Here is a 72,089-nt window from a genome sequence, read left to right as displayed (position 1 = left end):
CTTTCTTGTACTTGCAAATGACTCTGGATTGTGAAAAATATAACCAAAAAACCTTGCACAGTTTCATATATTTTATAAAATCTAGGGACATATCCTTGATAGAAAAAAAGAGAAATAACAAGCATTGCAATAGAGACTCAGGCTCCCATGAGACAAAGACAACCATGATTTAGAATAAAGCATAAGTGAATTTTTTAAAAATTCCCCGTTATCCAAAGAACTGTGAAATACTAGATACATTCCACTGCAGATAGCATGACTCTTTAACGAATTTGACACTGGAAGGAGTTGTCACAAAAATTGAAAAGGGGCATGTGTTATAATCAATCAAAGAAATACTTGTTATAATCAATCCTTTATTTCTTCATATATCAAAAGATGAATATTCAAAGCAATACAAGCTGTGGGAAAGTATTTGAATATTATGTGAGACATCTGCAAAGACCACGGTCCCTGCAGACAATGAAACAGCAAGTAAAATAACCACTGAGCTTAAGATGCAAGTAATATTACACAGAACGAATACTGTGATTAGTTAGATCTTGTGTCTACTCTGGAGAAGGATTGAAATGTGTTTTTCATTTGATTGCTTGTTTTTGTTGTTGTTGTTGTTAAATGAGTACTTACATTAAGTGAAGATACAATACTGTTATATTTTAGAAGTTTAAATATGGGATGATTTTATAAAGATTGACTAAAGGGTAGACCAGGACATATAATAATTGTTGGGTCACTCAACTGCAGTTCAACTCCTTTTCCTCTTGCAGACTAACTCACCATTTGTTGTGCATGTGACCTGGCTTCCACAAGCAGGTGCATCATAAGAAGATTTGGAATAATAAAAGTGAGACTGAGACAGTGTTTAGTTTTGCTGGAGTCGTGGTAACAGAGATGGGTGCTTTCTAATTTTGTGGGTGTCTGTAGGAAAATCTAATTTTCGGTGTGTGTGAAAGGTAGTGGAAGTAATGTGGTCCTTAAGTCAGCTACTTTTTTTCTCTCTGAATTGGAACCAAGACAGTGTCATTCTGAGTCAGCAGTTAGAATTCCTGGTTCTCCAGTCTCACAATTATAGAAGAGTCAGCATTTCCCTCTGGGAATTAATTCTCTGTGTTTTTCTGACAATCATTCTTGGAACCTCATCCTACAGTAAACTACTCTTTAATTCACTATGTTTTTCATAAATAAATTATCTTCGTATATGTGTTATTTTTATATAGATGTCTTTTTCCTCAAAGTTTAAGATCATTTTTCAACTAGGATGGTCAATCTATGCATGCTTAAAATATACATAGTCACAGGCCATTGTTGTGATAGAAAGCAGAAATATTTTGTTCATTTTGTCATTTCTCTCTCCACTTTGACTTCTTACGTAGTTTATCTTGTAGATTTGCTTTATTTGGTTTTGTTTTAAGTCACGGATTTATTGATGAATTCCAGATGTTGAGTCATGGTTAAAAAGTTATGGGGCGTAAAGATGGCAAGCAATGTGCTAGTGATGAAAGGGCAGACCTGACTCTCCCAGCTAGTGATTGTTCTTGGATTCTTCCAACAGCTTCGAGTCTCTTAGGCATACTGCTGCTCTAGCACAAATCTTTCTTCTCTTTCCCACCACCATGGCCTTGGATGCTGTGTATGACTGTGAGTATGAGAACCAAAACCAGACGCTGAAGAAGGTTCAGTTGGGAGCTGGCACTTGAGAATGATTCACTTGGTTATTTGTTTTTTGGGGGCGTCATTTGGGAAACTGTAAACAAACAGTAGAACTGTATTTCATTTTCAAAAGCATATAGGACCAGAAAAGACAGTGGATTGGGAATGTGTGTGTGTGTGTGTATAGTGTGTGTGTATATATACACATTTATATATACACATATATACACACATATATTTGTTAAAGAAACATTTATCCATTAATTCCCATGTTTTTCATTGTTTTATCCTCTATGGAGATATGTTTCACCTTAGAAACAATGAAACAATGAATTGATCTATTTAAACTTTCCTATTTTACGTCAGTTTGGTAAATTTATATTTTAGGCCAGATTTTTATATGCATTTACATAGACTTGTGCAAACTTGAAATTTCTTATTTTTAAAAAACTTTCCATGTCCTTTGTTATTTCTCACTTGCTATTTCTTATTTTGTGTGTTTGTATTTTCTTCTTGTGTCTCCAGATTAAATCATTGAAAAATATATCTCTTTTACGGCCTTTCCCGCTAGGGGCAAACTTTTATATTTACATATACGGTTTACTGATTTTATGTTTCGCAGCTCATTAATTACTTTTTTTATCTTTACTTCTTTTTTTACTACTGACTTCTGACAGCTTTCTTAAACATTGCGTTGCTTCAAATACATAATTCATTTATTTTTGTTAAAAAGTATTTAAAGCTATTAATCTATAAGTCTATATGACATACACAATCACATAAATGTTCCAAGCCATATATTTCTAAGCACTGCTTTAGTTCTACCCATAGATTCTAATGAGAAATGTTTTCATTATTTTTTTTTTAATTATGTGACTTGATTTTATTTTTCTAGGTGCCTGAGTTTTCTGTTTTTTGTTTGTTTGTTTGTTTGTTTCACATGAAAGTTTTAAAATAAATTTTAAAATAAAATGACCTCTTCCTTCTAAATTTATGTTTTGAGTTTTATTTTTATTTTATTGATATAAGATAACATTGCAGAAGGCATTTCTACTTTGGAGGAACATTTGAATATTTTTTTGTGTGTGTGGAAAAAATATAATTCATTCTCACGAACCATCCTTTGTGTGCATTTGGAAAGATACATTTTGTTTTAATAAATTTGTTATTATTTGAAAACTATTGAGAATATATAACACAAGTGTAACACAAAATCAGAAACACAGAAATATACTCTAATTGGTTAATATAATACCTTTAAAATTACCACCCTGTACAATGAATAAAACATTGTCATACAGGCCTTCTATCAGTCCATGATTATCTCTTAAATTTTTCTAGACATTTTATTTGAAAGAAAATAGTGGAAATACATAGAACTATATAAATTAATATTTCTCAATACTTAGAATTGTATGTGCAGTCAGATGATGCAAAGTTTTGAGTCAATTCCTTTGAGCATGGGCTTAATTTAAGCTTACCAATTATAATTCAGAGTTAAACAAGGATTACCAATTATTTAAGATACAGCCTACCAGGGTCCAAACATCAAGCTCAGTTACCACAGATCCATGTTTGGTGGGCCCTAGATTTCAACTTTTATCCTTCTAAGTCAAACATTTCAGCTTGTAGAGTCTCAGTAATGGAGTGCTTGATACATTTGCATGAAATCTCAAATAACAGAGTAGAGAACCTATTTCACAGTAGGTGAAATTGTGGGCTGGGTTCATGAAAATGGCATTCACTTGTCATTGAAAAATTGACAGACATTGAAAAATTCCCAGACAAATGCAAACTAAACAATATGCTCCTAAACAACCAATGTGTCAAAGAAGAAATTAAAAGTAAAATTTAAAAAGTAACCTGAGACAAGAGAAAATGTCCACACAACATATCAAAATGTATGGGATGTAGCAAAAGCAGTTCAAAGAGGGAAGTTTATAACAATAAATGCTTACATCAAAAAGAGAAAGGTAAATAATCAACTTTATGTTTTTCCTCAAGAAAATAGAAAAAAAGAAAACAATATTAAGCTCAAAGTTAGTTAAATGAAAGAAACAACAAAGATCAGAACAGAAATAAATGAAGCAGACACTAGAGAAAAAATAGAAAAAATTAACAAAACTAAGAATTTTTAAAAAGATAAACAAAATTAACAACCTTTAGCTAGACTAAGAAAAAGAGGGTGAAGGCTCAAATAAATAAAGTCAGAATTGAAAGAGAAAACATTACAACTGATATCAGAGAAATACAAAGAATCATAAAAGATTATGATTAATTATACATTAACAAATAGGATAAACTAGAAGAAATGTATAAATTATTATACACATACAAGCTGACTGAATCATGAAAAATGGAGAATATGAACAGACCAATAATGAGTAAGAAGACTGAATCAATAATGAAATGTCTCCCATCAAACAAAAGTCCAGGTTCACCGATGGCTTCACGCTGCTCCCAAACATTTAAATAACTGATTCTTCTCAAACTCTCTCAAAAAACTGAAAAGAGGAAATATTTCTAAACTCAGTTTATGACACCCACATCACCCTGATACCAAAGCCACACAATGATACTAGAAGAGAGGAAAATTACAAGCTAATAACTCTGATGAACACAGATGCAAAAATCCTTAACAAAATACTAGTGAACTGAATTCAACAGCACATTAAAAGAATCATCAAACATTTTCTAGTGTGATTTATTTCCAAGATGCAAGGGGAGTATAACATATGCAAACCAAAAAAATGTGATATACTACATCAATGGAGTGAAGGACAATACCACATGGTTATCTCAATAGATGCAGAAAAAGCATTTGACAACATTCAACATTATTTTGTGATAAAAACTTTCAACAAATCAGGTATAGAAGGAATAGAGGTATAGAAGGAATATCAATAAGATAAAGGATACAAGTGACAAACCCACATAATCCTCAATGGAGAAAAGTTGAAAGCTTTCTCCTAAAGATCAGGAACTCTCATCACTTCTATTCAATGTAGTACTGAAAATCCTAGCCAGAGCAATAAGGCAAAAGAACAAAATAAGTTAAATTGTTCTTGTTTGCAGATGATATGATCTTATGTATAAAAAATAATTATTCACCAAAAAGCTTTTAGAATTAATAAGCAAATTTAGTAAAGTTTCTGGATATCAAGACAACATACAAAAATTGGTAGGGTTTCTATATACTAATAATGAACTAAGTAAAAAAGAAATCAATAAATAATCCCACCATCAATAGCTACAAAAATTAAAATATTTAGAAATACATTTAACAAAAGAGGTATAAAACTTGTACACTGAAAACCATAAAACATTGATAAAAATGAAGACATAAATTTTAAAATATTCATGTTCATGGCCTGAATATATTAATATTGGTAAAGTGTCCATACTACTCAAAGCAATCTATAGGTTCAATGCAAGCCTTATCAAAATTCCAATGACATGTTTTTCACAGAAACAGAAAAAAAAAAATGAAATTTGCATGCAACCACAAAATGTCCCAAATGGAACAGAGAAAAAACAAAGCTGCAGGCATCACACTACTTGACTTCAAGGTATACTTAAGCTATAATAATTAAAATATTTTTCTGTCTCAGATAAAAGGAGACATATAGATTAATAGAATGGAATTGAGAGCCTAGATATAAATTCACACATTTACAGTCAATTGATTTTGCCATATATGCCAATAACACATGATGGGGAAAGGACAATCTTCAACAAATAATGTTGACATAATTGGATATCTACATACAGAAGAATAAAATTAGGTCCTAATCTTATACCATCTATAAAAATCAACTCAAAATGTATTAAAGACTTAAACATAAGTTGTGAAACTGTAAAATTACTAAAAGAAAATAGAAAAAAACCTTCATAACATTAGTCTGGGCAACAATTTTTTGGATATGACCCCAAAAGCACACACAACAAAAGCAAAAACAGACAAATGGGATTATGTCAGATTAAAAAAAAAAAGCTTCTGAGCAGCCAATGAAACAATCGACAGTGTGAAAAGACAACCTATAGAATGTAAAACTAACATTTGCAAACCAAACATCTCATAAAGGATTATTATCAAAAATATGTAGGTAACTCAAACAACTCAATAGCACAATACCAACCCATTAAAAAAAGAGCAAAGGACCTTAACAGACATTTCCCAAAAGAAGACATAAAAATGGCCAACAGACATGAGAAAAAGGTTCAAAATCACTAATCATCAGAGAAATGCAAATTAAAACACAGTAAGATATCACCTCAAGCCTGTTAGAATGTCTATTATTAAAAACATGAAAGGAAAGTACAATAAAGTACTTGGTGAGGATACGGAGAAAATAGAACCCTTATGCACTGCTGGTGGGATTCTAAATTAATACAGCCATTGTGCAAAACAGAATGGAGGTTCCTCAAATAATATAAGTAGAAATATTGTATGATCCCGCAGATTCACCACTGGGTACATATACAAAGGAAATGAAATCAGTGTGTTGAAGAGATAGTTGTGCTCCTATGTTCATTGTAGTATTATTCACAGTAGCCAAGATAGGGAATCAACCTAAGTACCTATTAACAAATAAATGGATAAATAAAATGTAACATATATACGCAATGAAATACTATTCAGCCATAAAAATGTCATCCTGTGATTTGTGACATCATGGGTAAACCTGGTGAGTATTAAATAAAATAAGCCATGAAAAGAAAGACAAATATCGCAGAATCTTACTTACATGTGAAATCCAAAAAGATTTGAGCTCATAGAGGTAGAGAGCAGAATGGTGTTTACCAGGGGCTGGCAGGTGGGAGGGACAAGTGGAAAGATATTGGTCAAAGAATACCCAATTTCAGTTACAGGAGGAAGAAGTTTATGAGATCTATTGTACAACATGGTGAATATACTTAATAACAATATATTATATTCTTAGTAATTGTTGAGAGCAGATTTTAAGTGTTCCCAACACCAAAATATGATAAGTATTTCTGAATTGATGCATGTTTATTAGCTCAATTAAGCAATTCTACATGTAAACATATTTCAAAACATTATCTTGTATACAATAAATATTGGGTTGGTACAAAAGTAATTGCGATTTTTGCCTTTACTTTTAATGGCAGCAACTGCAATTACTTTTGTGTCAACCTAATATATATATACTATTTTTCAATTTTAAAAAGACAAAAAACCATAATGGTGAAATATTGGACAATTTGTGCAAAAAGAGATATATAGACCAGGAAAGAACATATCTCCTTTAGTTTTGCTCCAGCTTCTAGAAATCAACTTTGCTTTGTGATAGAAAAGGAACTCTTGGAAGAACTCAATAAATAAATTAATTCAATTCTTAAACCCAACACAAAATCTCTGCCGGTGGCGGCTGCCAACTGACTGCACTAATCAGAGCTGATTGAAAAATTCTTTCTTCCATGGATATCCTGGCTGCTGCAATTCTTCCAGTGAAATGTCAATACGTGGATCCATTTCACAGAAATTCAGGGAGAAGCTCCTCCAAGATTCCAGTGGGGCCCTCTTTCTAAGGGGAAACTCAGAAAAGGGAGGTTATGAGAAAATGATAACTCCCCATCGCTGCAGTTAGTCTTGGATTTCAACTGGTATACTCATACTCTCCCTCCTCCGCTTTTCATTCGGAGTCTCTCTTTTTCGTGCCATCCTCTTAGCTGAACTTGGTCTTGGATGTGCAATTTATACTCATCATCTCAGTGTTTGACTACTGCATCTAGATTCTCTGGAGAACACAGCTAGCCCAAAAGACGCAAGTCTTGCAGCACACTAAGCCCTCTCTTCTCCTTCCTCTGCTCTCCTACTCTTTTTGCATAATGTTGCTATTATTTCTTTTTTTGGTTCTTGTTTTTCTTTTAGGAATAACTAAATTTAGTATTATAGATTAATCATTGTTTAACTCTACATACATCATTTAATTCTTGAGCATTACAGCTGTTTTTATGGGACTGCTTCATCAAAGAGTGTTTTCAGACGGTCTTCTTTTTATAAACCTTCTAAACCATCATATGAGTAAGAAATTCTTTACCATTTTCTTTTATTTAAATATTATAATAATTGCTAAAAAATTATTGATTTTATTTTCATTAATACTTTGAAAGAAGATTTCATTGTTTCCTCGTATCCAGTGGAAAATCTGTTTTTCATCTCTCTTCTTTGTATACTGATATTTATTCATAAGTGTTGAATTTTCTCATTCTCATTATCACAAATGTTCTTAAGTTTTTATCATATTTCTAGATGTTTCCTGCTCTTCTGTTTGGCATTCAGTCTGTCATCTTTTATCACTTCCAGTTAGCTTATTTTATAGATTTCATAACCCTGTTAAAGTTTCCAATATTATCTTTTAAATTTACAACTCTATGAGGACATTTTTTATCTTCGTGATAAATCATTAGTTTCTTTTCCTTCTTCATCTGTTTTTTTCTTCTTTTCTATAGCAGCTATTTCCCTATGTATTTTTTTCTATTTATTTATAGTGCTTACTCCCTAATAGCATCAGCTGTGAGGCTAACATCTTGAGATTAGATGGGTGACTCTTGTACCTTCAGATGGAGATGGCTGTTCTTGGATTCATACAGCATCCTCTTTATCCATAGCAATGAGGCATCATTGTCCCTTTGGAAACATTTTTGTTTTCTTTTCCTTTGAGTCTTCCTATAAGAATCCCTTCTTGACTCACTTTCACTGTGAAGTGAAGGAAATTTTGTCATGAAAGGGTTAAGAAAAAGGTTGTCAGGGGACAGAAGCTCACTTACACTTGCTTTATCTGCTCTGAGCCTGGAGTCTCCTGTTCTCACTAGAGATGAAGAAAGGTCAGAAAATGATCTGCAAAGGCCAAGATATGTAGGAGAGAGAGGGGACAGAAAAAGAAAAGAAAAGAATTATAAGGAAAAATCTTCCACAACCAATCCTTTTCCAGAATTAAGTCTTCTAATCAGAATGATATCCGCCATGTCTGGAGTCTCTCATAGGTTGAGGTTTATTCCTCAGATATCTAAAGCTCTCTTTCCCATCTGAAGTATCTTAAGAGTTGTAATTCTGGAAAGAGCTGAATACTGTCAAGACTATTATTTTAAATGTTTATTACTTTAAATGTCTCAATTTATATAACTGAGTTGATACCAGTTTCTTCTGTTCTGATGACACAGTTGCATCACTGTTTCATCTGTGGGGATAAATAAATAAATATTTTAACAACAGGAATGACCAATGATCTCTGCACAATTCTTCCATTGTTGGATACTGAAATTAAAAGCTGACCACAAGAGAAGACATTATTTCCTTTAATTAAAGGCCAATTGATGCCCTATTCTACATCTCTTTTGCAAAGCACACATGAGATTTGTGGCATTTATTTTCCCCAATGCACAGAAGACTAATTAGCTTACTGTTGAATTTACATATTTGTTTCAGTGGATTGACTTGTAATGTCAGCTTGTTAGATAATTATTACTATATATAAATACATATATTAATTATTTTGAGTAAAAAATTAATTTGAAATTAGTAAATAAACAAGTAAAAGCCACAATTTTTGTATTATGAAATAGCCAATTTAATCTTTACTGGACCTACAAATTAATTCTGATGCATTTTTCATTCTTAAATAATACTGGTTATATTGTCTTTTTAGTAATCATTACAGTGACTAGTTCCTGATGACTACAGTTCTAAAATCAGAGTGGAGTAAGGCATGTGTAGTCAGAGTAAAAGTGAATATAACATCCCTTTTTTCCAATTTTTTTGAGATGTGTGACTATGAATATCCACAGTAGAAAGGCATTCACATGAAATATTGAAGCCAAAGATCATGAAGTTAATGTATTTTCTTCCTATAATAAATCTATAGCTTGTACATATAAAAACTGAAATTCTTGATTTATTCTGTATGACGAATGAAAACATTTACCCTTGGAATTGCTGTTAGCATAGTTAAACAGAAGTACACTAAAAGTGAAGAAAAATAAATCTACTAGGCCCCATGTTTAGAAATAGTAAAATCTCCAAGAAAATATATTATAATAAAGAGAATACTGGAATAGTAAATAAGTAGTATGAGAATAGCATGAATAATTCAACAAATTTTAAGTCATAATCTGGATACTCTGAAGGGAAATTACAAGTAAAGGTTGACATTATATCCTTAATTCACTTTCCTCTTCCTCAGTTATTTTTTAAGATAATATTTTCTACTTTATTTTCTACTGTATACTGGTATTACGGGTTTATATCCAACAAAAAAATATTTGAAATTATTACGCATGCTTTTACAACAAACTTCGGGAAGTAAAATTTGAATAAAGTAATCTTTTCAGTATTGAATGGAGAAAATTCTACTAATCTGAGGTAGTAACACTTATTTCACACTGTAAAGGAATATGATGTATGGGCATACAAGGATCATGCTGCAAATCATCATTACTATCATGTGCTTGTGATGAGCTTTTAGGTACTAACTGAATCTCAAGACTAGTGTAGTGTTGCCTTTAGAATGTAATTAAGCAACAGACCACATTTCTCAGGTTCCCAAAGGAGATTCTAAAATTGAATAGGAATGCCTTTACAGCTCTGCTCAGAGGATAGTATATTATTGTGCACATATATTCAGAAGGTTACTGGGTTGGAGTGGGGATTTATTTGAAGCCTGTATTTTTCTGTGCTTAGCCCTCTGTACTATAGTAGACTTTTCATTTTTATTTCTGAGTGCCATCCTTTCCTTTAGACAACTTCCCCTCTTCCACTCTGTTATTGCTATGAGATACAGTCATCCAATATTATGCTAATAACTCCAGAGTTAGAATCTAAAAAGATCCTCTATCCTTAGGATTCACCTATTGAACACATACTTAAATGTAAAGAAGTTGTATTGGAATTATTATGCAAAACCTTCTTGGTAATTTTGCTTTTGTCTTTTGAGATTCTTGGAACTACTTGTGCTATCTCTTTCTCTGTGATGATTTGGTGGGACCAGTTTTTTATAAATGAATTTATTTAATTAACCAAAGGAAATATAGAAAAAAAATCTTTTTATTTGTTTAACATCATCCAAAATTAACTGATTTTGATCAATATGAAAAATCAAATAAAGGTGTGATGTCAGTGAAAATGGCAGAGTGTATAGCTCTGGTACAGGCCAGTACTGTTAGAGAAGCATCAAAAATTTGAGCAAAAACTTTCAGAATGAACTTTAGCTGAATTATGGAAAATACTAAAAGATTTACAGCAAATAAGTATACATTAAATATTTTATTTTATTTTATTTATTTTCTTTTTTTAAATTATACTTTAAGTTCTAGGGTACATGTGCACAATGTGCAGGTTTGTTACATATATATACTTGTGCCATGTTGGTATGCTGCACCCATCAACTCGTCAGCACCCATCAACTCATCATTTACATTAGGTATAACTCCCAATGCCATCCCTTCCTCTCCCCCTCCCCATAGTAGGCCCCAGTGTGTGATGTTCCCCTTCATTAAATATTTTAAAAGAAAACTTTTTAAAAGTTAGGATAGCTTGTTATTTTTATTATAATTATTTTTTGATATGTGTTTGTGTTATTGACTTTTTGCCCTTTCTCAGTGCCCTTCCTAATTTTGTAATGGTATTCAAGAAAGTAGCCCAGATATCTAGTGTGGCACTCTTCTCCCTGCTTTTAAGGAGCAGAGCAGATATTACTCTTAAGAAGTGTGTTTAGCTGTTTTTATGTATCTGTGAGCTATTGATTGGAGGTCAATGATATATATTCCACATGCAAACTTTTAGCAAATTAGCAAGATACAAGTTCAACACAAAAATCAATTTAGAAACAATTTTAAAACATTCAATTTGTAATAGCATCTATAAAAATAAATAATAAGGAATAAACTTAACTAAGTAGGTGAAAAATCTGTACACTGAAAACTATAAAACATTGCTGAAAGAGACTAAAGAAGGCATAAATAAGTAAAAAGACATCTTCTCATGTTCATGGATTGAAAGATTTTTTTTTAGATGACAATACTACTATAGTGAGCTATAGTTTCAATGCAATTTCTGTCAATATTCCAGTGATATTTTTGCATAAATGGAAAAATTAGTTATCAAATTTATATGTAACTTTAAGGGCCCCATAACAGCCAAAACAACCTTGAAAAAGAACAAATTTGGAGGACTCATACATTCTGATATCAAAAATTATTTTAAAAATTACCATAATCAAAAGAATGTTGTAATGGCATGAGTACAGGCAAGTAGACTAGTATAATAAAATTGGGGTCCACATATAAATCTATGTATGTTTGGCCAATTTTTTTTTTTTTTTTGAGATGGAGTTGCACTCTCTCGCCAGGCTGGAGTGCAGTGGCATGATCTTGGCTCACTGCAACCTCTGCCTCCCACGTTCAAGTGATTCTCCTGCCTCAGCCTCCTGAGTAGCTCGGATTATAGGCTTGCACCACCTCACCAAACAATTTTTGTATTTTTAGTAGAGACGGGGTTTCACCATGTTGGACAGAATGGTATTGATCTCTTGACCTCATGATTCACCCACCTCAGCCTCCCAAAGTGCTGGGATTATAGGTATGAGCTGCCGTGCCCATGATCAGCCAATTATTTTTAACAAAGGTGCCAAGATCATTCAAGGAGAAACAAGTCTTTTTAATAAATACTACTGGAACAACTGGATTTTGACCTGTCAGTAAATGAAAAGAGACCCTTACCTCACACCATAAACAAAAATTAGCTTAAAAATAAACATCCAAATATAAGAAGTAAAACTACAGTATTCTTATAAAAAACCATGGGAGTAAATCCTCTTGACCTTGATTTGACAATGACTTCTTTGATACAGCATTAAGAGTACAAACCACGAAAGATCACATAGATAAATTAAAATACAAAAGATCATTTTGTTTATCAAAAGATATCATCAATAAAGTGATTACAAAGTACAAAATAGAAAAACATATATTTGCCAGTCATATATCTAATAAGGATCTAGTATACAGAATATATAAGGAATTTTTACAACTCAACAACCTAAAGACAACCCAATATGAAAACAAGCAAAGGACTTTGGTGGACATTTCTCCAAAAATTATATGCAAATGGCTAATCAACACATAAACTGAAAACAGGTGCTCAAATATTTGTACACAAATATTCATTGCAGCACTACTGAGTACAGCTAAAAGGTGGAAATAGTCCTCATGTTTGACAACAGATGTATGGATAAACAAAATATGTTATATCCACACAATGGAGTATTATCAAGCCGTACAAATGAATGAAGTACTGATACATATTACAAAGTGGATAACCCTTAAAAAATGTTATGCTAAGAGAAAGCTAGACCCAAAAGTCACATATTATATCATTCTATTCTTATGAAAGTCTAAGAATAGGTAAAACAATAGAGATAAAAAAATGATTGGTAGTCATCTGCTTATTATGAGATTGTTTTTAGAAAGTTTGATAAAACTTTAGCAGAAAAATGCCCAGGAAAGCTTTACCAGAGGGTCCTTCTCCACCATGCCAATGCTTCTGTCCATTCCTTCATCAAACAAGTGCAGTTTTGCCAGATTTTCAATGGGAAATTATTAGGCATCCACCTTAAAGTCCTGATTTGGTTCCTTCTGACTTATTTTTGTTTCACAATCTTAAACAGTCTTTAAGGGGAGCCTACTTTTTTTCCGTTAAAAAGAATGCATTGACTGCATAGTTAATGATTAAATTCCCAGGACCCTCAGTTCTTTAGGGGTAGACTAAATGGCTTGTATTATTGCTTACAAAAATGCCTGACTTTAATGGAGATTATGTTGTGAAATAAAGTCAATAGTTTCTTTAATTCTTTTTTTTTTTAATACAAATTTTTTGAAGTCTCCTTTACAAAAGAGACTAGAATTACTAAGGTTAGGTAGGTAAGGTTAATTTCCACCATTCAGTAGGATTAATGGTGCAAGTGATAATATTGATTATGAAACATATAGTTGCTTAAGTTAAATAAAATTGATATAAATTTTAAAATTATGTAGAAGGAAAGACATTGTCTTAGTATTGTTATTCAATACATGTTAAATGATACCATCAATGATGCCAGAATGGTTAAATTAAAATTGCTGCTTGATATATGTGATGTCCTGAAGCATTCTGTCTTTACTAAATTTAATGGCAGTGGTCCGGTCCTTGTACTTATGCCAAACCGTTGGCAACAAATTTGGAATCAACCTTTGCCTTTATATCATACTTTCAGTTCTCTGACAATAATTTAATCAGTGTCTTAAAAAATAAACCATCAACTGACCACATTCCAACTGAGGTTGAGGCAATAGATTTTGTTGCTTTAACCTCTAGGTTAGAGCATCATCATGTTCCAATTTAAATGGCCTTTTAGTGGGGGAAAGAAAGCTGCAGAATTTCCAACTTCAGCAAAATGCTGCTGTCAAATTTTTATTCACACTAAGTGGCCTCAGCATGTCATTGCTTTCCTATGGGAACTTCAATGGCTCCCTGTCAAATACCAAATTGATTTTAAAATTGCTTTGATGGCTTCTGAAGCAGAGCAGTTGGGGGCTGTGTATTTATCTGAGTCAGTGTCAGTACATAAGCCAGGGTCTCTCCTAGCGGGTGTGAAACATGTTTACGTCATGTTGTAAGTGCAGGAAAGATGAAAAGACCCAGATTCAACATTTTAGTCTGTGCATATGTCAATCACAACACTAAAGCCATTTGTACATGTGAAGTATTTCTATTGTTATGCAAAACACATTAAAATTTTAAAATCCTTTAAAAATATCTGACCTTTTCTACTTAGACTATGACATAGAAACATGCCATATACAATGCATGATAAAAGATAAAGAAAAAGCAAAAGTTTCCAAGTATAGCTAAAGTCTTACAGTTTGTACTTAAGAAAGAACACAAAGAATAAATCAACAGAAATTGTGAATTCTCTGACGACTCCGTGAGTTTTGAAACAATTAATCTTTATTTTCATTGTGCCTATTAACAGTCACTTCAAAACACACAGTATGAAAAATGGCACCCAAGTATGCTTCAAGTGCACACACAAGGACGATATAGTTAATCATTTAGCCTTAGTTTGTACTATTTTTGAAAATATAAACACATTGATTTGGTTTAAAAAGTTAATTATTAGAATATGTATGAAGTAAAGAATACATTAAAAGTTAGAAGAAAGTTAAAAAAAATCAAGCCAATTTCCACCTCATAAAAATTGCCATCCTTAACACAGCAAGCAACATTCTTCCTTGGAGGCATAGCAGATGGCACAGTAGGGCTGCATGCACTTGAATACTGTTGTGTGTGCGTGTGTGTGTGTGTTTAGATGGCAGGGAATACACACAGTCTCCTGGAAACACCACAGAACAAGTAGCACACTCACCCTTCCTCCAATGGTAAGTGGAGCATAGGATGTGAAATGTAGGAAGATAAACAGGAATTTTTGATAAGCTGTAAGAGAAGTAACAGTCATAGAAAATGACTAGGATCAATAAAAGAAAGAAAGATAAAACTCACCCTGAAAAAGTTAAAGAAGAAAAAAATGAAAGAAATGTTACAAGTTACAGACTGTGAATTTAAGAGAATACAGTGGAAAAATCGTGGAGGTTCAGAGAGACATTAGAATAGGACCCCATTCATGTATTGCCAAACAGCATGGACATAAGTATCCACCTTATGATGAAGGACCCCGGAAGCCTAGACATCTACAATGACGCAGGTATTACAATTTGTAAGTTCTTGGAGACATGTTGCACCCAATCATGATAATGTCACAGGGAGTATGTGTGGGTAGAATCCATTTTAATTTTATGAGTCATTTCTCTGCCAACCCCCTACTTCTAACCCCTGCCTAAACTTCATTTTTAGATAGATAGAATAAGCAAGTGACATGTAAAGAGAGAGATGGTTGTAACAGGGACAGTGTGACAGGCTCTGGTGAGCTTCCTCGAAGTCTTCCTGTAGGTGAAGTCCTAATGGAAAGAAGCCCAGCTATCCAAGCATTTGGAGATGCATTGGAGGCCAAATTTGTATATAATTATTAAGAATGCCCCTTTGTGCTGTAACATGCAACTCTGAGGTTTGACTTACCATACCCTGTGGGCAGGGGTAGGGATATAATCAAGAGTACTTGTAATTCTGGCATATTCTTTAAATGCTAGAGAATAGGAATGAGGGATCCAACTCCACTTTCTCATGTTTGACTGCTGTAAAGTTTTAAAACTCACTCTCTCCTTTTCCAGTCTGCACCACATCGGGACTAGCTGATAAGAAGCTCTGTGTTCTCCCTTTTTTAGTTCAGGCAGGAAATTCAACCCAAAAGTCCCTGCCTGTGTGTGGGAACCCTGAGCCAGCACCTAACCCAATCATAGTAAGAACTCTAGCCAGTGTTCCTTTCCGCTCTCTCAGGTCACTTCTGATCCGTTTTGGAGGCCTGCCATGCTACCTACAAAGACCTCAACTATGCATGCAATGAACTGTTTCATATATAGGCTTGCTGTGGGGTGGCATAATCAGTACTGACATCCTAACCAAATTGTGAGTAAGGGTCTGTATTAGTCGTGGTTCTCTAGAGGAACAGAAGTAATGGGAGATATATATATATATATATATATATATATATATATATATATATATAAATATATTATATGGTATATATATAATATATTATATGGTATATATATAATATATTATATGGTATATATATAATATATTATATGGTATATATAATATATATGAAGGGGACTTTATTAAGTAGAATATATATGAAGGGGAATTTATTAAGTATTAGTTTACATGATTACAAGTTCCCATAATAGGCTGTCTGCAAGCTTAAGGAGCGTGGAGAGCCAATCTGAGTCTCAAAACTGAAGAAGTTGGAGTCCGATGTTCAAGGGCAGGAAGCATCCAGCACAGAAAAAAGATATAGAGTGGGAGCCTAGGCCAGCCTCTCCTTTTCACGATTTTCTACCTGCTTTATATTCACTGACAGCTGTTTAGACGGTGTCCATCTAGATTAAAGGTGGGTCTGCCTTCCCCAGCCCACTGACACAAATGTTAATCTCCTTTGGCAACACCCTCACAGAAACACCCAGCGTTAATAGTTTGCATCCTTCAATCCAATCAAGTTGACACTCAGTATTAACCATCACAGGGTCCATTCTGCTTTTGCAAGGTGAGAATAACAAGGACATATATGCAAATGACCTGATAATGAATGGAAAGAGCATATTTAGTTTCAACATTGAAAGGAGAAATATTTTCAACCTTCAAAATTATAATGACTTTAATACTGATCTCAGATAATATTTCAAAACAAGATTTTTTGTCATAATGTATACAATAGAATATAATAGGCTACTGAGAATGAATGCTTAGCAGCTTTGATAAATGGTGAATGACATAATTGGTGAAGAACAGAATGTTTTTTACAATTCTGTACTCTAAACAGAGCTGCAAACAGTTGAGGCTAAAATGTCCTCCAAGGATTATTAAACTTGTAGGCCAATTAACTCTGCTACCCTGATCATAACACCAGCCATATGTCCCATATAGAGTCCTTCCCCTGAACCCATGGTTGTAAGCAGTTAATTTGCAGAGAGGGATCATGAGATAAGTATGTAGTCAGAGGCATGCATTTTGGAGAAGTGGGGAATATTGTAACTTTTTTGGCTCCTTCACCTGTGGAATAAACGTAGAATGTTCCGAAAAGTTGTCAGGTTACATTAGAATCACCAGAAGAGGCTGAAATGCTTTCAAGCAAGTTCATGTCTAGTTACCTGTGGCTAGAATCTATTTAGGCAGTGGATCTGATGTCTCCTGCCCTTCCCAGGTAGGATAAAAGACATTGAAAAGAGATGAAAGAAGTAAGACATGCGGTGTAGATGTCAAATAATTTAATATAGTTTTTTGTGGTGGTAATATAGTTTCTTCCTGATTCTGTTTAAATCTTGAGATAGTCCTTTCTAAATAGACATTCAGTAATAAACAAGCATGCATGAGTTTAAATCTTTTAAATGAATCCTTTCCTGTGGATTCATTGTGTGAAATAGTAGTACCTAGATTTCCTTTTGTAAATCCTTTTAACCTATTACACCTCTTGATTTCATATTTTATGGTAAGGTAGGTTCAGTGAAAATATTGGTATTATACTTACATGGCAATCCCAGGTCCTACAGTCCATTTCACTATGTAAATGATAATAAGTATTTTGCTTACATTATTTGTTAAAATTACTATTTTTAAAATGTTTTGCTTAAATAAGGCAACACTTAGCTTTTCAATTTATGTTATGGAAATTGGAGACTTATCAAAATACTTTAAGATAAGAACTGTCATTATTTAATTGTTGTGCATTCTTAGAAAAGTTATGATGTATCTTATATGAGCCTTAATTTCCCTTGAAGTGAAATGATGGGGCGGCACGAAATCACTATGACTTTGGGAGACCACCTGGAACAATGTTCAAACAATGGCCTCAGGAGTCAAATTGCTTGATTTGAAAGTGTAATTCTGTCTTTTAATAACTGGGAATTTGACTAAGTTACTAAAACTTTCTGCTACATTTATGACAGGGATACTTGAGTATTAAGTCTTAAATACTTACGAAAGTACCTGAAATTAAATAGAGAGAGAGAGAGAGAGATTAGATAATATAATGAATTACTCTATTACTAATTCGTCCTAAAACTTTAGAAGAAATCACCTGATAGATCACTTACCAGCTAATATATTACCAAATAGTTTGTTTTAGAACATAACATAGGAAACAGCACAGTCTAGAATATAAAATAAACTCATTCATGTAACTATCTGACAAAGTTTTATTACAGTGGTATAGAGATACTACAGTTACAAAGCCATTACTAGAGTCTTTAGCTTTTTCCCCTTAATAGATGAATTATATCCTGCAAATCTGTGCATTTGGTGAGGTTGACATCCATCCAGTTTTTAGCAGATCAGAACACATTTCACTATGTAGCAACAGGAAATCGAGGAAGCAGATGAAACATGAAATTGAATCTCATGAGTGATAAAGAGAACAATTACAGTACAATCACTTTAAGGTGGTATCATGGAGCCAGTCCCTCAAACAGCATGAACAGAAAAATCTTAGGACTATGACAAAACATATTGACAAACAATGGCTGACAAGTAATGGTTGAAACTTCCTTAATAAGTTTTTATTGTATTTGTATTTTCTAGTATGAATCTTAATGATATCCATATATTAGATTTCTTTTCCCACTGAAGACTGTCAGGATTGCTATTTTTACTTTATGTATAATGTAATTGAAATACTATGTATTTTCACCTTAATTGCCAAATACACTCTTGGCTTTCGTTGTTCACACTAGGCTAAATGAAACTCACTCGCATTTTAGTACCCATAGTATTGGTACAGAATATTTCTTGGCACATTTACAAAATAAAAGTGTATGTTTATGATTGAGTTTGCAAAAAGAAATATAGGCCTGTGCTAGAGAAACTGTACTTGATCTCTCATTTAATGCTTGCTTCAACCATGGGTCCTAGGATCCAGTCTATGAAACTACTGTTTAACATATTTGTCATAAAATTTATTGTTTTGCTATTGTATTAGTGAATGTGCACTAAGCTAAGATGCTGTGGCATGAGATATTCACTGAAAAGCTAGTGGCTTGTGAGGAGTTTATTTCTCTCTCACCTAATGCTGCAGGCGGGGCAGATATCTTAGGTCTGTGTGGCACTCTTCTCTATTTGTTGATTGAGAGACTCAGGACCATGTGCTCCCACAGCTTACTCACCATTGACATGATAGAAGGCTAGTTGTCATGTCCAGGGGAGGAGCATCCCAAAAAGAAAGGGATATGTGAATATAATATGTTTAAAGATACCTCCTTCAGAAATGAGACACTTCTACTTACCTTCCATTGGCTGGTCAAATGATCACACCTGAGGGCAAGACAGACCAAAGAAAGCAGTCTAACTGTGTGCTCATGATGAAGGGTTGGGGGAAAAATTTCTGCTAGAAAGCTAACAGTCTCTTGTGCCTCTATTCATTTTCTTAATTTGTACTATGATAAATCTCCTTATTTGGTACTGAAGATATTATTAGTTTTTAGTAAGGGACATATACCATTTCAACAAATATTATTATTCCATTAATTACTTGATAAAATCCATGATAAAAAGAATGAATGCAGATGTTATTCACTTGTGTATTCATTCTGTATTTCTCACCAAAGAACAATTCCTGGAGGGCAGAGATTTTGCCTTCTAAGCTCAGCATGCAGCAGTGTGTCTGAAATAGTCTATGAATGTGTCAACACTTTGGTTATGGCGTGAAGAAATGTGGCTAGGTGAAATTGTCAGGAAGATTTTACCACCTAAAAAGAAGAAAACTATATAAATTAACAGTGCTTTGATGATGCCACCAGTGATTTAGCACTTATTTATGACACTAAACTTAAATAAAAATATGTGCAAACAACAGTATCTGCAAATTAAAAGCAGTTTAATAAAGATTGGTCCAGATGAAGTGGTAATTCACTACCATGTCATATGAGGACTTGCAGCTCATTAGCTTATGGGATAAAAGAGACTCATGAGAATATAATAGCTGTCCCAGCTGTTTCCAATATTCAAAGAGACATATGTTGCTCTTTCTGGACCTCCAAAGAAAATCTTGATCACTTGGTTAAAAGTTCTTAGCTCAATTTAAATAAACACACTCTATAAGTGACAGCAGCAGTGGCCCATCTGGAGTGGCTGCTGCAAAGATGCCAGCGGCAGCAGGGGAGATGTGGCTGTGCTCCATGGATCCAGTGGGAGCCAGCGGGGGCCAGGAACAGGTGGAAGCCCCACCCCCTTCCAAGTTGGAAGGGTGAGACCAACCTCCCAGGCTCAGCTGCAGCCTCCCAGCCTAGCCATAGCTTTGGACTGGGGCATTCCTGTGCTCTCAGGCACCAGGAAGACACCCTGCCCTTGCAGGCTCAGAAATACCTGCTCCTGTACCCTGAGTCTCTCCCCACTCCCAGTACCTGCACCGATTTTGGAGCAAAATTGAGGCTGAACCTAGGTGCTGTTGTGACCTGGCCAGGTGTGTGTGTGCTTGGGGCAGTGCTAACACACCAGCCCCCTGCCACCTTAGTCCCCTCCAAACTTTGGGTCCCAATAAGCATAGGAGGGAGGCTGAGGGGGTGCTTAGTGCAGCTTGGCACAGGTCTGCAGGTGCCCCTTGGCATGAATAGCCTGGGTGCCCTGGATGGCAGGTTGATGGCTCTTAGGTGGAAAGGGGCCAGTCCCCAGTGAAGCCTCATCTTCAGGCCTGGGATGGCCTAAAGCTTGGGGGCTGGGCTGCCAGTTCTGCAGACCAAAGTGAGAACTTATGGTGCTTTTTCCAGGCCAGCCCATGGCTGCCCACAGACCTGTCAGCATGCACTTCCTCCTCACTGAAGCTGATAAAATCCCTAGACTCAGCCAGACTGAGGCAGACATCATGCTGACCTGCCTGCCAAGAGGAATTACCCACTGCAGGTCTCCTCTGAGCTGTTCTCTTACTCAGTAAAGGAACTCTTCATCTTGCTCACCTTCCACTTGTCCCTGTGAGAGGTGAAGCCCGCTGGGCTTCTGGGTTGGGTGGGGACTTGGAGAACTTTTCTGTCCAGCTAAAGGATTGTAAATGCACCAATCAGCACTCTGTAAAAATGCACCAATCAGCGCTCTGTGTCTAGCTGAAGGTTTGTAAATGCACCAATCAGCCCTCTGTCAAAATGGACCAATCAGCACTCTATAAAATGGACCAATCAGTGCTCTATAAAATGGACTAATCAGCAGGACGTGGGTGGGGCCAAATAAGGGAATAAAAACTGGCCACCATCAGCGGCAACCCACTTGGGTCCCGTTCCACATTTTGGAAGCTTTGTTCTTTCGCTCTTCACAATAAATCTTGCTGCTGCTCACTCTTTGGGTCTGCGCTACCTTTATGAGCTGTAACAGTTACTGCGAAGGTCTGCGGCTTCACTCCTGAAGTCAGCAAGATCACTAATCCACTGGGAGGAACAAACAACTCTGGATGCACCAGCCATAAGAGCTGTAACACTCACCGCAAGGTCTGTGACTTCACTCCTGAAGTCAGTGAGACCATGAACCCACCAGAAGGAACAAAAGCGAGCCTTGGGCCCTGAACAGAATCTGGAGGCATTATTAAACGTGGCAACCTCAGTGTTCTATAATAGGGACCAAGAGGAACAGACCCAAAAGAAAAAGCAAGATCAGAGAAAGGCTGTAGCCTTAGTCATGGCCCTCAGACAAACAAACCTTGGTGGTTTAAAGAGGACAGAAAATGGAGCAGGCCAATTACCTGGTAGGGCTCGTTTTCAGTGTGGTTTACAAGTACACCTTAAAAAAGATCGTCTAGCGAGAAATAAGCCGCCCCGTCGTCCATGTATGCTATGCCGAGGCAATCACTGGAAGGCACACTGCCCCAGAGGGCAAAGGTTCTCTGGGCCAGAAGCCCCCAACCAGATGATCCAACAACAGGACTGAGGATGCCCCGGGCAAGTGCCAGCCTATGTCATCACCTTCCCTGAGCCCCAGGTACATTTAACCACTGAGGGCCAGGAAATTGACTTCCTCCTGGACACTGGCGCAGCCTTCACAGTGTTAATCTCCTGTCCCAGATGACTGTCCTCAAGGTCCATTACCATCCAAGGAATCCTGGGACAGCCTGTAACCAGGTATTTGTCCCACTTCCTCCGTTGTAACTGAGAGACTTTACTCTTTTCACATGCCTTTCTTGTTATGCCTGAACATTCCACACCCTTATTAGGGAGGGATATATTAGCCAAAGCTGGAGCTACTATCTACATGAATATGGGGAACAAGTTACCCGTTTGTTGTCCGCTGCTTGAGGAGGGAATCAACCCTGAAGTCTGGGCATTGGAAGGACAATTTGAAAGGACAAAAAATGCCCACCAAGTCCAAATCAGGCTAAAAGACCCCACCACTTTTCCTTATGAAACGCAATATCCCTTAAGGCTGGAAGCTTATAAAGGATTACAGGATATTGTTAAACATTTAAAAGCTCAAGGCTTAGTAAGGAAATGCAGCAATCCTTGCAACACCCGAATTCTAGGAGTACAGAAACCAAATGGTCAGTGGAGACTAGTGCAAGATCTTAGACTCATCAATGAGGCAGTAATTCCTCTATATCCAGTTGTACCCAACCCCTATACCCTGCTCTCTCAAATATCAGAGGAAGCAGAATGGTTCAGTGTTCTGGACCTCAAGGATGCCTTCTTCTATATTCCCCTGCACTCTGACTCCCAGTTTCTCTTTGCCTTTGAGTTGCCCACCCTGCTGTAGTCAGCGTACCTGCCTGTGCACGGTGGCTGGACTCTACATTTGTTAGGTCACACACCCCTCGCTGCTCTGCACCTGGCTTGCCCTTGGCAGTCTTGGGATCCAGGAGAGTAGAGCAAGCCAAGCACAAACTGCCAGGCTGAGTGGGTGAAATGGGCCCAGGAGGCCTCAGCAAAAGTTGGGCAAAAGGGTGACTGGCCACAGAGGTTTCTGGCTGGCAAAGCGAAACCCCAAGGATCCTGTGACATAAGTAGGTGCTTTTCAAAATGTAGTAGGTTAATCAGAAAGATAGGGAATCCTCAGTCTCTTGAAATTATCATAGAATAAACTCTGAATATTTTGTATAGACAGAATCCATGTATTCTATATGTGATAGGATAATGATATTTATAGCTCATGTGGAAATTATAAAATTCTAGATCAGGCCGGGCGCGGTGGCTCAAGCCTGTAATCCCAGCACTTTGGGAGGCCGAGACGGGCGGATCACGAGGTCAGGAGATCGAGACCATCCTGGCTAACACGGTGAAACCCCGTCTCTACTAAAAAATACAAAAAACTAGCCGGGCGAGGTGGCGGGCGCCTGTAGTCCCAGCTACTCGGGAGGCTGAGACAGGAGAATGGCGTAAACCCGGGAGGCGGAGCTTGCAGTGAGCCGAGATCGCGCCACTGCACTCCAGCCTGGGTGACAGAGCCAGACTCCGTCTCAAAAAAAAAATAATAATAAAAATAAAAAAAATAAAAATAAAATAAAATAAAATTCTAGATCAAAGCCAAAGTAAAGATTTAAATAGCATTGTTCCTAAAGGGAACTTAAGGACTGTATCAACCTAAAGTTTAGTTTTCTAGACAATGTTTCAAAGACAAATGTCATTTTAAACATTTTGAAAATATCTCTATCATTATTTTAATAAACAGAGAACATTGCTATTCAAAAGAACAAAAGATATAACTATATATGTATATATACATCTATATTATTATTATTATTATTATTATTATTTTTGAAACAGGGTCTCCCTCTGTCAGCCAGGTTGAAGTGCAGTGGCATGACAATGGCTCACAGCAGCCTCAACCTTCTGGGCTCAGGTGATCCTCCCATCTCAGCCTCCAGAGTAACTGGGACTACAGGTGTGCACCACCATGCCTGGGTAATTTTTGTATTTTTTGTAAAGACAGGGTTTCACCATGTTGCCCAGAGTAATCTCAAACTCATGGGCTCAAGTGATCCACTCACCTTGACCTTCCAAAGTTGAGGGACTACAGATATGAGCCACAGCATCCAGCCTAACTTCATACATCAATTTCAGGTAAACCAATAGAGTTGTGTTTTACTGAATATTTATATTTATATTTTATAGTTAAATCATTTCATTTTTTTTTAACTGATTTCCTTTAAAAAGTATTTTATGCTGTGGAGATGCTAAATCATGGTTCCTATATAGGAACTTAGAGTCATGAGATTGTTTATAGAAAATTGCCACATGTCTAATTTTATTATGTACACATAGTCAATTTTGTAATTCTAAATTCCTAGTCAAAATAAAATAACAAAATATTACACTTGAGGAATAAAGATGGCATTCTTCACAAATTTATTTGGGTGATCTAACACATAAAAATCATATTTAATGTACAGGTTTAAACGCTTAACTTTATGATAAGAAACATGTGATTGTTATTATCAATCATTGAATCATTATTACAAGACCTTCATGACTATCTGGGAAATGCCCAAGATGGCCCATGTATTGGTGCTTGTCGTAATCAGGCTCTGGAGTGCTTTGGGAGCATTTTATACAAAGCCTCTATTCCTGGACTCAAAGTAGTTCACCCCTTATCTTTGATTTCCCTTGCCTTGGTTTTAGTTACTTGTGGGCAACCTGGATCTGAAAATATTATATGGAAAGTTTGAGAAGTAAACAATACATAAGTTTTAAATTGCACGTCATTTTGAGTAACGTGATGAAATTTCCTGCCCAGGATGTGAATCATCACTTTTTCCATTGTATCCATGCTGTACATGCTACTTGCCCATTAGTCACTTAGCAGTCATATTGGTGATCAGACTGACTGTCACAGTGCACAGTGCTTGAGTTCAAGTAACCCTCATTTTTCTTAATAATGGCTCCAAAGTGCAAGAGTAGTGATGCTGGCTATTTGGATATGGCAAGAGAAGCATAAAGAGTTACTTTTAAGTGAAAAGGTGAAAGTTGTCCACTTGATAATGAAAGGAAAAAATCATATGCTAAAGTTGCTAAGGATTAATTTAAGAACAGATCTTCTATCTATGGAATTATGAATCAGGAAAAAGAAATGTATGTTAGTTTTTTGTTGCACCTGAAACTGCAAAATTTACAGCCACAGTCTGTGATAGGTGTTTAGTTAAGATGGAAAAGGCATTACATTTGTTGGTGGAAGACATGAACAGAAATGTGCTCTGAGAGAAATAAATTGGATACTATCTGCAGCTTCAAGCATCCACTGATGGTCTTGGAATATAATCCCCAAAGATAAGAAGGGACTGTACAATTGGCCACTTTAGAACTTCTCTTTCTAAAAACACATTATTTTTCAAAGAAAAAGATGTAAATTTTCTGACTTTATTTAATTTGCAGCTGCATAATTTATGTGATGTTCCTAAGTAGCTCATGGAGTGAGTTAATAACTGAATTTTCTTTAAAATTGTATTATATTATAGAAAATATTTATAGAAAAATATTTCAACATTAGTTTGAATCCAAGGTGTTCTCATTTGTATTAGGTGACTCTCAACAGTGATTGGTTTGTTGAATGAAAGGTAAGGTAAAAGTCAAACAGGTGGCTGGGCGCGGTGGCTCAAGCCTGTAATCCCAGCACTTTGGGAGGCCGAGACGGGCGGATCACGAGGTCAGGAGTTCGAGACCATCCTGGCTAACACGGTGAAACCCCGTCTCTACTAAAAAATACAAAAAACTAGCCGGGCGAGGTGGTGGGCGCCTGTAGTCCCGGCTACTCGGGAGGCTGAGGCAGGAGAATGGCGTAAAAACCCGGGAGGCGGAGCTTGCATTGAGCTGAGATCCGGCCACTGCACTCCACCCTGGGCGACATAGCGAGACTCCGTCTCAAAAAAAAAAAAAAAAAAAAAAAAAGTCAAACAGGCAAACAAAAGTCATATTGCAATTGCTCCTGTATCCAGCCTCCATGGATAAATTTAGTATCACAGCTTAATTGACAAGCCATCTTTATTTTTTTTTTTACCCTTGAATTGAAGTTCATTCTCCTTGCAATACTGTAGACAATATTAAGACAATCAAAATGAGCTAAGATGCAGCACTATATTCCATCTATGATTGCCAGAGCTTCCAGTCTCCAATGAAACTGGGAATAACGCCCTTTTCAGGTACCCCCTTCCCTCTGTATCCTTGGGAGACTGCTCTCAAGACCCTTGGAATTACAAAATCCACAATGTTCAAGTCCCTTATATAAAATGACGTAGTATTTACATAAAATTGATGCACATCCTCCTGCATAATTTAAATCACCTCTAGATTGCTTATGAAACCAAATACAATGTAAGTACTATGTAAATAGTATTTTTACTGTATTTTTCTTTGAAGTATTTTTATTGCTGCATTGTTACTTTTTTATTTTTAAACTATTTTAAAACTGTAGTTAGTTGAATCTATGAATGCAGAGCCAGCGGATAAGAAGAGTCAACTCTGTATCCTATTATCACCACGTTTAAAGACAAGCATCTGTTAACAACATAAATAAAATTCAAATAAAATTAAAATATGTACATAAGGGAGCAACTATGAAAAGTATTTTTCTTGATTTTTCAATAAACTATCCATAACTCAGCTGCAGAGAGCAAGTCTACACAGACTTGCAGAGAAAATAAAACAGTTCATTACACATCTGCAAAATATTTGGAAAAACAATAAACATATATAAAATAATGCCATTATCATTTTACCTGGTATAAAAACTTAATTTTAGTTACCATTTGTGTGTTGATTGATTGATTGATTGAGACATTGGTGAACCAACATCCATCTCTACCATCAATATTTGTCTAGAATTCAACTACATAACTTATAATGCAGTATATCATCATGCTTCCCTTCCTCTTGCTTCCCTGTATTTATGCAGCAACAATAAATGCCTTTGCTCTCTAAATAACTAAAAAAGTGAATTGAAAAGTAACTAAGATGACAAAAAATATGACACTATGCCTTTATAAAATAATTCTAACACCGTGGGTTGCCCAAGTTTCTGACCAACTGCCTCTTTTTGGAGGCTGGTTTAAGAAAACAATGCATTGCAACCAAAGCCCTCTGTGGCTATCTTTATACTCTTATTGCCTGTTTGGTTGATTTTTGTGTGTGTGTAATTGCACTTGGCAACAAATTACTTCAAATTGCAGTTTATGTAATTTTTCTCCAGCTTTTGAGAAGTTTTCTTTAATATTCCACCAAATTTTAGTGTTCATAAGAGTATTTTAAATAATTTTCTGGATGTTTATGATAATATACTGGGAAGTTAGGACAGCTGGTAACAGAAACTTACAGAAGATCATAATATTGACCTTTGTCTTGGTTGAGTTCTTCAGGAAAAAGACCTGGAGATGGTCTCTTCAGGAAGTTTATTGAGATGTACCTTTGTGATGATGATCTGTGGAGAAATGAAAGAAAGAAGTAGGACTGAGAAGAAAAATCATTGAAAACCCAGAAGTTGCAACAAACATTTCAAATAATCCCACAAGAACCTGTAAAGGTGGGATTTTAAAATTGTCTTAAAATTAAGACAATTTTTAAAATCATCATATAAAGAAGCAAAGTGTATCAGGCTTTATATTTTCTATATCGACTAATATTGATTGCAAGTTATTCCAAGAAGGATCATGACCTTGGACAAGGCTGATAGAAATTTCAATAGAATGACTTGGCGAAGAGCCCTGAGATGCCAATGCTTCTAGCACCCAAAGGAACAAATGCCTTAGTCTTGAAGGAGGAATCTGGACAGTGCACTGTGTCATCTACCGCAGTCATAAACCTAAAATTGCTATCAACTGAAAATATTCTTGGGTGTTATAATACTTGTTCCTGTCATAACCACTTATATTGTCGCTTGAATGATGGTTCCAAATTCTCATTCAGTTTTGATATAGAAAGCTGCAAACTGAAGCTAAGCATACACATGTTGAGTTACAAAACTATGTATACAATATATGAATTCATGTCTTAATAATTTATATCTAGCCAATTACTATCTGAAGTAAAAATTAAAGGTGTGCATGAATTATTGTAGCAATTTTTAGTAGATGCCAACATGTCTGTGTGTGTGTGTGTATATATATGTATGTGTGTGTGTGTGTATATATATATATAATATACATGTGCTGTACTTAGATTGGGTAAGCCTCCATGCAAAAGTATGGGTCTATTTGTTTGCTAACCTAAAAAAAAAAACACATGTATCATTGACACAATATAGATATTTAAAAACTAATGTTTAAATAAGAACAAGGCCAGGCATGGTGGCTCACACCTATAATTCCCAGCAATTTGGGAGGCCGAAGCAGGTGGATCACTTGAGGTCAGGAGGCTGACCAATACGGTAAAACTCCATTTCTGCTAAAAATTCCGCCCCGGCAAAATTAGCCGGATATGGTGGCCGTGCACGTCTAATCCCAGCTACTTGGGAAGCTGAGGCAGGAGAATCGTGTGAACCGGGAGGTGGAGGTTGCAGTGAGCCAAGTTCACGCCACTGCCCTCCAACCTGGGCAGCAGAGTTAGACCCTTTCTCAAAAATAAATGAATAAATAAATAAATAACTGAATGTATGTGAGGTCTAATAATAAATCCCTTTATACTCTTCAATTAAAAATTGAGGTAAAATGCATAATACAATTTGCTATCTTAATTATTTTAAAATATATACCTCAGTGGCACTCAGTGCATTTACATAGTTGTGCACCATTACCATCGTTCAATCACAGAAGTTTATTTATCTTGTAAAACTGCAACTCTCTCTATTATACAATAGTCGCAATTCACCTCTTCACCCACTCCCTAGAAACCACCATTCTACTTTGTGGTCCTAAGAATTTGGCTAGACCAGGTAGCCAGATTCACTTCATATGAATGCATTCATACAGTATTAGTTCATACACTTCATAGGAGTGTATTCATACAGTATTAGTCATTTTGTGGCTGGCTTATTTCACTTAGCATAATGTTCTCAAGGTTAACTCATGTTGTAACGTGTGTCAGACCCACCCTTCCTTCCTTCCTTCCTTCCTTCCTTCCTTCCTTCCTTCCTTCCTTCCTTCCTTCCTTCCTTCCTTCCTTCCTTCCTCTTTTTTCTCTCTCTCTCTCTCTCTCTCTCTTTCTCTCTCTCTCTCTTTCTTTCTTTCTTTTCATTTTTTTGAGACAGAGTCTTCCTCTGTCTCCTAGGCTGGGATGCAGTGGCGCGGTCTCTGCTCACTGCAACCTCTGCCTCCCAGATTGAAGCGTTTCTTCTGTCTCAGCCTCCTGATTAGCTGGAATCACCTGCCTGCGACCACTCCTGGCTAATTTTTGTATTTTTAGTAGAGAAGGGGTTTCACCATCTTCGCCAGGTTGGTTGCAAACTCCTGACCTCAGGGGATCCACCTGCCTCGGCCTCCCAAAGTGCTAGGATTACAGGCATGAGCCACTGCACCTGGCCTTTCCTTTCTTTTTATTGCTGAGTAATCATCTATTATATGTATATACTCCATTTTATTTATCCATTCATCCACTGATAGATACTTAGGTTGCTTTTACCTTCTGACTATTGCAAAAAATGTGCAGTGGCTCAATCTACACATACATCACTAAATTTCTTCAATTTTTCATAAACTGCACAAGTAAAATGACACCCAATCTCTGCAAATAATGATCTATGCTGTTAAAATAATGCAGAGCAATTCTATCAAATGTTTTATTTTTTCTATGAGATCCAGTTCTGTCTTCATTGTACATTTAATTTTAATATTTGAATGACAATAACTCTGTTATACTGCATTAGGCAATAAAAGCAGATATAAGCTTTTCTATTAAGTGAAATATTCATGTAGTTTTTCTCAGTAAAATATATATATTCGTACACCAGTAGTGTATTACTGCCTTCTGGTGCTACAAAGAAGAAGTTAAAATCTAAAACACGGGGGAGTCTTCCTATCCATATTAATACATTTTATCTCATCCAGACATCAGTCTATCCCCTGTTTCTTTAGAACACTCATGGTCCAATTGCAAGATGCTTTCCATAGCCCTAATTATTCATATTAGTAAATTACTGCAAGTACTTTGGTGTATAAAATGTACATATATGTATATATGTGTATGTGTGTATATATAAAAATGTACATATATATATGTATATGTGTGTGTGTATATATATATATATATCTGGTGCCACAGAGAAGAAGTTAAAATCTAAAACACGGGGGAGTCTTCCTACCCATATTAATATATTTTATCTCATCCAGACATCAGTCTGTCACCTGTTTCTTGAGAACCCGCATGGTCCAACTGCAAGGAGATATATATATATATATCCTATTTAATTCCTTGAAAATTTCTGTGTATTCTACCCCTTGGAACATTATGATTTATTAATATCTGATTGCTATTTTATCATTATAGTATCCACCTTGTCTCTAAAGGTTAAGTGTTGCAAGAAAGCATCAGTTTTTTTAGAATTGTAATATCCCCATTGATAATAGGGAGCCCAGTTTCACATTAGTATCCCCTACTGTCAGTTGTGGCTTACAGAAGAGAGCCATTACTGACCTAAAATAAAAATTAAGTGTGTGTTTCACCAGCAAAATTCATGTCAGCTCAGTGAATGGAACGCTGTTTGGCTTTCTCAAGGAACAGTCATCTTGTGAGGCCTCTCACACAATAGACCCATTCTTGCACACCACATTCTGAGTTTTTTAAATCGCTTTCTCCATACTCGCCAAACTCTTTCATGTTCACTTTATTTAAGCTGGGCCATCCCATTTCCAGGCTTCTGGGATTGTCCCAGTTGTGTATTATTGCTTTCTGGTGCCACAGAGAAGTTAAAATCTAAAACACGGGAGAGTCTTCCTACCCATATTAATATATTTTATCTCATCCAGACATCAGTTCTGTCCCCTGTTTCTTGAGAACCCTCATGGTCCATTGCAAGATGCTTTCCATAGCTCTAATTATTCATATTAGTAAATTACTGCAAGTACTTTGGCGTACTATCCATTTTGTATTCTATTTCAGTCATGTCAGCAGAAATTTGAAATAATTATTGGATTTGTTGCCAGGAGCAATTTGGAGGTCAAATCGTCAGAAACTATATTATCTTACAAAGCGTCTCACTCACAATTTCAGGGTAGAGTAATAGGGCCAGCGAAGAAACCCTAGATAAAAATCAGTACTGATACATGACTACCCACAAGCCAATGTTATCATTGTTGGCTTAAAATAATGCATATTAGCTCATATTTTATGGGTTCTCTGATTCATAGTTATACCACCTAAAAGAATGTGAACTTTGCTTATGTTATAGATCCTCCCAGGGCCTCGGCTTCTGAATATAAAATGTGGAAGTCATAGTAAAATACATTTGATAAGATAAAATAAAGCAAGATTGGTAAGTTTTGTGTGTGCATATATAAAAAGAGTTTATGTATATATATAAAAAATGTATATATACATTAGGTATATATAAACATATGTCTCTATATATACTAGAGAGTATATAAGTTTATATATATTACATATAATATAGAAAAATTAATATAATAAATTTATAGATATTAAATATGCATATGAACACATAATATATATTATATATAATTACATATAATAACTTTTATATTATATACACACTAGAGAAATATACATACATAGAGAAAGAGAAAGTTGAGAGTTGAGAGGTAATTATTGGCATATTAGGTTGAAATCTGACTGTCAGACATCAAATAAATGATGGAATAACAAAGCACATGGCATAAAGAATATAAATAAGGTTGAGAGGAAAACAAAAGTTTATGTATGATAATTAAATTTTGCCTATCAAGAAAAATTTGAAACAATACCCTTGTAAAAAGAAATTGGATGTGTAGTGAAACTCTAGATGATAGAATAAAAACTAACGGGTAGAAATCATAGTAAGTCGGATTCTGTATCGATACGATAATATACTATAAACAGTTATAAAAAGTAATAGATAAATTCTTTCAGTACTGTGTTTATTTTCATTACCATCGAAGTGTTTAAGCAGAGGTGGAATGGCCACTCGCAAGATATATTGACAAGTTTGTGCACCTCATGAGGATCTAGACAATATGCTAATCAATTACCTTTTGATTTTGATAGATAATATTTTACCTGGCTCCACTGTATGTTATAATTAACTCATGTTTATATTTAACATAATATTCAGTAACTGAAAACATATAATATGCATTTTTTTAAATTTATTTATTATTATTATACTTTAAATTGTAGTGTACATGTGCATAACGTGCAGGTTTGTTACATATGTATACTTGTGCCATGTTGGTGTGCTGCACCCATCAACTCATCATTTACATCAGGTATAACTCCCAATGCAATCCCTCCCCCCTTCCCCCTCCCCATGATAGGCCCCTGTGTGTGATGTTCCCCTTCCTGAGTCCAAGTGATCTCATTGTTCAGTTCCCACCTATCAGTGAGAACATGCGGTGTTTGGTTTTCTGTTCTTGTGATAGTTTGCTAAGAATGATGGTTTCCAGCTGCATCCATGTCCCTACAAAGGACGCAAACTCATCCTTTTTGATGGCTGCATAGTATTCCATGGTGTATATGTGCCACATTTTCTTAATCCAATCTGTCACTGATGGACATTTGGGTTGATTCCAAGTCTTTGCTATTGTGAATAGTGCTGCAATAAACATACGTGTGCATGTGTCTTTATAGCAGCATAATTTATAATCCTTTGGGTATATACCCAGTAATGGGATGGCTGGGTCATATGGTACATCTAGTTCTAGATCCTTGAGGAATCGCCATATTGTTTTCCATAATGGTTGAACTAGTTTACAATCCCACCAACAGTGTAAAAGTGTTCCTATTTCTCCACATCCTCTCCAGCACCTGTTGTTTCCTGACTTTTTAATGATCGCCATTCTAACTGGTGTGAGATGGTATCTCATTGTGGTTTTGATTTGCATTTCTCTGATGGCCAGTGATGATGAGCATTTTTTCATGTGTCTGTTGGCTGTATGAATGTCTTCTTTTGAGAAATGTCTGTTCATATCCTTTGCCCACTTTTTGATGGGGTTGTTTGTTTTTTTCTTGTAAATTTGTTTGAGTTCTTTGTAGGTTCTGGATATTAGCCCTTTGTCAGATGAGTAGATTGCAAAAATTTTCTCCCATTCTGTAGGTTGCCTGTTCACTCTGATGGTAGTTTCTTTTGCTGTGCAGAAGCTCTTTAATTTAATGAGATCCCATTTGTCAATTTTGGCTTTTGCTGCCGTTGCTTTTGGTGTTTTAGACATGAAGTCTTTGCCCATGCCTATGTCCTGAATGGTACTACCTAGGTTTTCCTCTAGGATTTTTATGGTATTAGGTCTAACATTTAAGTCTCTAATCCATCTTGAATTAATTTTCGTATAAGGAGTAAGGAAAGGATCCAGTTTCAGCTTTCTACTTATGGCTAGCCAATTTTCCCAGCACCATTTATTAAATAGGGAATCCTTTCCCCATTTCTTGTTTCTCTCAGGTTTGTCAAAGATCAGATGGCTGTAGATGTGTGGTATTATTTCTGAGGCCTCTGTTCTGTTCCATTGGTCTATATCTCTGTTTTGGTACCAGTACCATGCTGTTTTGGTTACTGTAGCCTTGTAGTATAGTTTGAAGTCAGGTAGCGTGATGCCTCCAGCTTTGTTCTTTTGACTTAGGATTGTCTTGGAGATGCGGGCTCTTTTTTGGTTCCATATGAACTTTAAAGCAGTTTTTTCCAGTTCTATGAAGAAACTCATTGGTAGCTTGATGGGGATGGCATTGAATCTATAAATCCTTGGGCAGTATGGCCATTTTCACGATATTGATTCTTCCTATCCATCAGCATGGTATGTTCTTCCATTTGTTTGCGTCCTCTTTGATTTCACGGAGCAGTGGTTTGTAGTTCTCCTTGAAGAGGTCCTTTACATCCCTTGTAAGTTGGATTCCTAGGTATTTGATTCTCTTTGAAGCAATTGTGAATGGAAGTTCATTCCTGATTTGGCTCTCTGTTTGTCTGTTACTGGTGTATAAGAATGCTCGTGATTTTTGCACATTAATTTTGTATCCTGAGACTTTGCTGAAGTTGCTTATCAGCTTAAGGAGATTTTGGGCTGAGACAATGGGGTTTTCTAAATATACAATCATGTCATCTGCAAACAGGGACAGTTTGACTTCTTCTTTTCCTAACTGAATACCCTTGATTTCTTTCTCTTGCCTAATTGCCCTAGCCAGAACTTCCAACACTATGTTGAATAGGAGTGGTGAGAGAGGGCATCCCTGTCTTGTGCCAGTTTTCAAAGGGAATTTTTCCAGTTTTTGCCCATTCAGTATGATATTGGCTGTCGGTTTGTCATAAATAGCTGTTATTATTTTGAGGTACGTTCCATCAATACCGAATTTATTGAGCGTTTTTAGCATGAAGGGCTGTTGAATTTTGTCAAAAGCCTTTTCTGCATCTATTGAGATAATCATGTGGTTCTTGTCTTTGGTTCTGTTTATATGCTGGATTATGTTTATTGATTTGCGAATGTTGAACCAGCCTTGCATCCCAGGGATGAAGCCCACTTGATCATGGTGGATAAGCTTTTGGATGTGTTGCTGAATCCGGTTTGCCAGTATTTTATTGAGGATTTTTGCATCGATGTTCATCAGGGATATTGGTCTAAAATTCTCTTTTTTTGTTGTGTCTCTGCCAGGCTTTGGTATCAGGATGATATTGGCCTCATAAAATGAGTTAGGGAGGATTCCCTCTTTTTCTATTGATTGGAATAGTTTCAGAAGGAATGGTACCAACTCCTCCTTGTACCTCTGGTAGAATTCAGCTGTGAATCCATCTGGTCCTGGACTTTTTTTGGTTGGTAGGCTATTAATTATTGCCTCAATTTCAGAGCCTGCTATTGGTCTCTTCAGGGATTCAACTTCTTCCTGGTTTAGTCTTGGAAGAGTGTAAGTGTCCAGGAAATTATCCATTTCTTCTAGATTTTCCAGTTTATTTGCGTAGAGGTGTTTATAGTATTCTCTGATGGTAGTTTGTATTTCTGTGGGGTCGGTGGTGATATCCCCTTTATCATTTTTAATTGCGTCGATTTGATTCTTCTCTCTTTTCTTCTTTATTAGTCTTGCTAGTGGTCTGTCAATTTTGTTGATCTTTTCAAAAAACCAACTTCTGGATTCATTGACTTTTTGGAGAGTTTTTTGTGTCTCTATCTCCTTCAGTTCTGCTCTGATCTTAGTTATTTCTTGCCTTCTGCTAGCTTTCGAATGTGTTTGCTCTTGCTTCTCTAGTTCTTTTAATTGCAATGTTAGAGTGTCAATTTTAGATCTTTCCTGCTTTCTCTTGTGGGCATTTAGTGCTATAAATTTCCCTCTACACACTGCTTTAAATGTGTCCCAGAGATTCTGGTATGTTGTATCTTTGTTCTCATTGGTTTCAAAGAACATCTTTATTTCTGCCTTCATTTCGTTATGTACCCAGTAGTCATTCAGGAGCAGGTTGTTCAGTTTCCATGTAGTTGAGCGGTTTTGATTGAGTTTCTTAGTCCTGAGTTCTAGTTTGATTGCACTGTGGTCTGAGAGACAGTTTGTTATAATTTCTGTTCTTGTACATTTGCTGAGGAGTGCTTTACTTCCAATTATGTGCTCGATTTTGGAGTAAGTATGATGTGGTGCTGAGAAGAATGTATATTCTGTTGATTTGGGGTGGAGAGTTCTATAGATGTCTATTAGGTCTGCTTGCTGCAGAGATGAGTTCAATTCCTGGATATCCTTGTTAACTTTCTGTCTCGTTGATCTGTCTAATGTTGACAGTGGAGTGTTGAAGTCTCCCATTATTATCGTATGGGAGTCTAAGTCTCTTTGTAAGTCTCTAAGGACTTGCTTGATGAATCTGGGTGCTCCTGTATTGGGTGCATATATATTTAGGATAGTTAGCTCTTCCTGTTGAATTGATCCCTTTACCATTATGTAATGGCCTTCTTTGTCTCTTTTGATCTTTGATGGTTTAAAGACTGTTTTATCAGAGACTAGTATTGCAACCCCCGCTTTTTTTTGTTCTCCATTTGCTTGGTAAATCTTCCTCCATCCCTTTATTTTGAGCCTATGTATGTCTCGGAGTGTGAGATGGGTCTCCTGAATACAGCAGACTGATGGGTCTTGACTCTTTATCCAGTTTGCCAGTCTGTGTCTTTTAATTGGAGCATTTAGTCCATTTACATTTAAGGTTAAGATTGTTATGTGTGAACTTGATCCTGCCATTATGATATTAACTGGTTATTTTGCTCGTTAGTTGATGCAGTTTCTTCCTAGCCTCGATGGTCTTTACATTTTGGCATGTTTTTGCAATGGCTGGTACCGGTTGTTCCTTTCCATGTTGAGTGCTTCCTTCAGGGTCTCTTGTAAGGCAGGCCTAGTGGTGACAAAATCTGTAAGCATTTGCTTATCTGTAAAGGATTTTATTTCTCCTTCACTTATGAAACTTAGTTTGGCTGGATATGAAATTCTGGGTTTAAAATTCTTTTCTTTAAGAATGTTGAATATTGGCCCCCACTCTCTTCTGGCTTGGAGAGTTTCTGCCGAGAGATCTTATGTTAGTCTGATGGGCTTCCCTTTGTGGGTAACCTGACCTTTCTCTCTGGCTGCCCTTAAGATTTTTTCCTTCATTTCAACTTTGGTGAATCTGGCAATTATGTGTCTTGGAGTTGCTCTTCTCGAGGAGTATCTTTGTGGCGTTCTCTGTATTTCCTGGATTTGAATGTTGGCCTGCCCTACTAGGTTGGGGAAGTTCTCCTGGATGATATCCTGAAGAGTGTTTTCCAACTTGGTTCCATTTTCCCCCTCACTTTCAGGCACCCCAATCAGACATAGATTTGGTCTTTTTACATAATCCCATACTTCTTGCAGGCTTTGTTCATTTCTTTTTCTTCTTTTTTCTTTTGGTTTCTCTTCTCGCTTCATTTCATTCATTTGATCCTCAATCACAGATACTCTTTCTTCCAGTTGATCGAGTCGGTTACTGAAGCTTGTGCATTTGTCACGTATTTCTCGTGTCATGGTTTTCATCTCTTTCATTTCGTTTATGACCTTCTCTGCATTAATTACTCTAGCCATCAATTCTTCCACTTTTTTTTCAAGATTTTTAGTTTCTTTGCGCTGGGTACGTAATTCCTTCTTTAGCTCTGAGAAATTTGATGGACTGAAGCCTTCTTCTCTCATCTCGTCAAAGTCATTCTCCGTCCAGATTTGATCCGTTGCTGGCGATGAGCTGCGCTCCTTTGCCGGGGGAGATGCGCTCTTATTTTTTGAATTTCCAGCTTTTCTGCCCTGCTTTTTCCCCATCTTTGTGGTTTTATCTGCCTCTGGTCTTTGATGATGGTGATGTACTGATGGGGTTTTGGTGTAGGTGTCCTTCCTGTTTGATCGTTTTCCTTCTAACAGTCAGGACCCTCAGCTGTAGGTCTGTTGGAGATTGCTTGAGGTCCACTCCAGACCCTGTTTGCCTGGGTATCAGCAGCAGAGGCTCAGTTGAAAATATTCAGTAACTGAAAACATATAATATGCATTTTATTAAAATGATTTGTAAAATAATGCATATAACACTTTCATTTAGAGCAAGTAATAATTACTGAAAAATTCAAAAGAGCCTAGAGGTATAGATTCATTTATAAAAATAAATATCAAATGTTAAAGTATTTTCTCACACATTTAGTTCTGCTGAATATCATGTCCAAGATTTATAGATGTTTTCTTCATTTTACCTTTTGCTTATTATTATTTTTGTGCTCCTAATCAATGTTAATGTAACTTAAATAAACTAGAATAATTTATGTTGTTCTCTTTTCCTGAAATGTGCCTGTGCTAAGCATAATAGCAGTTCAAATTTTTATACAAAGTATCATTTATGAAGTCAAACAATGAAGACTTTAAATATTTATTTCAATATTTAAATGAATTTACAAATGAGAAATTTTAATCTGATACAATTCTGTAAGCTTATTATCATTTGATAAATACATAAAAGATAAGCATTTTACAGTATAATGCATCTGTTCGCAAGTGACCTGGACAGTTTAAGTAACTGTTACAAATCAAAAGCAATTGTCTCTCTTTGTACATGTTCATACCTCTCTTTCTTTTATTTTTAATGGCTTTTCTTTTAAAAATAATTTCTTTCACAATTACCAGAGAAATTGAAGAGACCTGATGACAGTGAAAATAAAATATTTCCCTAAGTGATGGTTAATTTTATGTCCCAAATTGGCTAAGTCATGGTACCCAGATATGTGGTAGAACATTATTCTAGATTTGTCTGTGTAGGTAGTTTTTAGATGTGACTAACATTTAAATCAGTAGATTTTGAGTAAAGATTACTTTTCTTTTTTTTTTTTTAATTTTTATTTATTTATTTATTTTTATTATTATTATACTTTAAGTTCTAGGGTACATGTGCATAACGTGCAGGTTTGTTACATATGTATACTTGTGCCATGTTGCTGTGCTGCACCCATCAACTCATCAGCACCCATCAACTCGTCATTTACATCAGGTATAACTCCCAATGCAATCCCTCCCCCCTCCCCCCTCCCCATGATAGGCCCTGGTGTGTGATGTTCCCCTTCCCGAATCCAAGTGATAAGATTACTTTTCTTAATGAAGGTGAGTGCCATCCAGTAGTTGAAGGGCTTAACAGAACAAAGAGTGACTTCCAGCAAGGAAGAGGGAACTCAGACAGCACACTGGCCTAGGGTTCTAGCTGCAACAATAACTCTTTCCTGGGTTTGCAGGTAGCCAGGTTACCCTGTATAGTTTGAACTTAACAGCATCCACAAGCATGTGAATCAGTTCTTAAAGCGATTCTCTCTCTGTCTCATAACTATGTGTTCAAATACGGTTGATATAGAAAGATAGATTTACCATTTATCATCTGTCTAACACAATGCATTTCATAACTTCTTAACGTTCTCTTTAGCATAACTTATTTGTTTATATAGTGATGATCTGATATTACAATTTAAAGCTTGTGTTTTATATATCTGTCTTTTCACGTATACATGTTTCAAGCCTTGATACTGTTAGCACTGTGAAGTAATTGGATATAAAAGCAGAACTCTTATAGGACTAGTCTGAAAATCTTGTCCAAAATGATCAGGACATTGATTATGTAATTTCATATAGAAATATGCATCCGTTAGGGATTTACCAGAGAATGAGACAAATAAGAATTAGTTCATGGGACTCTGGGAGCTGATGAGGCAATTCCAGTATCTGTGGGGTGGAATGTCAGGAAGGGCATGCTGGAACTCTTGGGCATGAGGAGAAGCCAGTGTTTACAGTCAGAATTTCTTCTTCAGGGAAGCCTCAGTTCTCCTCTTCAGAACTTTCAGGTGATTGAAACAGGCCTATGTGGATTATCTAGAAAATTTATCTTACGTAAAGTCAAGCAGTTATATACTTTAATCATCGGTACAAAATTACTTTGTGGCCAACATCTAGAAGTGTTTGGTTGAAAAATGGGGACTTTGAACTAACCAACGTGACACTGAAAAAGAGCATCATATCCAATCTCTTGTCAACTTGACCTCCATACATACCTCTTCAAACCATATTTCATTCTCCAAAGAGAGGCTAGAAAACTCCTGTTTCTGCTTAACATGATTCAAGTATGCTGTGTACAACTGAAAGCAGGCTAACTCTTTCTCCTTGAGATAATGCCTATTCCTAGATGATGTTAACTTTTCTCTTTTGATATCCTGTAACCTAAATACTGCAATGTAAAGTTTGCTATTATTAATACTTTTTTTTGCCAGATTCTATGGGATGATAGGGAAGAAAACAAAAGTATTCAGTTAATATGTATACAAATATATTAATAGAAAATAAGAAAGGAATAGTATTACAGTCCTTGTTTATTCAAATGTTCACATGGTCCTATTTGGTATTTATAACCATATTCTTCCCCTACTGACCCCATTGTCCCTTTGTCCTCAGTGGTACTTTTATTCGTGGTGCTTCTTTGCTTGGTTGTTTCAAAACCTTCATTCCTGAAGGGTCTGGCCCATTAGTAAGTCCAACCTCAATTGGGTTTGGGTTTTTCACTGACTTTAATCATGGGATGATTAGCATGATTTCCCATAATGTTAGATATGGAGATGATGCATGGGCTCAGCAACAGGGGCTTCCACTCCTGAAGGCTAACCTGGCAAACTCATGTGAATTGTCTAACTTGGAGGCAGGAAAGAACAATGAGTTATTATGGCACAACTTCCTAGACTAATCAGACAGCTACTTGGTGACAAGTTGATTACATTTGACCACCTCTGGTATGGAAAGGATAACGCTTAATTTTTAATGGAATAGACAGTCACTCTGGATATACATTTATCTTCCATGTACGGAATACTTCTGCCATCCATGACTTATTGTTTACTATTTGTGGACTTACGTAATTTCTTATCCACCTTCATAGTTCTCTAAACAATATTCTTGCTGATCAAGGAGCTCACTTCACAGTAAATGAGGTGCATCAATGGACTCATGGAAATAAAATTCATCGGTCCCACTGCCACACATGGTAGCATGGTAGTACTAAGAGATACCCTAAGGGACCTGTTGAATTTCTTTTCTTTTTTTTTTTTTACTTTTAATTATTACACTTTAAGTTCTAGGGTACATGTGCATAACGTGCAGGTTTGTTACATATGTATACTTGTGCCATGTTGGTGTGCTGCACCCATCAACTCATCAGCACCCATCAACTCGTCATTTACATCAGGTATAACTCCCAATGCAATTTATCCGACGTCATACTCCTCCAAACAATATTCTTGCTGATCAAGGAGCTCACTTCACAGTAAATGTGGTGCATCAATGGACTCATGGAAATAAAATTCACTGGTCCCACTGCCACACACAGTAGCATGGTAGTACAAGCAGATACCCTAAGGGACCTGTTGTATTCCAGACGTACTTTCTCCAATTCCATTATGGAGCAGCAGCCCAATTTTCTCTTGATAATCAGGATCAAACACCCATCAAGTACAATAACTTTTCTCTTCGCCTAATTTAGATGAACGAGGAGGCCAGAGTGGCTGGATTGCTACTTATTCCAGTACAATAAAATCATTGTGTTTCTTGGTGGAGGCATTCCTCCTTTTGGAAGTCAGCCCTCTAGTTCAAAAGAGACTAAAGTCATGGGGATAGAAAGCAAATGTTTTCTAATGGATCACCAGGTATAATATGAGTGTAGCCACTTCCATTTCCACTCCATTATTCATGTACTCACAGTTCCTGCCTATGGGAGAAACAGGACATATTGTCACACTGCTTTAGAAAAGTACAGCATTCTGGAGGACATTGTCCTAGCACCACAAGGTGCTACCACTTATTCTGCCATTCTATCAAGGCAATTGGAGCAATGCATTTTATTTCCATGGGTCCATTGATGCACCTTATTTACTGTGAAGTGAGTTCTTTGATCAGCAAGAATCTTGTTTGGAGGACTGTGAGGGTGGATAAACAATTCCGTAAGTCCACAAATAGTAAACATATAAGTTATGGATGGCAGAAGTATTGCATACATGGAAGATAAATGTATATCCAGAGTGAGTGTCTATTCCATTAAAAACTAAGTGTTGCCCCTTCCGTACCAGAGGTGGTCAAATGTAATCAACTTGTCACCAAGTAGCTGGCTCATCAATCAGAGGAGTTGTGTCATATCAAAAAGTCATCATTGATCTCTACTGCCTGCAAATTGGGTAATTAGCATGAGTGGTAGCCAGGTTAGCCTTCAGGAGTGAAAGTCTATGTTGCTGAGCCCATGCATAATCTGCACATCTATCACAATGGAATTTTTTTTTTATGAGCCTAACAGACAATGGCATAAATGTCTGCAGAGAGGCTGAATGGCATTTATTCACTGATCATCCTATCCATTGAATTACTAAAGTCCTCACCTGCTGAGGTCACCTTTATATGGGCATATACATGGAACACAGATATCTTCACAGTGTCTGACCATTCGGAGAGGTCTATCCACATTCTTCGTACCCAGACACCCTTGCCATCAATTTTCCAATCATGCCATGACCATTCAGGCAATCTTTGACCACAGTCAATTAATTAAAATAGACTCATACTTGTCTCTTCTTCCAGGCACAATGAATAACCAGGTTGCATTAATAGAAGCATTGCCCAGAGAGACACTTTTTCCTTATCATTGCCCATGAATGTCCAAGAAAAGGCTGTAATTCTGCAACTGATCACTGTTTTCTTAGATTCTAAGTATTGTCCAGAGCCATCTGTAAAATACCCTCAAGTTTTCTTTCCCTTAATCAGCAACTGTTTATGAGGCATGGGTGTAGGCTAGGAGAGATAGGTAATGTAGTTGGTGAAGGAGACATGGAAAATTAGGATACACTCTATGCAAGTTACTTGTGCCTTCAGGGCATGTATGAGCCCAATCTTACATTGACCATTTTCATTTGATGACAGAGAAATGCTTTTCATATCCAACATTATGGCTTGGTAATTTCAACAATGGTTCATGACAGGCAACTCAAGTTGCGTGGTGATTTAGTGACCCATGGTTAAGTGTTAAATCTTTTCCAAGGCTCAGGAGCAAAAAGTTGTTTTCAAAAGGAAATAATTATGTGCAAAGGATGGCAGAGTTTTGCTCCAAAATCCTGAGGTTCTGTGATTAATTTATGGGGATCTGCCATAGGTTCCAAACAGTATCTTTATTTTCATGCACTGAGAAGAGGTCATATGAGGATACAGCAAGATGGTACTTGCTTGTCTGAAAGCCAGGAAGAGCACTCTCACCAGACACCAACTCTGTTGGTTTTTTAATCTTAGACTTTGAGTCTTAAGAATTTGTAGAAATAAATTTTGTTTTTTTGTGCCACCCAGTCTATGGTTGTATTACAAGAGCCCAAGTTGACTTATGAGTAAGTATGTACAAATTAGAAACAGGTTGTCTCCAAATTCCAATTCAAAGAAACCCCCAAGGCTTCATGCTTTCTGCATAAAATTACCAATGTATTGGACCAGTGTGATGTCATTTGAAAGAGAAAAGTGATCAAGAGCTTTACGGGTACTAGAGCTGGAGAGTTAAGGAATTGGTGGCCAAACCAGCTGAGATTAAACTGCTTCTGGTGGCTTAATTAACTGTTATAGGGAAAAATAAATCCCTTGCCAGATTAGATAGCTGTGTACCAGGTACAAGGCAGGATATGTGTTAATTTCTCAAGCAATATTACCCCACCTAGAAATCAGTTGCAATTGTAGTCACTGCCTGATTAAGTTTGCAATAAATAGTGTCATCCTCGAACATCCATCTGTTTCTGCACAGGTCAAATTGGAAGTAGAATGGAGCTATAATAAACAATCAACAATCCTGTTTTGCTGTAGTCCTTAATGACGGCAATAATCTCTGAAATCCCTCCAGAAGTGCTGTGTTGCATTTGTTTTAAGCTTTCTGTAATTAGAGGAAACTCCAGTGGTTTCCATTTGGTCTTTTATATAAAAATAGCTTCCACTCCACAGGTTAGAGAACCGATGTGAGAATTCTTCCAATTGCAGAGTATGATTATTTCAATGATAAATTCTGGAACTAGATGAATAAGTACAAGAAGAGCCTAGGAACCCACTGATACCACTGTGAGATGGACTCAAGTTAAAACTCAATTGATTACTTGACTTCCATTTGCCCCTAGTGTGGTTGGTGGATCACAGTGACATTTTGGCCTCCAGAAATTAATTTCACTTCTAAACTAGTGTCGAAAATATCCCTGAGAAGTCTGATTATTTTCTGTAATTCAGAGCCACCCAAGTATATTGTCACCTTTGAGGAAGACTGGGAGAAAAATTTATTAGAAAATTTTTGGCAGCGTAGCAGGGTTCTTTCTCAAGAGGATACAGTCTCCCATCCATTCAAGGTGTCTGAATGTGTAAATTGGCTCAAGCCTGGGTGTTAATTGAGGCCTTGTGGTTTTGTTTTGATGATTTAAGGCTTACTTATTTTTATTAGACCTAGAATTGTTCTGTGTATACAGATCAGTAAATAATTTAGTAGACCACCCATCTATTTTCCAAGAACATTATGACCAACTAGCCAATGCCAGTTATCTGAAAGTCAGACTTCCGATTACTTCTCTGGGTGGATTTCATGATTGATAATAATCAGAAAACACTTGGCATTGGTGATTAAGTGCTACCACTCGACCTTATCATTCCAGGATTCCATTATGCTCATTGAATTTTGTGATCCTAGCTTGCTAGTAGCAGTTCCCACTGTAATTTTTGACCTGCAGAGGAGTGAACAAAGGCTTTTCATGGATGCTGGAGCTCCCTCCCTATTTCTCAGGGTCATAGTAAAAGATGCAGCATTTGGACACTCCAGGCTTGGGTAAACAGATCTTACACAATAAGTCTCTCATCCAAAAGACCACCAGAATGGCTAAATAGTAGGAAAGAGATCTTTATTGATCATATCAGTTTGCTAACTGGGAAGAGGCAACCTCTGGTGTGGGTGTTCTCTCTTTGAAAAAGGAAAGGATGGGTTGAGTTTTATGCCTCACAGGGTCTGTCTTACAAAATAGAGGCATACATACATATTCAGCAAGTTTTGAGGGTGTATTTATAAGGGAAGTCAAGTGCAGCGGCAATGGGCAAACATCTCATTTCCCTTTGGCATGGAGTTTTCAGCATTAAAATGAGATGGAATATGGCTCTGTACATTGAAAAGTAAACTACAGGACACAAAGACAGTTTGTGCGCAGCCTCTATCAGCTGCTGAAACTACCTTCATTTCTGCTGCAATGGCTTAGGAGAAAAAAATGTTTGTAAGGCCAGTCCTCTGTCCGAACAAGAGTTGTAGTGGTTTGGATTACAAATCAGAGTTAGGATGGGTCTGATAATTTGCCTGATAGACCCTCTTGTTACAGAATGAAGCAAAAGTCTGGTTTTTCTTGGAGCCATAGGAATGTAGAAAGATGCCATGATAGCCAAGCCCTGAACTCTTGACATTTTTTTTTTCACTTTTTTTTCCTTCACCTTAGGGTCCACCTTAGTTGATAAAGAGGAATCCATTTTAGTCTCTTAGATCACACCACACTTATTAGGATCCATTCCTGCACATGTCCCAGATTTCTGTTTAAATTGAAAAAAAATGCAATTAATCTGGTATATGCTGTACTCCCCTTGTGTGCCGCACTTCATACTTCATCCTTTGGGACCTACTGAGTCTAGTTTAAGTCTAGAAGCAAAGAGAAGGGATTAGGTTGAATCCTGAAAAGAAACAGGAGTGTTTTGTAAGCAAATTCCTCAGGGGAGGCCACTGCAGGTCAAGGAAAGTTTACCTCTTCAGGCAGGGGTGGAAGGGGGGCCACTGCTGGCAAGAAAATGACAGCCAGATTTCAGGGTTTGGTGGCGCCCCCTTCAGCGGGGTCTGTCTCTATGCCTCCATTCAAATTTTAGCATTACATATCTTCCCAGTGGATGCCTTCACTGTAACAGAATACACACTGAGGGTTGGAAAATAAATTGCCTTGTAACTCAGCCAGAGGCAGGATGGGGCTCAGGGTTTGGTTTTCAGAAATCTCAACCCTGTGACTGGAGGAGATTAGGATTCCTTTCATGGCAAATATGAAAACATTCAGGTCATTAATGTGGAATGTTAGCTGTGAATTTGAAACCCTGAGCTCATCTTTTCTTTTCTCTACTTCTCCAGCAAGTTAAGAGCAACCAGCCAATTCCATTTTACTCCTTAATTTGACTACAATGTTCTAAGGTGACAAATATATAGAAACCAGTAGTTTTCTTTCTCTAGGTGTTTAACTAGGAGTGTCCATTGAAATTATGCCACGGACAACCACTGCCCACTTTTACACCAAAGATAAAGGCATAAGTGTCCTTACATACAGTCAGATTAGAAAACCAATTCCAGAAACTCAGAAACTTTTCCCTGATAACAGAACAGTGTCTTCCCTGCAGACCTCTTAAGAAGTGGCTGTTTTCCTTTTCTTTCCCACCTGCTTAATACCTTTGTGCTTGGAGGTGAGATACATTACATTCTTTCTCATTATTGTCGCTTCCAGACTATTCTCCTTTTTCCCTTAGAATGACAAGTCTTGACTACAGCATTCACTGCCACTCTCAGCTGCAGACACCTACTCCTCTCCTCATCCCCACTGGTCATCATTATTTCATCCCTGGTGATTTTGGCTTCTGGCATATTGTCTCTTTCACAATGCTTTTGTTGGATTCTTTAGTGATGTCGATATTCACATGAATTACCCTTTCAATAAATTGCCCTCTTTTCCTCCACTGGCCTTGTTTTCCACCTTACATCAACCTAGACCTTACTAGACCTTTTCAATCGTAAATTCATATATACAGCTTGCTCACTACTGACTCCTGTTTTCTGTTTTAGTTTGTTTGTTTGTTTGTATTTTCTTTAAGCATTTCCCTCTTGTGCTACAAATCCAACAATCTTTCTACTGCTGGTGCCTGGTCCGATGACCCTATTATCTTTTTATTACGCCTCATGTCTCGCTTTACTCTCTCCTTAATTCGTTTAAATTCCATAGTCAGTTATTATGATCACTTTCTTCATAAGCCCTAAACTCCTTTGCCGTGCTTTTACTTTGTTGTACTCCTCAAACCTGAATCTTACATTACTACACGCTGACATGCATGCTGGTGGAAACATACTGTGATACAGAATGATGCCACTTTAATTCATGCTCATTAACGTCATAAGGACCGGGCAATTAATTTATTATTTTAGCCCATGTGTTTTTTCATGTTCCAAGATAACTAGTTTACATATCTTCTCTTTCCTAAAACCTCCAAAACCTTATCCTCACTATTGCTTTAGCTGATGATTTGCTTTTTTGCTGAGAAAATAGAAGCTATCAGAAATGAAATTCCGTAAACCCCTATACTGTACCAATTTACCTCCCTACCTCTGTGCTAATGTATTTTGCACTTAACTCTTGTTATCATGAAAGAGCTGTCTCCAGTCTCCTCACTGAAAGCAATTCTTTCATTTGACATTTAGATTCCATTCCGTTACCTACTCAATGATATTGCACTAGTGATTTCTTCATCACTTTTTAGTATCATTAAATATTCCCTGTCTACTTGCACATTCCCATAAACATGTTGTTATTTATGCACATTTAAAAAATTCTCAACTCCAATCCCCTTCAGCTAGCTGCAAATTGCACTTCTTATTTTATACGAATTTTCTCAAAAGGGGCACATAACTCATTGTCCCAATTTTTTGCCTCCCATTTTCTCCTATACTAAATTAAACTAGTTGTTATTCTCTGTCACTCCACTGATAAAACTCTTGTACATGTGACTTCTATGATAATTTAATTGGTGTGATTTTGTCATTTATATTTAAAGTAATTATTTATGTATTTGGGATTAAGTCTGCCATTGTATCTTTTTGTTTTCCCTTTGTTACCTCTGTTTCTGATTCTTCTGTTTCTCTGTTCTTGCACTCATGCCAGTTATAGAAGACTTTTTCAAATTCAATTTTGATTTATTTTAATGTGTTTGAGTATACTGCTTTGTATATTTTTCTTAGTGATTGAACTAGATGTTACGGTATGTTTTATACGACTTTTCCAGGCTTGCTGGTATCAGTTTTTTATCACTTTCAGTGAAGCATTAGAAACTTAATTCCATTTCAGCCTCCACCCTACTCAATTTCTAAATATGATCTCCTTAAGCATTTCCTCTACATACACTGACCACACCAGATACTGTTCCAATTTTTGCTGCAGCCATCAAAGATAAGTAACAGACTCACCGGGTGAGGGACCCTTATATTTACCCTATTTTTACTTATTCCGTTGTGCTTCTTTTAATTTTTGAGATCCCTAGGCTTCTTATATTCTTTTTTGTTTGGAGAATTTATTTGCCATTCTTTAAAAGTAGATTTTTTAAAAGTTCAATTATTGCTGCTGTAGTGAACTAATTCTACTGCTGCCCTCAGGGTGGAGAGAGTGCCCCGACTACTACTATCCCCACACTATCAGGCCACTGCTTCCTGAGGAGTGAGACACAACCCTGTGGCATTGCAACCAGCTGGAGATCATCCCATCACTCACTGCCCTGGGCTAGGATCAGAGGATGAGGCTCCCTCCTAGATATCTGCTGTGATTCCCCTTTATTGGTCCTTAGAACAGAAAGAATAGACTTTTTCTACTGTTTTGTTCTGTTTAGTTTTGTCGATGACTGTTGGCAGTCTGGAATGAACACATCTCTGGTACCCAGTCTGGGATTCTGGGATACATAGGAAATAGAAAATTTATGAAAGACAGCACAGTTACTAAAGAACTAAGGTCTCTATTCACTCCATTTATTCTTTGATTTTTTTAAGGGTCATTTGTGATAGCATTTTGAATTATTTCTGGAATATTTATTTTCACTGAAAGGGGAGGAACAAAGAGGTATGAGTATATGCCATCTGGAAGTGGAATGGAAAATAATGAAAATTTCCTTAATTCTCTCAAACTATCACCTTCTTCTAGACTCTAATTAGTAAAATCAAACAAGCAAATACCCCCCCCCCCACCACACACACACACAAAACCAGAAACAATAAAACAAAAGACAACATATATTGTTTTGTTTCTTTTTATATAAACAAAGTTTTATTAATGAAACCATGTCCATAAATGGAAGAATAGCATGTTTGTATGAATGACCCTTAAATAATAATTGAAGCATGCAAGAGAAGAAAACTATTTCTAAACAATGTATTTGATAGTTTAAATTGAAATATAAAACGAATAAGAAAAAATTTTGAAATTCTATGTAAATTATATTTGTAATAACTCTAGACTTTGGTTTAATTAAATGGCTATTTTCATAAGCAATCTCATGAATCCAAATTTTAAAAAATAATAATAAATTTTAACCTTTTAAAATGAATGTGGCTAGAGGTTTTACTTTCATAGAGTATATAAAAATTTTAATTATGGATAAAACAGGACCTTTTAAGTAAGTCCATCCAAAGCAAAGAAACAATTTTACTTAATTGATAGAGGTGATGAAATAGAAGGAGGAAGAAAAAAGTTTCTTGTCAAGAAAATGCTCTACATCTGTGAAAATACGTTGAGAATGTTTCAAAGAGATACTCCATAAAAACTCCAGTAATCTTCTTATGACCGTGTACTCAGAAGTGAAGAAAATAAGAACAAGAGGATGAATACTTTTTCAATGACATATTAGATCTAAATGTGCAACATTGTGTGCTTGGCAAAATTTGCTTTAAAAATACAACTTTTGGATGAAAAATCTAACCATGAATCATTTTTTTGTGTGTAAAACTAATTATATATTAGATAAGATGAGTTTGGCTGAATACTGAACAATGGCTCAGATAGTGTTGTAAAACTAATTTACTTTATAAATTTGGCATCATGACAAGCTTTTTAAAAATGTAAAAATAATATGAAATAATGATGGAAACTGGGATACTTTATGTAACCAATAAACATTTTGAATGAGTGACTATATGAATGAATGATAAATGAATGAGGAAAGACCATAGATGTTATGTAAATATATGCTCTTTCATAAGGTGCTTCCTGACAAAATTACTCATTTTCCATTATTTATTTTTTATAGAACTGTAATAACTGCTTGGAAATATGTTGACTACCCACAAAAATTTGTCTGGTTAGTCAATTTTTATACTTTCTTTTTTTTTTTTTTTTTTCATTTTTAGAATCTGGGAAGTTTGCAGTTCTAAAAATAAGTTAGATATTTCAAAATTTAAAAATGTAAAATATTTACATATGTCATGAATTCATGAAAATGCAAAGTACTATAAAAGTGAGTGAAATAATTGCAAGTAATTAAAATATTTACATTTGTTAATTAATATATTAATATATTTCTGATGAAAGTAATCATGTTTTTGAAAATAATTATTTTAAACATTAAAATAGACTTTGAAAAACTGGAGAAAATCTTAACTAACTTAATATTCAATAAGTAAATTAAAAGCACAAATAATAAAATAAGAATGGGCAAGGGAAATTGACAGAACAAAGACGTTTTAAAACAGAGAGACAGCTTAAAATAGATCCCTGTCTATGTTTGAAAAGCATAGTGAAATGTATGTTTTGTAGAAAAAATGTGTTGTAAACTGTAATCTTTAGATAGAAGTTTCTGTAATCTTTAGATAGAATCTGTAGATAGATTCTATCTGTAATCTTTAGATAGAAGTTTCTGTAATCTTTAGATAGAAGTTTCTGTAATCTTTAGATAGAATCTGTAGATAGAAACTGTAATCTTTAGTTAGAATCTTTAGATAGAAGATAGAAAGTGTGAATAAATACGCTTTTTTGAAAAATTAGAAGACAATTTAAAAGACAATCCCAGTGAAAAACCCAAAACTAATTTTTTTCAGAAGGGAATTTTATGAAAACTTTAAAGATGAGAAAAGGCAATGCCACTGAAATTATTTTGTGGAATAGATAAAGAAGAAAAATTTCCGAATTATTTTTATGTGAGCCTACCAAAGTATGACAAATATAGCAATTGATCAAATATATAGGTCAATGTCACTAATGAATATCAATGAAAATAAAACAATCCCATAGCATATTAAAAATAATAAAATATACCCAATGGCAAGTTATTTTTTGTAATAAATTGATTGTGTTATTAAAATACATTTCATTACATTTATAGAACTGGAAAGAAACATTATAATTTCTAAATTCAAAACCATTTTAATAATTGAACTTCCATGATTGTATAAAGAATCAATAAAAATATAATACACTTTATGTATAAGTTTTATGTATATATAAATACACACACATGCACATAGATGCATATATACACATGCACACATATCTTAACTCAAAAGTCAACATCTTATATAATGGGTGAAAACTTCCACTAAAACAAACCAGTAATGACCATTTTCGCCACTTTTGTTTACATTGCATTCAGTGGTTAGCTGATTGGGTTTTCAACGGTAAGCAATTAGAGGTAAAAATAATTAGAAAGGAAGGGTTAACAGTTGCATGTTATAAAGATAGCATATTGAAGGAAATAATACAGTCTAAGATAAGGTGACTAGATGTTATGAAAATGTAATTTTATTCTAAGTTCTATACATTCAGCAGAATATTAAAAAAATGTACATGGCTTTACTGTTTTTTGCAGGTTGATTTCACAATTCATATTAAAATCTAAAACAAACAAACAAAAACTAACCAGGGAAATTCTATAAGGAACTCTAGTGGGAAAAATGGGGGTGAGATCTTTCACATATTAAAGCAAATTATAAATAGCATGCAATTCCATGAGTTTGATACTAGAATAATACATGAATGAATAAATAGACTAATTGAAGCAAAAATAAAAACCAGAAATAGATTCAAATGAACATCAGATAGAGAATATAGCAAAATAGTACTCTAATTCATGAGAAAAACTGGAAATTTTAACAGATGCTGCCCAAAAAAGCTAATATTTGATCTCTCATAAGAAGAATAATCTGCCCTAGAGATCCATGTGTATATAATGAACTCATACTAATATCAGTATAACATGTGGAAACAGGAACAGCATTCTTAACTACAATCAACATTAAGAAAAAATAAAGTAGACAACTGAAAATTTTAATTAAAAATGCAAAACAAACAATATTTTTTATGTAAGACAATGTAAATAAAAAGAAAGTAAAATACTAGAAAAAAGTTTTGTAAATTTTATCACAGAAAAACAGCTAAGATACCTAATAAAAATAACTCCATTAATTAAGGGGAAAAGCCTCATAATCTGAAAGAAAATTGGACAATAATAAAAACTGAAAATTAAATTCAAGATGTCTCAAAATGGATATAAAGACAAACTTGAAGAAACAGTGGAGAACCTACATGGCATTAATCTGGGCAGTAATTGTTTGGATATGACCCTGGATGCACAGGCAAGAAAGACAAAAATAGAAATATGTAATTTCATCAAAGTAAAATCTTCTGTACAACAAAGGAAATAATCAACCAAGTGAACAGACAACCCACAGACTGAGAGAAAATATTTGCAAACTGTAAATTTGATAAGGGAATAATATCCAAAATATAGAGAGAATTCAATTCGATAACAATAACCTGAATAGATATTGCTTAAAACAAGGTAAAGAAATGGCCAATGGGTTTAGTAAAAAAGTGCTCAACATAAATAATAATCAGAGAAATGCAAACTTAAACCACAATGATCTACCACCTCATACCTGTTAGAATAGTTGTTATGAAAAAAATGAAAGACAAGTGTTGGTGAGGATGTGGGAAAAAAGAACTCTCGTGTACTGTTGAGGGGATATAAGTTAGTACAGCCATTTGGAAAATAGCATGACGCTTCCTCAGAGAATTGAAATGTAATTACCACATGATCCAGCATCCAAAATTCTGGGTATATAGTCAATGGAGATGAAATCAGCATTTTGAAGACATATATCTGCACACCCATGTTCATTACAGCATTATTCGTAAAATCCTAGATATGAAATCAACCTAACTGTTCATCAATAGCTAATAAGATAAAGAAAATGTGGTGTACATGCATGATGGAGTACTATACAGTCTTAAAAAGGAAATACCATTTTCAACAATGTAGATAAATCTATAAGATATTATGATAAGTGAAATAAGCCAGGCATAGAAAAACAATACAACATGATATCACTTATATGTGAATGGGATCAAAAAAAAAAAAAAAAAGAAAAACAAAACAAAACCAAACCTCTTAAACTTATAGAAGTAAAGAGTATAATGGTGGTTACCAGAGACTAGGCAGGGATGGGAAGTGGCATGAGGAATGGGAAGGTTGATCAGAGTACAAAGTTTCCATTTTAGAGGAAAAATTAATTTTTGAGATGCATTGTGCAGCACAGTGACCACAATTAATAATAATATATTGTATATTTTAAAATTCCTATAAGAAACTTCTATTCATGTCCTTTGCCCATTTTTAATGGGATTATTATTTGTTGTCATTTTAACTGTTGAGTTGTTTGAGTTCCTCGTGCGTTCTGAATGTCACTCTCCTGTTGGATAAGTAATTTGCAAATACTTTCTCCACTTCAACGGGTTGTTACTTCACTCTGTTTAATGTTTCTTCTGCTGTCCAGAAGCTTTTTAGTTAATGCAGCCCCATTTGTCTGTTTTTGGCTTTGTTGCCTGTGCTTTTGAGGTCCTGACCATAAAATTCTTGCCTAGAATAATGTCCTAAAGATTTTTTCCTGTATCTATTATCTTTCAGTAGTTTTACCGTTTTGTATCTTATGTTTAGGCTGATTTATTTATATAACGAGAGATAAGGATCCAGTCACTGTTCTGCATACGGTTATTCAGTTTTGCCAGCACCATTTTTGAAGTGAGTTTCCTTTCCCCAATGTATATTCTTAACAGCTTTGTCAAAAATTAGTTGGCTGTAAATATTTGGATTTCTTTCTTGGTTATCTATCCTGTTCCACTGGTCTATGCATCTGCTTTTATACCAATACCATGTTATTTTGGTTACTATGGACTTATAATATATTTGGAAGTTACATAATGTGATGCCTCCAGTTTTGTTCCTTTGTTCATGATTACTTTTCATATTCTGTCTCATTTTTTTGCCATACAGATTTTAGAATTTTTTCTTTCTGTAAAAAATCACATTGATATTATGATTGTGACTGTGCTGAATTTGTAGATTGCTTTTAGCAGTATGGGCATTTTAAGGATATTAGTTTTTCCAAACCATGAACAGGAATGTCTTTTCATTTGTTTGTGTCCTCGACAGTTATTTTCATCAGTGTTTTGTGGTTTTCCATGTAGAGAGATTTCACCTCCATAAACTTATTCCTAGGTATATATATTTTTTTTCCTGGTAACTATTGTAAATGGGACTACTTCCTTGATTTCTTTTTTGGTCATTTAATTATTGATGTAAAGAAATGCTACTAATTTTGTATGTTGATTTTGTTTCTTTTCTCTTGCCTGGATACTTTCGCTATCACTTCCAGTACTATGTTGAATAGGAGTGATGAAAATGAACCCCCTAGTCTTATTCTAGTTCTTAGAGGAGAGGCTTTCAACTTTCCCCATTCGGTGTGATGTTGACTGTTCATGCATCATATGGACTTTTAAATTTTGAGGTATGTTCTTTCTATGCTTAGTTTAAGAGTTTTTATAATAAAGCAATGTTGAATTTTATCATTTTTCTGCATATATTGAGATGATTTTATGTTTTTTGATGTGGTGTATCATATTTAGAAAAGAAGACATACAAATGGCCACTTACATGAAATAATTCTCAACATCACTAATTATCAAAAAAATGCAAATTAAAACCACAATGAGACATCATCTTCTATCAGTTAGAATGGCTATTTTAAAAAAGACAAAAAAATAACAGCTGTTGTCAAGGATGTGGAGAAAACTCAACTTTTATATGCTGTTGGTGGACTGTAAATCAGTACAGCCACTATAGCAAACAGTATGCAGATTTTTTTTAAAAGCCATGGGTGCAGCAAACCACCATGGCACATGTATACCTATGTAACAAAACTGCACATTCTGTACATATACCCCAGAACTTAAAGTATAATAAAGCTTCTTGTTTTAAAAAGCCTAAACATAGAATTATCATATGATCAAGCAATCTCATGACTGGCTATGCATCCAAATAAAAATAGATCAATGTATCGAAGGGATACATGCACTCTTATGTTTATTGTAGCACTATGCATGGTAACAAAGATATTAAACCAACCTAAGTATGCATCAACAGCTGAATGGGTGTTAATACACAATGGGATACTTTTTGGCCATAAAGAATGAAATCAATCATTTGCAGCAATATGAATGGAAATGGAAGTCATTATGTTGAGTGATATAAGCCAGGAACTAAAAGGCAAATATTGCATGTTCTCATTCATATGTGGAAGCTAAAAAAGTTGATCATGTGAGGGTAGAGATTCTAATGATAGATACCAGAGACTGGGATGGGTGTATGGGTGGGTTATGGGGTAGGAGGTAAAGAGTTAGATAGAATAAATAAGCTCTAATCTTTGATAGAAGAGTAGGGTGACTACAGTTAGCAGTAATGTATTGTTCTTTTAAAATAGGTAGAAAAAATAATTTGAAATGTACTCAACACATAGAAGTGATAAATACTTGAGGGATAGAGATTCTAAATACCCTGACTTGATTATTACACATTCTATGCATGCAACAAAATTTCCATGTACCCCATGAATATGAACAAAGTTAAAATATCAAAAATCGCTAAAAGAGTGTAATTTAAATGTTCTCACAACACAATAAATATGTGAGGTAGTGGATATACTGTTAGCTTGATGTAATCATTTCAAAATGTGTGTGTATATATATATTTGACATATATGCATATATCAGAACATCAAATTGTACCTCATAAATATATACAATTATAATTCATCAATTAAAATTAAAATTTTAAAAATAAAATTTTCTTTAAACATGAAAAAGATCAAATAAATTTTACTTCTCATGATAATAGAAATGCAAATAAATATGAAATGAGATAATATATCAGAAATATACCCTTGACAACAATTCTAAAGTTTGAAGATAGATTGATAGACTGGAAAGAAACCATCACTCTTATGCATTATAGGTGAGAATGCAGGGTGATACAACGTCTGCTATGGTAAATTTCAAAGATTTTAAAGAAATTAAATATTTTATATTGACATCAATTCATCTTCTATTAAATGAAGAACTAATAACATACTGCCACAAACACAGAAGAACAGTTGCATAAAATCACTTACCATGGTAATAGCTAATGACTGAAAAGCCTAAATGCCTATCAGTAAAGACTGATTACACACATTCTGGAGAATTACTATTCTTTTGTTTCTTTGAGATGAAGTCTTGCTCTGTCTCCCAGGCTGGAGTGCAGTGGCATGATCCCTGTTCATTGCCAGTTCCGCCTCCCGGGTTCACACATTCTCCTGCCTCAGTCTCCGGAGCAGCTGGGACTACAGGCGCCCGCCACCACGTCCGGCTAATCTTTTGTATTTTTAGTAGAGATGGGGTTTCACCGTGTTAGCCAGGATGGTCTCGATCTCCTGACCTCGTGATCCGCCCACCTAGGCCCCCCAAAGTGCTAGGATTACAGGCGTGAACCACCGCGCCCGACCAAGAATTACTATTCTTGAATGCTGTGCTGCTGTAAAAGCAATGAAGAATTTGTCTCAAAATGACAAGTGGCAATTGGTGTTCTCAAGGACTCAAGTGGTGTTAAAGGATAGTTAAACTGTAAATAGTAAGATGAGGAGGTGCTCATGACATGTTATATTTTGTGTAAGGAGATACACACACACACATCACAAGGAAAAAAATGAAAACACAAATCAAATGTAATAAAAAATCTGAACCGAATCTAATATAAATCTTTGTGGAATAAAAATTGCCAAGGAAAGAAAATGCAGAGACAACAATGTGTATAATACATAGTTTGGTTTTGGACTCCTTTAATATTTTAATGAAATTAAAAAAATAAATAACTTTCTATCAAGTATGTGATATAATTATATTGGGAAAAACAATTATTTCACAAGACCTCAGTATTAAATATATTGACATTACATTGAAATAAAATATTCTCAAAAATAAAAGAAAATTATTGACATTTGTTAAAATATTTAAATTCTTATTTTGTGAAAGTTAGAAAAATTTTATTGCATTCCTAAAAATATTTTAAGAATTTAAAATATTTAAATTCTTATTTGTAAAAATAAGAAAAAGTTCTTATTTTCTTTATGTAATCAAGAAAATATATATTCTCGATTATATAATCAATTATTTTCATATTGTTAGCATACGAGATACATTTCAATCTATAATTCAATAGTTTTAATTGGATAGCTATAGCAATATGAACTCATGCCTTTATTTATGTTTTAAAATTCCTTATTTTCTACCTCGGTTCAGTGAAAAAGCTCTAGAAGTAATTAAAAAAGAAAAAAAGAAACCTGACACCTGGCCCCGATGCCACTGTGGTTAAGCACACCACATTCTGTGATCAGGTAAAAAAAAAAACAAAAAAACACATCAATTAGAGTATATTTAACTGTGATATATATATACAGTGATAAACTTTAAAAAAGCAGGACCAGCCTGTCTGACACTTAATACCAACACTTAATACACTTAATACCAAGACCAAAAATGAATGAAAATATGTGGTTTGTTGTTGTTGTTAGCTGCAGACTTCCTAAGAGAAAATAACAGCGTCCTGGACACTGCAATATTGATATCTGCAAGTATGTAATATCACTTACAGTTACAATAAACATATGAGAAAACTACTTTCTATCAAAAATAGAGCTTGGCAATTCTGTGTGTTTATTTTTTCATCCAGTTCCTCTTGCTTTTTTTTTTTTTTTTTTCTTGGAAACTCAATTATTCTAGACACCCTTACAAAATATTTTAGGTGAATGTTCTTTTCATCTTAATGCATTTGCCTAAGAGCTATCATTTCACAGATGGAAGTTCCAGCAAGATGCCCAGAATAGAATTTCACAGGCAAGTACTCTATGGGGCAGTGTTTCCCTGCTGCCAGGGTGCTTCTAGCCCTGCTGTTCCTCTCAATTCTTTATTTATATATGCCTTTATGCATTTATTTATTTTTATTTGACATTATTTCTGTTTCTTTGTGAAGTCCGGTTCTGTCATTTATACAGCTGCCATTGTATTTTGTTAGGGGCATAACACTAGGTGACTGTGACACTGTGGAGTTTCAAGTAATCAGTAATCTCATTTGTGTTTTGATGCCTGATTATCTTGAAGATTCTTATATTTGCTGGGATTTAGACACCAATCATTTGTTACAAGACTAGGAAAAATTTATTTATTATGATAAATGGCCATTGTCTAAAAAGCACAGTGGGGGGTAGAATGTTACCTTCCTTTGACTTATAATTTTGTCTTTATGAACTCAAATAATTTTCTGCTTTATTTTTGCTGTTTGTTTATGACTCGTAGAAGAGATCAATCATGAAAGAAAGTGTGTCTCATGGGAAACTACAAACTAGAAAACAGCTCATGAATCAATATAACACACTTTTGAGCTCTCTGACCAAAATCAAATTAAATTAGAAATCAATAATGTGTCTATACAAATTTAAAATATTTGGAAATTAAATGTGTTTGTAAATAATATCTGGGTCAAAAGAGAAATCAGCAAATATTTTGAAATACAGAATAATTAATATTCAACATTTCAAAAATGCCAGAATGATGCTAAAGCTGATTTTGGAGGGAAATGTATAGGTTCAGATGCTTAATTACAAAGCTAAAAAGTATCCTTCACTAGGCAGACAAATTTGTTAAGATATCAATTGTCTCTAATCTGAGTTTTATATATGATGCAATTCCAAACACAATCCCCGTAGTCTAATTTACTGAAATTGTAAAACTGTTTCTAAAACTTATATGGAAATTAAATAGAATATGGATATCTAAGAAACTCTTTAACAAGAGAAGCAAGGTAATTTAACCTGGTAATTTTCAGATTACTAGATGGAAGAAGCAGTCAAATGATAGAGAGCTCAGAAATCATTCCACATTGAGATGGCTATTTGAATCTTTTTTAAATGAAATGCTCACAGCACCTTTAATTTTTAAAATTATTCATTAAATTATATATTGACAAAATATGGTTACATATGTTTATGAAATAAATTTATAGTGTGATTTTTTTGTGTGCTGAGTGCATTGGAAGAGTAGCTTCTTAGCAAAATTAAAATGTTATGTGTATCTTGACAATGACAAAACAATTCAATATTAACAGGACAACCTTTTTAAACAAAGGAAGCTGAAACAACTGGGTATTAATTAATCTCAACTCTTACATCATGCTGTAAACAATAACTAATTCAAGTTAGATCATAGATCCATGCATAAAAGCTAAAATTATGAAACATTTTAAAGAAAATATAGGGGACTATTTTTATGACATGGGGTAAGTACAGGTTTCATGCATTAGACACGAAGAGAAACACAATAAAAGACCAAAGCAAACATACAAGCTAACAATCGTAACATAGATCTCTTTAAAATTAAAAACATTTGTTAATCAGATAACATAATTAAGAACATAATTAGTGAAGTCATTTACTGGAAGAAAACATTTTCAGAACATATATACATATAGAATATACATATATTCTCTATATAAATATATATTATATCATATATATATATATTTATTTATTTTTGAGATGGAGTCTCGCTCTTTTGCCCAGGCTGGAGTGCAGTGGCATGATCTCGGCTTACTGCAACCTCCACCTCCCAGGACCACGCAATTCTCCTACCTCAGCCTCTCGAGTAGCTGGGAATACAGGTGCCCGCCACCACGCTTGGCTAAATTTTGTATTTTTAGTAGAGACATGGTTTCACCATGTTGGCTAGGCTGGTCTAACAATGTATTTTTTAAACACCTACAACTCAGTAATAAAAACAATCAAATAAAAAGTATGGGACAACACAGACACTTCATAAAGATACAGATCACTAATATGCGCATTCACATATTCAACCTCATTTGTCATCAGGGAAAATCAAATTAATCTCACAAAAATATATCACTACACAGAAACATACCCACCAGAATGGCTTATATAATCAGACAGAGAACAACTGATAGTGGCAAAGATAGAACAAATAAAGTACCCATCTTTTGTTGAAGAGGAATATCAAGTGTTAAAACCATCTTAGAAGAAAAAATCTGAAATTTTTTAGGCATAAAGTAGATACAAATTTGCCCTATAACCCAGCAAATTCATAATTTTATTTCTAAGTTATGTCCCCATATACATGTATGTGTGTATATATTTTATTTATACATATGCATATATGTGTGTTTTTAAAAATTTGTAACAGGTAAAAGTTGAAACAGTTCATTTTGCTCATCAATTAGAGTATATTTAACTGTGATATTGTCAAGAAATTTAATACAACTAAAAGATAAATGGGAGTAAACTACTAATGTACATTTCAGTGGATGATTTTCAAAGTCATATGCTCAGTGAATGAAACATTAAATATCAAGTGTGATTTTATCATTCCATTTTTATGAAGTTCTAAATGTAGAAAAACTAATTGATGGTGGGAAATTCAGAGAAAGATATGGTTGCTTCTGGTTTTTGACAGAGAAGAAATCTGAGAAAGCTTCCTTGAGTGATGATAGTATTCTGTGTCTTGAAAGGAGTTTCAGTTGCATGGGTGTATTTTTTGGTTTGAACTAATCTATTGGCACACTTAGCTTCATGCTTTTCATTGTCTTCTATTTTGTTATTTTTAATTTAAACTTTTAAAAGTGTAACCTAAGGCTATTGATCTTAGGCCTTTGTTTTGTTTCAATTAAGCACATAACCTATACAGTTTCCTCTAAGCGCTGCTATAGATTATGCATCTGATTTATTTTGAAATGTTGTAGTTTCTTTACCATACACTTGGAAATATTTTCTAAACTATCAAATAATTTGGATATGTATTCTTGACCAAATCTCATATTGAAATGTAATCCCCAGTGTTGGAGGTGGAACCTGGTGGAAGTCATTGGATTATGGGGGTGGGATTCTTGTGAATGGTTTCGCATCATCCCCCTTGGTACTGTCCTAATGATAGTGAGTGAGTTCTCATGAGATCTGATTAAAATTGCATAACACCTCCCCGCTCACGCTCTTGCTTCTGCTTTCAACATGTGATTTGCCTGCTCCCTCTTTGCTTTCTGCCATGATGGTAAGCTTTCTGAGGCCTCCACAGAAGATGATGACACTATGCTTCCAGTATAGCCTTCAGAACCCTGAACCAATTAAACCTCTTTTCTCTATAAATTACCCAGTCTCAGGTATTTCTTTATAGCAATGCAAGAACAGACTAGACAAGTATTTTTGACTTATGGGCTATTTAGAAGTATCTTGTATAATTTCCATATATTTTGCTGTTGTTGTTTTTTCTTGTTATCGTATTCTTATTGATTTCTAATTGAATTCCATTGTGGCCCAAGGGCATAATCTGTATGATATCAAGTTTTTAAAAAGGAATTAAGGACAGGTATCATTAGCCAAAGATGGAGTAGCATATGAATAATGTTGGGGAATGAAATACATAAACTTGCAAAGAACTTGCATACTGCAATATTTTTAGTGTTATGTTTTAAAATATCAATTATGTCAAGGTGGTTGGTACTAATGTTTAGGGTTTTTATGTAGGGACGGATATTAAAATCGTAACTAAGACTCTGAAATCATCTCCTTTTTTTTTCATTTTAATCTGTTACATTTTGCTTCATGTATTTTAAGTCTCTTTTATCAGGCATGTGTACAATTAGAATTGTTTTCCATTTCTAGATATTTTGGCACTTTTACCATTATAGAATATACCTTGTTACATGTAGCATTAATCTTTGTGAAGTTTCTTTCCCTGGTATTTTAAGAGGGACTTAGTCTTTTTATGCTTATGGCTTCATGATATACTAGCTGACTTCTTTCAAATTCTGTATATTTATAAATATTTCTGCAGACAACGAAGAGTTATATATCCATTTTGACAATCTAGAGGGTTTTTTTTTCTTTAATTAACCTGCCATAAATTTGACATTTTGTTATAGAGTTCTACAGATTTTAACACATGCATATATTTATGTAATCACCAGGATCAGAAATATTAACTTGCCCCCAAAAGAGTTATCTCCTTCTCCCTATTTGTAGTCACATGCTTCCCTCTCTTTTAAGACATAGCAATGACTAATCTGTTCTCTATCACTGTAATTTTATTCATTTGCAAATATAACTTAATGAAATAAAACAACATGTAATTTCTTAAGACTTATTTTACCTAGATCATCAGTCTTTCAAATTACTGTTCCTTTTTACTTATGCAATGCATAATTTATTTTTGGCTGGTTTAGGATATTTTCTTTTGTTTTAGCGTATGAATGAATGTTTTTGGTGTCTAGGAATTTTTTATTGTTATTTGTTTGATTTTTCAACCTATTCTTGTGATTTATTGTAACTCTTGACTTGTAAATTTATGTTTCTCAGCAAATATGGAAATTCAGTACCATTATTTTGTCAAATATTTTAGTCTTTCCTTTTTATCTGAATTATAATTCTATATGTGTTTATTTTTTTCTTGTCTCTTGTGCTTTTGAAGCTTTGTTTATCCTTCTTGATTGTTTTTTTCTACATTTATTTTCTGCTGATTCATTTTCAAGTACTTTACTCTTGCCTTCTCTTTATCCATTTTGATCTTAGGCTAATGAAGTAATTTTTATGTTATTTTGAATTATTTTTTTGGGTCTAAACTTTTTATTTTGGGTCTATTATATTATTTCTTATTCATTCCTAAGATAACCTACTTTTCATTCATGAGAAACATGACTTTCTTTAAATCTTTGAGTATCATCTCATTCTCTGTAAAACACCCTTCTCTGTTATTACAGCATCAGAAGCATCTCTATGTTGGTCACCACTGATGATCTTTTCTTATATACTTCTGTTTCTTTGTATGTAGAAGAATTTTGGATTTTTCCCTGGACATTGGGAATAGACTTGTTATATTCCTCCAATAAAAGCTATGTTTTAAAGTAGCTATAGAACTTAGCTGAAATAAAAGTTCAAAATTCTTCCTTCTGCAATGAATGGCATTTCATTCCACTGGAATTATTCTAGTTTTAGGTGAACTACTTAGGTCCTTTACTATGCATGTGTGATTCAGCCGTAATCCAATGATTTGTGGTACAATTATACCCCTGCTTCTCTGGTTCTTACCTTCCTGGAGTTTTTCCTTTCATGTCTCAGTGGCCATGGTTGCTCTGAACCATCTCCTTTTGTTCTCCATGTAAGTATTATTGTGAGTTTTCTATCAGAGACCTAGAAGCCCACCACCACCACCTCAGCACACCTGCGGGTTTTCCTGCATGGTGATATGTCTAACAAACTCAGAAACTCACATGTGCTATTTTCTTCTTCCAAGTGTTATCTCCTGCTATGGTTTGAATGTGTTCCCCAAAGGCTCATGTGTTGGAAATTTAATCTCTCTGCCCTCATGAATGGAATAATATTGACTCTGCCTCCTGAGTAGATTAATGGATTAATGAGAGCACTGTCCTCACAAATGGATTAATGTTGCTATCAGAAGAGTGGGTTTGTTACCATGGAAGTAGCTTTGTTATAAAAGTGAGCTTTCTCTGGGTCTATTACTCTTGCATTCTCAACATGTGATGCTCCACCATGTTATGGCACAGCAGAAACGCCCCTACCAGATGCCAGTGCCAACCTCTTAGACTTCAAGACTCCACAACCAAGAGCTAATACAGCTGTGTTCTTTACAAATTACTTGGTCTGTGGTATTTTTGTAGCAAAACAGACTAAGAAAAATCCCTTCAGTTCCTGACTTATTTGTTCTCTTTCAGTACTTTCAGGTTTTTTTTTTTTATTTTCATAATTGTACAGGATTAATTGTCATTGTTTGTCACAGTATAGGTTTAAACAGGATTTTACTCAGCCATACTAGAGCTAGGAATCCTCCAATCCCTGGTATGAGCTAGGTCCAAATAGCAACTTTTGTTTCCTGGGTTATCTTTAGAGTAATTGATTTTAGCCCAGTATTTCCCTTACGCCAAATTTTATTTTCTGTAAAGAAAACTGTGGACAAAATTTTTCACATATGAAATTTGAAAAACTCTTCAAATAAATCCTTTGGATCCATCTTGCAAAAAAGACCCAAAGATTTCCTTTTATCCAAGATACAGTACATAATAATGCAAAATAATTTACTGATAATAAATATTATTTTATTGCTTTCAAAAAGCATTTTATGAACTTTTAGGCAAAATATGCTACATGAAGTTACCCAAAATATATTTTTCTGAATTTACACCTGTACTGCTAAGGAGATAATTATCAATTTTAAGGTGATTTGTCTACCACTTGACACTTATATTTCCAGACACAGAGTTGGGACTGATGGGAAAAAATAATCAGCTACAATTTTATGAAGAAAATCTTACAAATGAGGAAATACTGAAGTAGCAATTTCATTAAAAATATTGCCCGATATTATTGGGCTGAAAACAAATCTCAATGTATAATAGTTTACTTTCTAATTGGGATGATACAAAGAGCTGACAAAAACCATGAAGTCGGACATCAACTATTTTATTTGCCAAGGACTAAAATGCCTTCTTCATCTCCCTATATACATGTCTCTCTATATGCATTGGGGAAATACTTAACAAAAGCCAAATCTGTAAAGCTGTAGTAAAACTTTATGCCAACATCTTACACTCCTCAAGAGATATCTAAATCCTTATGCCTAAAGAGAAACATTTGTGCAAACAAGTATTGCCAAATCTGGTGTTTTCAAAATATAAAAAGAGTTTTCTTATCCTATGTAAAAAAGGGGACTTTAAAATTGGGATCACAATTATTTTACTATATTTTGTTGAAATCTAAAATATTTGGCTCCTTTTGTTGAAACTGAGCAATGTTTCCATTTTTAAAACAATACTATTAACACAATAGCCAAAATTTATCTTTCTCTTTTTAAACACAGCAATAAGTCAGTTTCAAGAAAACTATTTACAAAATAATTCTAGATTTGTATCAGTTCCTCTAAGATCACCACAACAAAACTTACAACATTATCTCTTTTAGAGCATTGGGGCTGCTGTAACAAAATATTCTAAACTAGGTAACTTATAAACAATATAAATTTATTTCTTATGGTTCTGGAGGCTGGGAAGTCCAGATCAAGGTACTAGCAGATTGGTGAGACCTCGTTCCCTTGAGATCTTCTTGCTGTGTCCTCACCTGGTAGAAGAGGATGAGGCAGCTCCCTGGGGCCTCATTTTTGTTTTTTGTTTTTTTTTTCTTTTTTGAGATAGGGTCTGGCTCTGTCACCCAGGCCACCCAATATAGTGGTCTGATCTCAGCTCACGGCAACGTCTGCCTCACAGGCTCAAGCAATCCTCCCACCTCAGCCTCCTGAGTAGCTGTGACTACAGGCCCATGCCACCACAAGCAGCTAATTTCTGTGTTTTTTTGTAAAGACAGGGTTTTGCCATGTTGTCCAGGCTGGTCTGGAACTCTTGAGCACAAGTGTTGTGCTCCTGGGCCTCCCAAAGTGCTGAGATTACAGGTGTGAGCCACCACACCTGGCAGGGGTCTCTTTTATAAAAATGGGCATAAACTCATGAGGACTCTGCCTCTTAATACCCTCCTAAGATCATCACCTTGAGAGTTAGGATTTCAACATATCAATTTGGGAGAGATACAAACATTCAGACCCTAGCACTCTCCCACATCTAATTTTACACAAATGTTTTAAAATAATTTACATTTAGTGAGTTATTACTAAGCATGCAGATAGTTCTGCACAGGAAAAAAACTCTATTTCCATTGACCCAATTAATATTTAATTTAATTATGCTGTGATTAAAACTGCAGCTAGCATAAGGTTTTGGAGCAAAAATACAATGAATTACTGAATATATACACCGGAAGGCATAGTACTTGAGCACTGAGCCATGAATACCATCTATGAGTATCATTTTTATCGAGAAAACAGAGTCATTTATCTGTTAAGTCAGAGAAAGAGCTTCTATTTAACACAGGTTTTCTTCCTTTATTCTCTATACAAAATATGAAGTTCAGAAAAGACTTTGGGAATAAGACAGGACAATATTTTAAACTCAATATATAAAGTAAACACAATTCAGGAAAAAGTAAGAAACATAAAATACATGAGAAATTTTCTTTGTCACTAGATATCTTTTCTCTCTCACATGTGTTAAGTAGTTTTCTTTAAATTTATTTCTAATTATCACACAATTGGTGGTTCTAATCATTAGTGAATAACAGCCTTCACCATGACTGGGTAATTTATTAATTACATTTGGGAAAATAAACAACTACACATAACCTCACACAATTTGAATTTTACTCATTCTTAATGAAATCGGTGTAAAATAAGGCAACATAATACAATTACACACATGCGCGCACGCGCGCGCACACACACAACACACACACAACACACACACACACACACACAATTTCCATAAGACTTTTCTCTTTGGTCTTTGGGCCACCAGGCAAGAATAACTCTTACAAGAGCAGGAAATTCTGCAAAGTACATGAAATGAAATTAATGCAGTACATAAACCAAGAGCTCTGGTGTTTTACTGATTGATGTTCATGAGAAGTGTGGGAATGAACAGTATCAATGTTGTGAGGTTGTGTCTAAATAATTGCTGATTACTCGTTTCTCTTTTTCCCTTAAATTATAGATGTATGCGTTTGTACAGAAACAATGCTTTTGTTAGTTTGCTTGGGGTTTTGTTGTAAAACTTTTTTTAATAAAAATTTTGCCTCCAAAAGAAACTTTCACTCTTCTTAATGGATTTATACACCTGGGTCTCAGTATTCATTTTGCTGGAAAGTGGATAATGAGAATATGAAATCCCAATATTTAGTATGTGGTTTTTGCAGCTATCACCTTATACTGCACAATGTTTGCATTAGAAACAGGACACCGTGTTTGTGCAAACATAGGCCTATGAGCAAAGCAATGTGGAATTCCCTGACTTCTGTAGTCCCTTTTTTGTTCTGCAGGTTACATTTTTGCAGGGCCCAGACTGCACACATGTACACTGTGTCCTAGTAGATCTCTACTTCATGCTTTGTGTGCAGTATGGTACCATTTCTCTCCTCCATCCCTGGCAGCCTTCAGACAGGGTGAAGAGAAGGGCCTCAGGGTGCAGAATGGGGCAAATGGTCTGAAGTTCTAGATTCTTCTTTCATAGATATTCATATTCACCTTATCTTCATTATTGCTGCCACACTTTGGCCTTTCAGGTAAATCTGAGGCCATTCATTCCTTAGCCTTTGCAAGTTTTATTGTGCAAATCAGGTAGCACCTTGGCTTTCTCCACCATCAGTTTACATTCCACTTTCTTGTGCTTTCTAGATTAGATATGCTTTCTAGATTTTGACAATGTTTTACTGTTCTCATTGACAGTTTTGTTTTCTTTCTGTAGTCACCTCTTAAAAATTCTCACTATTATCATTCAATGGAGATTTTTCAGAAGCAAGGGAGTTAAATCAGTGATTCTATGTATCACAGGATTTTAAAAATAAATTTTATAGCAGTATCTATCTATCTATCATTTGTCTATATCTTTATGGTATAAAAGATTAAATGAGGAAGTTGTGAAAGAGTAATCATTAAAAGCAGAATATGGCCTGTAAGAATATGGTGACATTATAAATACAACCAAGACAGTATAACAATTTTTGAAGAGGATTTTCAAAACTATTTTCTCTTCCAGTCATATTTTATTAGTCATATGTATCAAGAAAATAATGTAACTTTTAGCTCATCCCAAACATGCTATCAAAGCAAAAAAGAGCAGAACAAACCAAAGCTCAAAATATTAATGCTATAGAAAAATCACCTGGAACTCTCAAAAATGTCAATTTTCTCTTGCTTTTATGTGAGCTGCAAAATAAACATTGGCACAGCTGCTCTGGACTCATGCTCACTAAACAAACCAAACTGCAATTGCCTGAAAGTTTTCACATTCATTTAAGTTGACTTGCCTTGTTTTAAGCTTATATTAAAATGTGTTTTCTAGATAATCTTTGTTTTGGAGGAGGCATTGGAATTGGTCTTCAAGAAACAAAATGTACTCTTTCAGTAAGTAATTTTATCATTTGAGGGAATGTAAGTCAATGCAAATCTCATCATTTGGAAGTATTTACCCTAATGAATAAGATTAAAATTCACTTATAAATAATAAACTCCGTGACTAAAAATTTTAGAAAAGTATACTAATACGTGGATGTCTTCAGTTTTCTATTTGCTTATGTGTGGGATGCAATCAAGTAGGTGTATTGAGGAGCTAGTATTAATAATTGTCTAGTCATTTTCTTGCAATTAGCACAGGAATTTTGTTGCTCTGGATGACGGAAGTTAATATAGTAGAAAACAGAAGGATATGAACATTGAACTAAATGTCAGGGGAATCAGGATTAAAATTCTGAGTAAAAGGAATTAAGCAAGCGTACCAAAAAGCTCTCTTGTTTCACTTTCTTTTATCATGAGGTAATAAATTGAAATATCTGCTCTATGATCTGCAGAAATTGACCTTTAGTGTGATCCACATATACACAGTTTAATTTATTCTATTTAAAGAAGCAAAAGGGACTGACATATTGAACTAAAATACCAAACTATTTCACACAAAAAAAATTTTATTAATTTTGAATGGGATTTTTAAAATGTAATACTTTGCACCATGTCCTGGGAGAAAATCATCATGAATTCTGCATTATAGACCAGAGCATTGCTTAATGAAGAAATAAATATAACAGAAAAATGATATCATTAAGGATTATTTTTGTGTATCAATGATATATGTACTGTCTTTCTATACTCAGGCTCAATTCCGAGCTTTAAAAAAATCATGGAGAAACTTGTCTGTCTTATCATTTCCCAATGATTTCTGGACTCTAAAAAACACATCAAACATTTTTAAACTACTATGATTTCTAACAGGTTGTATCTGAAGGAAATATTGTGTTAGCCTAAATCCTTAAGTTTAGTTGTCATTTTTTCATTCCTAAGCATAAATTTGAATATTTGTTTCTCCAAATGATATCTTCTGTAGTCGGAAAATTCCAGTTTTTCACATGATCATTTACATTAGTAATATTTCACAGAAGTAAAAGTGTTCTAACTGGAAGATACAGCATGTTGTCACTATTGGTATTCCTCAGTACTGGTTAAGAATTTTTTTTTTTATAAAAAGGCTTAAACAGTAGGAATGAACCACACACACACACAAAATATGTTCATATTTTGGAGGGAATAAACGAGGTTCTTTTTTTTTCGCTTTTTTTCACTGAGAAGTTGTAGCATTTGATAAAGAAAGGATAGAGAAAGGAAGGAAAGAAGGAAGAAAGAGGAAATTGCATATATCATATCAACTTGAAAGTATATTCTTGGGGGGAGGGGGGAGGGATTGCATTGGGAGTTATACCTGATGTAAATGACGAGTTGATGGGTGCTGACGAGTTGATGGGTGCAGCACACCAACATGGCACAGGTGTACATATGTAACAAACCTGCACGTTATCCACAGGTACCCTAGAACTTAAAGTATATATAAAAAAAAGAATACTCTTGTTATACAATTATATATTTAAAAAAAGAAAGTATATTCTCTTCTTAGATTATAAGATAAAACAAGATTAAACTTTTTAAAAAATCTGTGAAAACCTACAAATTCTTGATACTTCTGTAGAAAAATGAAACACCTGGAATAAAACAGTCAAGCATGAATGGATCATGAATTTCTGGAATAATGTTTGAAGAGATGAAAACGTTATCAAAGCCCAGAATTCCAAATTCTGCTCTTTAAAATTTTGATAGACATATACTTTTAACATGAATAACTTGTGTCAGAATTCACAATTTTCTTATTGATAAATAATGAGAAGGCAACTTGGTCCCTGAGTACAAATTAAGCAAATTATGTATTATGCCATCAAATATATAATATTAATGATTTCATATTTGACACATTGATGGTATTGCTCTGCAACCCAAGAAAAAGGTATGTCTCTCCAATTATTTATTTTATTTTTATTTTTTTCCAGCACTAGTTGTATTTTGCAGTCTACAGTTGTTTCACATCTTTTGTGAAAATTTTCCCTTAGTGTTTTATATTTTTGATACTAATGTAAATGTTGTTTTCTATTTCCATTTGTTCATTACTGTATATGAAATATAGTTGCTTTGCATATTAATCTCAAATTTTGTAGCTTTACCAAACTTGTTTATTATTTCCATTTTAAAAATACATTTCACAAGATTTTCTACATAAGCTATTATATCATTTGCAAGTAAAGATACTTATTATGACAGATACTCCATTTTATCTTTTTTATAATGTACTTGCAATGAGGAAACTTTGAAGATTTTCAGAGGAAAAGTAGTCTAGAGTAATTGAAATATAAAGCAAAATTATCAAATAAGATTTATGATAAAACAAAGTAAGCAAAGTCATATGAATGACTCTAACTTCCTCTAATCATGGCTCTAAAATGAATTGATGCATCTGCCTTAAGCTGATAACAATGCATAATGCTTTCACTGGCTTAATGCTCAAGGGAAATGACAGTAAGATCTTACCCTAAAAAAATACTTAAAATAATCTTTGTCTGTCTTCGTCTTTTTATTGGAATAAGGCTATTAGCATTTTTTGCCTTACACATGTGAGATTATAACTGTATTACATGTTTAATTTTGTGCAGCACATCTTGGAAAGATATAACAGCAATTCAATCATAGAGAGCCAGAGTGAGGATCTAACACAAGTATCTGAGGAATGACTGGAAAAAGAGAGCTACTTAATTTGCAAACGTAAAAATTAGCCATAGATGGGAGAGGAAGGTGGGGATATGATAGGAAATAAGGATTTCTAAGTGTGCAAGGAGCTTCACATGCAAAAGAATGTACCCTCATCCCACACGGCTGAATGTGTCTTTTTGAATATTATGTGACTATTTTCATTTTTATTCACTCACTTTCAAAGTTTTAAAATAATGGTATTCTGACAATTATTACTCTGCTACTAAAAATTCCTAAATCCAAATTTCACATGTTGGTCTTTGCGACAAGTATTTGACTCTATTATTCACAATTAAAAGAGAGAGAATCGTTAATAGTGTTGTCCCTTGCATTTATAAATATTTGGCACAGTTGAAACTTTGGAAGCCTTTCGGCATCTTGGCAAGTAAATTTGAGACAAAGAACAATAATTGCAAGTTGGCAGTGTTTATACCTTAGTAAACACATTTTTCTAAAAAGTTATTCTCTTTATTTAGCTGTTTTATATTAAAAACTTCTTTTTTTAACTTTTATTTTAAGTTCAGGAATACATGTGCAGATTTGTTGCATAGGTAAACTTGTGTCACGAGGGTTTGTTGTAAAGATTATTTCAGCACTCAGGTATTAAGCCTAGTGCCCATTGGTTATTTTTCCTGATCCTCTCCATCCTCCCACTCTCCGCCTTTCACTGGCCCCAGTGTGTGTTGCTTCCCTTTATGTATCCATGTGTTCTCATCATTTAGCCACCACTTATAAGTGAGAACATGAGGTATTTGGTTTTCTGTTCATGTTAAAATTGCCAAACTGCCCAGAGCGATTTCTTTTTCTTTTTCTTTTTCTTTTTCTTTCTGAGACAGTCTCGCTCTGACTCCCAGGCTGGAGTACAGTGGGCGGATCTCGGCTCACTGCAAGCTCCGCCTCCCGGGTTTACGCCATTCTCCTGCCTCAGCCTCCCGAGTAGCTGGGACTACAGGCACTTGCCACCTCGCCCGGCTAGTTTTTTGTATTTTTTAGTAGAGACGGGGTTTCACCGTGTTAGCCAGGATGGTCTCGATGTCCTGACCTCGTGATCCACCCATCTCGGCCTTCCAAAGTGCTGGGATTACAGGCTTGAGCCACTGCGCCCAGCTAATGCTATTTCTAGTAAACTACCATTGACATTCTGCACAGAACCAGGAAAAACAAAAAAAACAAAAAAAACTATTTTAAAATTCAGAGGGAAACAAAAAGGAGCCAGAATAGCTAATGCAATTCTAAGCAAAAAGAACAAAGCTGGAGGCATTACGCTACCTGACTTCAAACTATACTACAAGGCTACAGTAAACAAAA

This window comes from Macaca mulatta, chromosome 18 (genome assembly GCF_049350105.2).
Source record: "Macaca mulatta isolate MMU2019108-1 chromosome 18, T2T-MMU8v2.0, whole genome shotgun sequence".
NCBI lineage: Eukaryota > Metazoa > Chordata > Mammalia > Primates > Cercopithecidae > Macaca > Macaca mulatta.
Note: the sequence above shows the minus strand (reverse complement) of the source record.